Source organism: Callithrix jacchus, chromosome 6 (assembly GCF_049354715.1).
Source record: "Callithrix jacchus isolate 240 chromosome 6, calJac240_pri, whole genome shotgun sequence".
Classification (NCBI taxonomy): Eukaryota; Metazoa; Chordata; class Mammalia; order Primates; family Cebidae; genus Callithrix; species Callithrix jacchus.
In genome coordinates, this window is record NC_133507.1 from 123,141,200 (window position 1) to 123,213,288 (window position 72,089).

At 45.7% G+C, this 72,089-nt stretch overlaps 1 protein-coding gene and 1 long non-coding RNA gene across 2 annotated transcripts; one reads left to right on the forward strand and one right to left on the reverse strand.

The window, feature by feature from the left end:
* Positions 1-9,219: 9,219 nt before the first annotated feature.
* On the reverse strand, positions 9,220-42,508 carry LOC128932413 (uncharacterized). Its single transcript, XR_013519039.1, has 3 exons — positions 42,442-42,508; positions 31,956-36,837; positions 9,220-10,592 (listed from the first exon to the last, which is right to left on the reverse strand). It is a non-coding gene; the product is annotated as an uncharacterized LOC128932413 (long non-coding RNA).
* Positions 42,509-63,800: 21,292 nt separating this feature from the next.
* Positions 63,801-68,327, forward strand: FZD7 (frizzled class receptor 7). Its single transcript, XM_008999224.5, has one exon. The coding sequence runs from the start codon at positions 64,532-64,534 to the stop codon at positions 66,254-66,256; it is 1,725 nt and encodes a 574-aa protein (XP_008997472.2). The 5' UTR covers positions 63,801-64,531; the 3' UTR covers positions 66,257-68,327.
* Positions 68,328-72,089: the final 3,762 nt, after the last annotated feature.

The following is a 72,089-nucleotide window of genomic DNA, read 5'->3' on the forward strand; positions in this document are numbered from 1 at the left end:
ATTGCTTGAACCTGGGAGACAGAGGTTGAGTGAGCCAGGACCAAGCTACTGCACTCCATCCTGGGCGACAGAGCGAGACTCCAACTCAAAAAAAAAAGAAAGGTTAAAGGTCGTACAGAATCGTTACTGTTGCCATCTTCATTGCCATCACCATGATTTGGTAAATGTGGATTCCCCAATCTACCGATGAGTCATTTTGTTCAAGGTCTTTTTTAAGAGACTGGTTTTTCCTACCTCCACTTACGTAGAGTTCCTATGGACTCCTTCTGGCTGTTAGAGGGTGCTGTGGTCTGAGTGTTTGTGTACTCCCACCAAATTCACATGTCAAAACCCAACCCCCAGGTGATGGTATTAGGAGGTGGGGTGTTTAGGAGGTGACTGGGTCATGAGGGTAGAGCCCTTAGGAATGGGAGTACTGACTTCGGAAAAGAGGCCTGAGGGCACTCGCTCACCCCTTCCTCCATGTGAAGACTGCAGAGTAAGGCTCCATCTGTGAAGCAAAGAGCCCTCACCAGACACCAAAGCTACACCAGTAGATCAGCATCATTTGATCTGGATCTTGGATTTCCCACCTTTCAGAACTGTAAGCAATAGATTCCTGTTGTTTATAAATTACCGAGTCTAAGGTATTTTATCCAATAGACTAAGATAGAGGGAGAAAGGGGACAGCCTCAAGTTCAGAAGCATCCCTATCTTCAGAGACCTTTCTCTCAGAAGGACCCCCAGAGGTGTGCTCAGGCCTCCAGCTTCCCCGGTTGTGGGGCTCTCCATACAGACTGCAGGTGTGGGGACCGCCAGTCAGTTTTAACGATCACTGGTTTGCTTGGAGCACACTGCATTCCAGACCCTGGTGCTTTTTAGGTGGTATCTCATTTAATCATCACACCAACCCTCTACAAGAGAGGAACTTGAGACTCAGAGAATAAGTCACTCACCGAGTTCAAGAGGCTGGCAAGGGGAGGAGCCAGGATGCGAATCCAGGGTCTAACCCTCATCTCCTGTCTGCGTTTCTGATTGGGTGTAGAACATTCTAAGACTCTATTTTTCCACCCTTTCTCCTTTCCTCGCTTACAGCTAATCTTCCCCTCCCCCCAGTGCTGCCAGGAGGGTGACTCACACCCATGCCTTTGCCCACCCCCTAGGCCTCCTGGCAGCTATTTCTGGAGGGAAACTATCTGAGAAGGAGAATGGAAACGGCTGTTTTCAATTCTAAACCTTGACACAGCCAAAGCCAGTACCCAGCCCAGGGCCCTGCCCTCTTGCTACTTCCTAAGAGATGATAAAGATGGTGTTGGTGGTGATGACAGTCAGAGGGAAGCAGGAGACTGAGATGCCAGGAACAGGGCAGGACAAACTGAGTAAGACTGCAATTTGCTAAAGCCTACACCAAAATCTTTGCCAGCCACAAAATTGCTATGCTCTTTTGAGTAGGAGTTCCATTCCAGCTCAAATGCTCTGTGCGGCCACCCTGGGACCTTCCCAGGATCCAGGATATGGAGCCTTAGGTGACTCTCTCCTCCTGCACCCACAGAGGCCCTGATGCCTGGAGCATGGGCACCACCTCCTCTGGGAGGCTCCAGGCTCCCTGGAGTCTCCTGGAAGCAGAGAGAAGCTTTCAGCCGTTCCCACCCCTTGGATCAGTTTCCAGCTTGAGACAACGTGCTTGTCAAAGCCTCTTGGAATTGTCAGAGTAGGTACAATCTAAACATTCATGTAGTTACAGGATAATAATTACACCTTCCATGTACATAACACCTTTCTTCCCCAGAGCAGCCGGCTTCTCACATTATCTCATTAATCCTCCTGTCCCTGGGAGGCAGGGAGGACACAGCCTGACTACCGTGAGTGAGGAGGGTGAGGGAAAGAGAGAGAAGGTACTTGCCCAGGGTCATACTCTAAGTCACATGCTTCAGGTGTACGCTGTGCTGAGGCCTTGGCCAGAAATCAGAAAAATCTTAATGGTTGTCTTCAGTTGAGTGCTTTACTCAGTTGATCCCAGGCAGTCATGGGCATGATTTCCCTCAGTCCTGCCAATGGCCTTTGCAGGGCTGGGATTATTCTGGTCTCCACTTTACAGATAGGGGAACTGGGCTCAGCAAGGTGCAGCTCCTTGCCGGAGGTGCGGGAGGCAGGACAGCTGGGCTGCTCCTGTTCTTCCCTTTCCAGCAGACACCAACAGCCTGCTTCCGAATCGGGTCTTCCTCCCAGAGCAATGCTAGGTAACCAAAGGCAGAACACGTTAAACGGGGAGGGCTGACCCCTCCTCTTGCCCCTGGGAGGTCAGAGCAGTAGCTGAGCGACCAGAGGGCAGAAAAAGCGGCTCATTATGTAGCCTTATGGAATCTATAGAAAAGACCTAATTCACTGAGAGCTGCACCCCACCCCCACCCCTCCTCCCGTCCCATTCCTGTTTCCTGGCCCATCCTTCTGACACAGGGACAATTACCGCTATTCATGCCCACCCTGAGGCCACCTGCCACTGACCCATTCTCATGCACATGGAGCTAAAGATCAGGCACAAAGCAGGCCAATCTGAGGTTTTCCACCAGACCTGGGAGGGGACCCTCTGTGCACCCCCACCCCTCACCCGTACCCTTAGCATTCAGGGCAGCCAGGCCTCTGCAAATTCCAGGGGCTGCCTGGCCTGGAAGACCCATCAAGGAACTGGCTGCTGGGGACTGCCAACACCTGCCTCATCAGTGTCGGGAATTTCAGCCCACAAGAAACTGGTCTTCAGAATGAAGGCTAGGGTGCTGATCCTGGACACGCCCATGCTTTGGGAGTCCCAAGTCCTGACTCCCACACACACAGCCCTAGAGGTGGCTTGCTGAAGCAGAGTGTTCCATTTTTGGAAATTTTGTGAGATGGTTGATGTCACACTGGTAGCTTGAAATCAGCTACCAATCTGGGAGTATTAACACCATGTTAATGGCCAAAGCTACAAATCGGCTCCGCCCCCTCCCAGCCAGGGGTTAAACATTTACCAGCACACCACTGCCTGGAGGTCAGATACTACAACCTTTCTAGAGCCTCTGGGGAGTCTGAAAAGCGATGGCCAAGATCTCAGGGCAGCCAGGCCCGGGGTGAGTGGCAAACTTATTTACAGCAAACACCGTCTTCCTGATGGGTTTCTGGGAATATTCTGCCACCTTGCAGAACTGTTGCCTCTAAACTCCTTCTTCAAAAAAGGTGTTATTTGGACCACAGAATGAATTTGTGGCATGGCGAGGTTGTGACTGTCAGACCTTTGCACTGTCACTCACACTAGCCCAAGCACAGAAGCACACCTTCTGCACAATTCTTCAAATTTTTGGTGAATTAAACTAATTGTTTTTTTAAAAAAAGAAGTCTCAGTTTGTTTGAGTTGAATCAACCTATAGTTGTCGGGGCAAAGTTTGATAAAGAAAAGTTTATCTGGCTGGCTATCATTCATTGGCTGCCTTTGAGTTTGGGGTAATGACAAGGCCCCTCCCTGCACAGCCCTGAGAGTCCTACTTGTAGCTAGGGCTTCATTTGGCAATTGAGGGACTTCTCAGGAGGCTTCTCAGAGTGACGTTAAATGACCCAGCTGATTTTATCAAAACAATCATAATTGTTTCCTGCAGACAACAGGAGAGTAAGAGAGAATCTTACCTGGGTTGTTTTGGAGGTAATTTCCTGGTGGAATGCCTTGTGAGTAAGACTGGGGACAGTGACATAGACAGCTGCCTCCCCAGGGACATTGCTTTATGCTTGAGTATAAAGTAATTAAGAAATATGAAAAATGGCAATTAGTGCCCAAACCTCCAAATACCATTAGTTTCAACTGCTATCCCTTAGGGAGACATTTTTTTCTCACCTTGTTTCTTCCCAACTCTGAGCCCGCATCCATGTAGACTCTTCATGTCCCCAATTCCCAAAGGTCCCTGCAGCTCCCAACTCCACCCAGAGGAGGCAGTGCCCATGCTCCCGGCATCAGGACCTCTGTGGGCACAGGGGGAGCAAGAGTCCCTTAAGGCTCCATATCCTAGATCTTGGGAAGGTCCCAGGGTGGCTGTGGCTGGTGGCAGAGGTGGCACTGGCTTTCCACAGCCTTTCCCGAAGAACTCTAGGCCTCTTCCACACCTCTTGCTTGTGGCTGCCTTTTCTCTGGACTGCACATTGGAACAGCCTTATCTCTTCAACTAGGCAGGAGGAGACGTAAATGTCAGTCACTCATGCAACAGATAGTTCCAGACAGGAGCAAACAATGGAGGTTCAGCAAAGAACCAGAGGAAACTCTCCTGCCCTGAGGCAGACAGAGGGGTACATACTCAAAAAATTGGGGGCACATCTGAGAGGGATCCCTTCCCTCAACTTGACACACCAACAAAGAACCTAGGTTCCAAGGGTGAGTAGGAAATATCTAGATCAGGGGTCAGCAAACGTTTTTCTGGAAAGTTCCTGCAGTTCCAGATAGTAAAGATTTCACTGAGGCTTTGTATCTTTATGGTCTCTGTGGTGGTAACTACTCAATTCTGCCTTTGTAGCACAAAAGCTGCCACAGGCACCATGTAAACAGATGAGCTGGCTGTGTTTCAACAGAACTTCATTTATGGACACTGAAACTTGAATTTATATCATGCTCAGGTGTCACAAAATCTTCTTTTGATTTTTTTTGGGGGGAGGGCTATCATTTAAAAATGTAAAAATCATTCTTAGCTCTTGAGCCAGATTTGACCCACAGGCAGTAGTTTGCTGACCCCTGATCCGGAGGTGGGGTGCTGGTGTGAAAGTGGGGGCTGGGAATCAGGGTTTGCAGGCTGAGGGATGGTCTGGAGGGAGTGGGGCAGGAGGTGAGCCTAGATAGAACCCTGGAAGCCCTGGAAAGGAATTTGGACTTTACCCTATGGGTCAGGGATGGGTTTTCAGTGGGGGAGTCACTTGTTAAACAAATATTTATCAAGTGCCTACTGAATGCCTGGCACTCCCTGGGGGGGGCACTTTACATTGGGTAGCCAGGAAAGGTTTTCTGAGGAGGTGGCATTTGAGCTGAGACCTAAATTATAAGACAGGGTTTATGGAGGGACATAGCCTTTAATTCTTACAATTATCTGTGAGGAGTGATGCACTGATCCTCATTTTACAAGGGAGGAAACAGAGTCTCAGTAAAGTTGCCTAAGGTCACAGAGCTAATAAATGGCAGAGAGTGTTTCGGCTGCTCTGGGTTCAAACCCTGCCCCTGGCATTTATTAACTAAGTAACCTTAGCTAGTGACATCACCTACGAGTCTCTACACACTAATCATGAGTTCTTTTCTCCATCAAGAAGCAGATCTAGTGATGTTTGTGATGTATAGAAGACCTACGATGTGCTAGGACTGCTCTAGGTACCTGGGACAGTGAACTAGACAGTGCTTGAGGCAGTGAACAAAACAAAGATTCCTACACACACAGAGGATGGGGAGGGAAGGTTGGAATTTTAGATGGGGTAGTCAAGTTAAACCTTATTGCAGATGTGACATTTGAACAGACTCAAAGGAAATGAGGGAGTTAGCTGTACAGATATTTTAGAAATGAGTTCCAGGCAAAGGGATGAGCCAGTACAAAGGCCCTGAGGCTGGCTGCATGCCTGGTGTGTTCAAGTCCCAGCTAAGTCAGTGTGGCTGGAGTAGAATGAGGGATGTGGTGAGAAGTAGGTGGTGGGGTCTGAGAGGTGATGTGGCTATGGCAGGGAAGGAGTCAAGAAAGCTCATATAGGACCTTGTAGGACCCTGTAGACTTTCGTTTTCCTCTGAGAGTCACTATCCCAAAGCTCGAGCCACTAGATTCTGTGTCTAGGGTCCCTCAGAGCTCTAGGATTCTACGGTTCTATGACTGTACCTACCACAGGTTGACACCAGGTTTACCTCAGAACTAAGTAGTCACCCAAGAAGAGAGATTGGGACTGGAAGAGACTGGGAGACACCATTCAAAGATCTCAGACTGGAGAATATTAACTAATCAGACATTCTCTGCAGCACAGGGGGCCTGGGTTACATGTAGCTTCCTAACTCTGAAAACTCCCTAACTCTTGTGAGTTGCCTTACTAGGCACGTGTTGGGTTCCAGAGTCATACAGGAAAGTATCAAAAGTTTTTTCAAAATCTTGGCAGGACACAGTGGCTCACACCTGTAATCCCAGTACTTTGGGAGGCCAAGGTAGGCGGATCGCCTGAGGCGGGGAGTTTGAGACCAGCCTGACCAACATGGAGAAATCCCATCTCTACTAAAAATACAAAAAAATTAGCCAGGCATGGTGGTGCATGCCTGATCCCAGCTACTTGGGAGGCTGAGGCAGGAGAATCACTTGAACCCAGGAGACAGAGGTTGCAGTGAACAGAGATCATGCCATTGCACTCCAGCCTGGGGAACGAGAGGAAAACTTCATCTCAAAAAAACAAACAAACAAAAGCAAAATCCTGGTATATTTTGCAAGACCCACCTGACTCTAGCCTACCCTAGGGTGATAAGAATATGCTGAGAAGCAGGCCAGGGCCCAGACTCCTCTGGAAAGACCCAGATCTTGGCTGGAGAGGATTGGGGTGGGAGTTAGAGGTGGGGGCAGGAAAGGAAACTTCCAAACCACCTGGGACAGACTTGACACTCATCCCCCACCCTATTATGAATCCAGTTTATTCTGCCTCTGGGCCTTCTGGCGTTTTTGTTTGAGGATCTGTTTGGTTTTGTTTTCTTCTACATCTGTTTCCAAGTCCCTCCTGTTTAGTTCTTTTGCTCTAAATAGATCAGTAATGGCCTCAAACAGTGTAGGGGGCTGTGGCTTAGGCTGCTGGGATTCTTAATTGCCTCCCTGGGGCTCCTCCTGTCTCCCTGAGGAAGTAACAGAAGTTCTAAGAGCACAGGCCAACATAAAGGCGAGGTGTCCCCTCATGGACCTAGCCTTGGGACAAATATAGTGACAGTTCCATGTGAATATCCAACAGAAACAGACTTTTTATATGAGCTTGAAGGAGTTTCTTTTGTCTTTAGGGAATCTGAAACTAGCCAGGTTCTGGTTCTGCCTAGAAATCCACTTTCTAGTCAAGGAATATTCTTGGAGCCAACTGCTCCCCTGTGCCTCCCAACACATACATAACAGGGCACCTATACATAAATCTGTTGTCTTGTCTGAGCTTGGTGTGAATTCCTCACCTGAGATTCAATGCTACCCCCATCAAGCTACCATTGACCTTTACAGAACTGGAAAAAAAACCACCTTAAACTTCATATGGAACCATAAAGAGCCCACATAGCCAAGACAATCCTAAGCAAAAAGAACAAAGCTGGAGGCATCAAGCTACCTGACTTCAAACTATACTACAAGGCTACAGTAATTAAAACAGCATGGTACTGGTACCAAAACAGAGATATAGACCAATGGAACAGCATAGAGGCCTCAGAAGTAACGCCACATATTTACAACCATCTGATCTTTGACAAACCTGACAAAAACAAGCAATGGGAAAAGGATTCCCTGTTTAACAAATGGCGTTGGGAAAATTGGCTAGCCATGTCCAGAAAGCTGAAACTGGACCCCTTCCTTATACCTTAGACAAAAATTAACTCCAGATGGATTAAAGATTTAAACATATGACCTAACACCATAAAAACCCTAGAAGAAAACCTAGGCAATACCATTCAAGACATAGGCATAGGCAAGGATTCATGACTAAAACACCAAAAGCAATGGAAACAAAAGCCAAAATAGACAAATGGGATCTAATTAAAGTTAAGAGCTTCTGCACATCAAAAGAAACAGAGTGAACCAGCAACCAACAGAATGGGAAAACATTTTTGCAAGCTACCTGTCTGACAGAGGGCTAATAACCAGAATCTACAAAGAACTAAAGCAGATTTACAAGAAGAAAAACAACCCTATCCAAAAGTGGGCAAAGGATATGAACAGACACTTTCAAAAGAAGATATTTATGCAGCCAACAAACATACGAAGAAATGCTCATCATCACTGGTCATTAGAGAAATTCAAATCAAAACCACATTGAGATACCATGTCATGCCAGTTAGAATGGCAATCATTAAAAAATCAGGAGACAACAGATGCTGGAGAGGATGTGGAGAAATAGGAACACTTTTACACAGTTGGTGGGAGTGTAAATTAGTTCAACCATTGTGGAAGACAGTGTGGCAATTCCTCAAGGATCTAGAAATAGAAATACCATTTAACTCAGCAATCTCATTACTGAGTATATACCCAAAAAAATTATAAATCATTCTATTATAAAGACATATGCACATGTATGTTTATTGCGGCACTGTTTACAATAGCAAAGACTTGGAACCAACCCAAAGGCCCATCAACAATAGAAAATGTGGCACATATACACCGTGGAATACTATGCAGCCATAAAAAGAGATGAGTTCATGTCCTTTGCAGGGACATGGATGAATCTGGAAACCATCATTCTTAGCAAACTGACACAAGAACAGAAAACCAAATGTTGCATGTTCTCACTCATAGGTGGATATTGAACGATGAAAACATATGGACACAGGGAAAAGAACATCACTCACTGGGGTGTTTTGGGGGGGGGCCAAGGGAGGGAAATCAGGGGGTGGGGAGATTGGGGAGGGATAACATTGGAAGAAATGCCTGATGTAGGTGATGGAGGGATGGAGGCAGCAAACCACCATGGCATATATGTACCTAAGCAACAATCCTGCAAGATCTGCACATGTACTACAGAACTTAAAGTATAATTTAAAAAAAGTCAGGCTTGAGCCTGGAAGGCTTATATACAATTTAAACGAACACCACTAATAGTATAAGAAAATGCCCATTTCACTGCACCTTTGCTGGCACTAGGTATTATAATTTAACCACTTATTTTTTGTTTGATTATTTTTTATAAATAAATGACCTCATATTACTTTTAAAAATACATAAATAAAAGAATGTTGGTTGTTTTCTCCTGCTCCTTACAGGCTGGTACAATTCCATTAAATACATTTCCTTCCTTCCCTCCTTGTTACCCCTGGCTAAGAATTCCTTTACCTTTTTGACATTCTCCTGTTTTGCATCTCTGAGATCTTCACAGGGCATTGTTTTAAGTTATTCTCCCACAGAGAATTGTCAAATAACCAAGTAGTCAGTCCACTTACTGTTCCATTTATCCCTTAACACTCTAGAAATGTGCTCATTTAGCTGAGGTTTTCTGAAAACACATCTAAGGGGATGTGGAGATGCACAAAGAGTCAAAGATAGCTTTTTTTCCTTTAAAAAAAAAACTTTATTTTTAATGACACAAGTCTTTTTTTTAAACATTCAGGATGCAAAGAAATTGATTCCTGGGGAGAAAGATGACGATTTTCAAGCCAGCGGGGGGAAGATGTTGCCTTTAACCTCCTTTGTCTTCTGTCCAGGGTTCACCTGGACCATCTTTCCTTAGTCTTTCAATAGAAATGGCTCTTGTTGCAAACACCAGAGAGCCAGCAGGCTGAGTACTGGATTGTTCAAAACAGCCATGGAAACTCTGGTCTAAATAAAACCCAGCCAAAATCTTTTTTACTTTAACTGAGAAGCCTCACCAGCCTCAACAATCTCAGAACCTGAAAGAAGTATCAGTCCCACTGGGGACAGGAGTCAGAGATGCCTGTCACCATGCCTGGGATGATAGGGCCATCCAATGGCATGGTTAAGGGCACGGGTACAAGGTTTACAAAGCACATGGCTGCATTTATGAAGCCTGTCTCTTACCACCCAAGCTAGCTGGAATAGATTACTTAACATCTCTGTCCCTCAGGCTCCTCTTCTACAAAATGGGGATAACAAAAGGAGATACTGTAGGGTCGCTAGGAGGATTAAATTTTATAATACATAGAGAAATTAAAATAGTGTCTGATACATAGGAAGCATTATGTAAGCATTAGCTACCTCATATTATCATTGTAGTAATGTAATATCTGGTATGTGTATATATATATATATAAACACACACACACATAGCACATGTCTCTCCAACAGGCTATACAAAGCAAGGTTTGAGCAGATTCTGCATTTCTTTGAATTAGGAGTTGTCCTAATTGCAGAGCCCTTATAAATCCATCAGCCGATGCCAACGTGCTTATACCCTAAGCCCTTGCTGCAAGCCCCTTGTCTTGCTTCCTGGCACTGAGCCTAGCAGCCTGTCCCAGCCCCACGTTAAAGTCAGAGAGGACAGAGACAGACGGCCAGCTACTCCAACGCCTTCAGTATGAGTGGGGTGTGGCAGGCAAGGGTTGGGACTTTGGTGGGAGAAGTGAAGTCCCCAGCCAAGGAGTGACCAATTAAGCATAAGACAGTGTCTTGCTGCCTTTCCATCATACACAACCTCCAATATATACCCTCACAACACCCCCACCCTACACATCACAGCAAAGCTCTCCTGTTCTCTACACCCTCCCCCTTGGCCTTTCCCTCTGGGACAGACCTAATACGGTGGCACTCTTAACTCCAGTCTGTGATGCAGGCTGCAGTGGGAGGGGGCAGGACGGTACACAGACATCCGAGTCGGAGGGACTGCATGCATCTGCGCTCCTCTATGTACTAGCCGTGGACCTTCGCAGGACAGTTCATCCCTCTGAGCTTCAGTTTCCTCATCTGTAAAATAATAATAATGCCTATATCCAAGGAATAGTATTGGGATTAACCTAGCTAATAACTAGAAAACATTAAACACAAGTGCCTGGTGTACAGCTTATGTCTTATAAATGGTAGCAATTGTGATTGTCATTGTTCATGGTTCTTCCTGTTGCCTAGAATAGGGCAGGCAAAAAGAAAGAAAGAGAGATGAAGAGACGCAGGGTAAACTACTGCATGATGGAAATCTGCACCCCAGAAAGAAACCAGTACCCTTCATCCCCTTGGCAAGTTTCAGAGCATCCACACGCCACCAGAAACTTATAGCTGTCATGTTCTCTCATTTAGGCCCTTAAAAAGGGAAGAACCGTTAGCAAGCGCATTCATATCAGAGTCATATTATCAACCCAGATCACTTGTTTATTTGAACAGCAGAATTCTTGGTTTCTTGTCCCCACTGCCAGTCAGCAGGAGACAATGTGGCTATGTTCTGACAGCGCCAGCCCCATATCCTGCCTTTTCCCAGCGGAGCCCCCAGGCAGGAGCCTGATCCACCCACTGAGGACCATCCCACGTTGGGCTATTTGTCCACCTTCCCCCTCCCGGCTGTCTGAGGTCATCTTCCTCTCTGACATGACTCATTCCCATTTTGGGGTCCCAGACTCCTTTGAGAATCCAGGGAAAAGGACAAATGCTTCCTTGTAATTTGCATAGATTCTGGCCAGCTTCTAGATCTACTTAAGACCACTGTTCCAGAATTTGTGGGGACACTAGAGCCTGCTTCCTGTCTTGGCTGTACCCCACAGAGTCGATTGGAATTTGGCTTCCCTAAGGATCAGAGAGTTCTTCCACCTGGCTGCCTGCATGGAGCCAGCTTGTTAAAAAGCAGCCCCATATGCACCACACAGCTTTGCTTAGAGCTTCATTATCTGGCAAAGAACCCTAAGAGACTGAACTGTCCCACATTTCCAAAGAAAAGTGAAAAGACAAAGCATGGGTAATTCCCCAGTAGTCTACAACCAGAGGCGGCTATATGGCCCTGACCCAGGGATCAGGGAGATGGGATGCTCTCAACCCATGCCACAGGCAAACCAGAAGCTTGGCGGCAAGAGCTTACATGAGTTGGGCATTGGTGCTGTGCTGTGCTGTGCTCTGCTGTGCTCTGCTGTGCACTATGGTAACTGTGTAACTTGATCTGCTCAGCAACCTTGTGTGGTGAGAATATTACCCCATTTCATAGCAGGCACATTGAGGTCAACAAATTTGCCAGGATCCCAGTATAGAAGAGCTAGGGCTTGAACCCAGGGAGTCTAACTCCAGAGCCAAACAGCTGACCTCTCCACTACTTCTGCTATCGTTTGCCTCATCTTTGTTATTACAGGAGTGGAGGGCAGAAGAAAACAGAAACGTTCCCACAGTGCTCACCTCTGGCATCCTCTCCGGTGATGTCACACTCCCAACAGGCTTGAATCCAGAGAAGCAAAGTAACTGCCAAGCCAGATAGGTTCCCTGATGCCCTCTGGTCTCTTCTGCCCAGAAGCAAAAGGCACCAGAGAGGGACAGGTGGTGAGCTCAGGACCAAAGGGCTCGCTTCTCTACCAAACCAGGACATCCAGCTTTTCAGACTTTGGTGAGGGGACCTCATCACTGGGTTTCTCCACCCAGATCGGCTCCTAAGGAGTATAAGTTGTCACAGCTGCAGGCTAAAGACTTTGCTATATCCATACTAGCTAGGACAATAGTAACTAAATCAAGACTCTAAACACAAATCCTGGTGGCCTCCAAAAAGTAATCAGAACACTTCCATCTGGGTTGTGTAAATTGGGATATAGCTTCCTACCCAAGAATAAAAAGTAAGATGATTTAAGCCTAAGCATTGCTATGTCCTAAGTCACCTGTCCCTCACAAAGAACCTAATCACAAATTCCTGCCCCAAATCCCTGCCAGGAATATACTCCCTAAAGTACAATCTATGTACAGATACCCAATAGTATACTTCATAGCCACATTTTCACTAACAGCATCATGGTGTTGAAAACAGGATGGTATTATTGACCAAAATCACATACTTTTAGACACTTGACAATGCTAGAAGCAGCTTCCACATCCAAATGCCGGAGGGTCCCTATGGAGATATTCCAGACTGATTTCATAACCATCCTGACTGGTGTTGGAGAGCAGCATGGAAACAAATCCCATCTTTCTCACATGCTGGGGATTTAATGTAAAACTCTAAATGCTACTGAGATACACGATTTGACTCTTTCTTATAGTCTTATCAGGCTTTGACACCCTTTCGATGGACTGTTTCTTATAAAGGACCAGGAAGAATACTTTGGAAGATTTGAATGGAACTTAGAAAACAGCTTTCTTTTACAGATTTGGAAAAATGAGATCCAGAGAAGTTAATCACAACACTTAGTTGATCTATTGAGAAAATATCTGTCTTTGGAGACAGAAATTTGGGCTGGAGTGCTAGTTCTGCCTCTTCCAAATCCCTGTCATCTTGATGAAGTTAGTCATAAGCCTCAGTTTTCTCACCCGTAAAAGGGGACCATAAGCCCCAACTCAGAACTGATGCAAGGATTGGCAGTGGATACTGGAGCATGTGGAAATGCTTTATAAAATGTAACAGGTTGTATAGATACAATGTATTATGAAAGACACCTCCCGAGCCACTCATTTTTCCTTTCTCTATTGAAAAGATCACAGAAGCAATGGTGAAGGGTGTCAGGAATGTTTGTGCTGGCTTTATAGATGTTGTGTTCTCTTTTAGTTAAGACCTGTCTTTTCTTCGGATGGTAGAGAGCCTAGCCTGCCTTAACTGCCTCCAGACCTGTGTCTGTTATTGCTGTCAGTGGAAGACAAAACCCAAAAGGAGAGAGGGGAAAAATTAAATCTTTTGGTTTTGCAGCTAAATAGCCCAAAACGCAGCTAGCAAAGTTCCATAAAGGTTAGGCATTCACCAACACATAGCGGAAACAAAGCTGACCCCTCCCCTGCCCATGCCCTCTGACCCCACGGCCAGAAAGACTTCTACTCTCTCGGCCTCGGGAGCTGGCTTCAGAGTTTTCCTCCGGGGCTGTTTGCCTTTGGGGGTTGGGGAGTGAGTATTTTAGTATCAGCCCCCATTCCCAAATGGCAGGGGGAGGTTACTGATTAATATTCATGAGCAATGTTTTGTGCCTGCTGTAATTCCTCATGCAAGGTGGGTTTTGAGGGAGGAATATATTACGGAAATTACCTTCCTAACACTGCCTTTGGAAATACAGAACCCAAGGCCCAAACTGTAAATATTTAACAGGGTGAACCTTTCCTTCTGTCTCCCCACTGCCACCCCTTACCCTCTCCCTGTATACATTAAGCTCATTCTTTCTGTTTAACAAGGGTCGCTGTGTCTCCTCCCAGCTCTGTTCAGTTGGAACCTTGGGCCTGTGTCCACAGAGTCACAGAAAATGTCCATAAATCCCTTCAGCCACTAGAACACAATTGATGGTAATTATTTGCCATTAAAGTCATCACTGGCCACAACCCTGGAGCTGGGAAATGCATTCTATCCGCTCCTATAGACCCAACTCTGTGCAGTCAGTCAAGGATCCCCAGTCCCCAGCCCCCAACCCCCAGCTCCTGGAGATAAACTCAAGAACAAATAGAAAACAGTAAAAATGCTGCGGTAATTTCCATTGAATTGAGGCGGGAGGGGATGTTTCTTCTCTCCCATACTCAGCCCCCATGTGGCTGGAATATCCCACCAGCAGGAATATTCTAATTGGCAGCAGGTAGAGACAGAAAGAGCAGGTAAACTAGGAAATGGAGACCACAGGTTTAGGACATGTCTTTGACTAAGTTTTATCTCATCAGTAAAATGAAAGAAAGATTTGCCATCTCTACCACATGTGAACATCGGGAGGATGGAAGGCAAGAGGGACTTTCAAGGAACTTCATGCAAGAGCTGCACAGCCTTGGTTTCCAAAGTCTTCATTTGATTGTAGTGGTTGTTGCCAACTGCAGACAATAATAAAACAAGGGTAATGCAGATTCTGAGATGGAGGTGGACTGTACTGAACTCCTCCCATGAGCAGAGGGCCTGCTATGAGGCCCTGGATCATTTAGTGCCCACATTAGTCTTGTGGAGTAGGAACTTTTCTTATCCCTCTTCAGAGATGAGGAAGCAGGCTCAGCAAGGCCAAGGAAGTAGCTCAAGGCCACATGACAAGGCAGTGGTGGAGCCAGGCCTTGAACCGGGCTTGCTTTTTTTTTTTTGAGACGAAGTCTCACTCTGTCGACAGGTTGGAGTGCAATGGCATGATCTCACTCACTGCAACCTCCACCTCCCAGGTTCAAGAGATTCTCCTGCCTCAGCCTCCCGAGTAGCTGGGACTACAGACCTGCGCCACCAGGCTCAGCTAATTTTTGTATTTTTAATAGAGACGGGGTTTCACCATGTTGGCCAGGATGGTCTTGATCTCTTGACCTCATGATCTGCATACCTCGGCCTCCCAAAGTGCTGGGATTACGGGCTTGAGCCACCTTGCCCGGCCTGAACCTGGCTTTCTTGTGCGACCTTGGACAAGCAATTTCAGATATCTGAGTCTCAGTTTCCTCATCTGCAAAAAATAAAGGGGCTATGCAAAATGCAAGATCCCTCAGGCTTGAGAATACTGGAGCACCATTCCTGACAATTCTACCTGAGCCTGTAACAACACGCCATGGTCCACATTCCACCAGGGAGACCCTGAGCCAGTGTCTATGGGGTGAGTGAACTGCTGGCTGGGTCAGTCCCGGCGCAGGCATGCTCTGTGTAGGGCCCTCACTGGCTGCCTCTCCCAGGACCAGCATCTCCTGTCGGTCACAGCAGAGACCCTGCTAGTGGGATCCATGTCCAGTAGCAGGAAAGATCCTCAGGCGAGAAGCTATAGACTACAGAGCAAGCCAGACGGACACAGCTTTTCCCAAACAAAGGAAATACTCTCCCTGGCACCCAGCCTCCCTGGCTCTGTGAGCAAACCGAGAAGAAAAGCCACCCTGTAGCCTGCTGACAGACATCGAGGTGGCAGCCCGCCAGCCCTGTGCCCACATTGCTCAATCAGCCCATTCTCCTCGCATCCTCCCTGGGGCGCTGCTCTGGTCCTCTCACGGGACCTCACAGAAAGGAAGTTGGGCAGGAGCAGATTGAGGCAGCCTTGCTCTCAGTCCAACTTCTCCAAAAGACAGTTTAAAAAGCTTGACTCTGTGGGAGTTGCTGGGGATGCTCCAAAACCGGAATGGCTTCAGAGCCTCCAGAAAGATTTCCTGTCTCACCTTCACCCCCACTGCCTGCCCTTCCCAGAATCTGAGCTGCACATATTCTGGAAAGCCCATGCTGACAAGCGCAATTGCCTTCCAGCTGTTGGAGTGCGCCAAGGGGAGAGTCCTGCTGCGGTTAGAGGAAGGGAACATGGCCTCCAGCTGATTCTCTTGGCACAACCTTTGGGGCAGTCCTCAGCAACTCTTAGCCTCAGTTTCCCCAAGGGTGAAAACGAGGCCCAATCTGATTTGTGGGCCTTGATTGTGGGAGTAGCTCCGAGACTTCAACACATATAACCAGGTATAACGTGACACGGGGCCACACAGATCTGGCTTTGTACAAGAAAAAATTTTTCTTTTTTTTTTTTTTTTGAGGCTGAGTCTCATTCTGTCACCCAGGCTTGAGTGCAATGGCGCCATCTCAGCTCACTGCAACCTCCACCTCCCAGGTTCAAGCAATCCTTCTGCCCCAGCCTCCCAGGTAACTTGGACTACAGGTGTGTGCCACCACACCCAGCTAATTTTTGTATTTTTAGTAGAGACAGGGTTTCACCATATTGGTCAGGCTGGTCTTGAACTCCTGACCTCAAGATCTGCCCACCTCAGCCTCCCAAAGTGCTGGGATTATGGGAGTGAACCATCGTGCCCGGCAGGAAAACAGCTTTTCTGTTTATCTACTCTTGTCGGATGCTGATCTCGTGATCTATGAGTGCTTGGTCTGAGTTCCCCAGACTTGGAAGAGGGACAGCCTCAGCCACCATTTTACTTAGCCTGATCCAAATTAGAGAAATTGCCTTTCATTTTTAACCTCCAAAGAACAACCTGTTTCCTGCAACAGCTGGTATATGAACTGCATGTGTAAGATATTGCACCCTGTGGGCCCCCTGGGACCCCAGTGATTAAATTACCAGGGCAATGCTGAGTCTTCACTGACAACCTGAGTGACTGGTTGGTTACTCAGCCACAGTAGAGTCAGAGCTTGTCACTGAATCCCCTGCTTCCTTGTATTGATATAGAATCTTCTCTGAAAACAAGTAAAACAGGGATGCCAGAACCCTTCCTCAGCTTCCTCCCAATCACCTCTGCTTGCTTCTAGGCAACCCGTATTTCCTTTATTAACTAATGGCAGGAAAAGTCTTTTCCCAGCTGGAATCCAAAGACTTAAAGGCACTGTTGACCTGAAAAAGCATTTTTGGGGATATGAGGACAGCTGGATCTGAGAAGTGGCGTTAACATAGATGACCTTAAGTGAGTCATGTAAGCGTCTCTGCTTCATTTTCTCCACCTGTAAAAGGAGTTGCACCACCTTAGCTCTTCCCAGTGATAGAGAAGCTTGTGAAATACCAGCACACACATGTGGGCAATAAAGAGAAAACCCAATAGGGGGGTTTCAGGGATATTTTAAAGCTGTTTTCATTTGAAAACTGAGAATGAGGATATTATGGTCTGTGCCCACTTTAACTGGATTTGGTAGCCGGGCACAGTGGCTCACACCTGTAATCCCAGAACTTTGGGATGCGGAAGCAGGTGAATCCCTTTAGTACAGGAGTTTGAACCAGCCTGAGCAATATGATGAAATCCCATCTCTACTAAAAATACAACAATTAGTCCTGGTGCAAAGGCTTACATCTCTAATCCCAGCACTTTGGGAGGCGAAGGCAGGTGGATCACCTGAGGTCAGGAATTCAAGACCATCCTGGATAACATGGTGAAACCCTATATCTACTAAAAATACAAAAATTAGCTGGGCATGGTGGCACATGCCTGTAGTACTAGCTACTCAGGAGGCTGAGGCACAAGAATTGCTTGAACCTGGGACACAGAGGTTGCAGCGAGCTGAGACTGTGCCACTGCACTCTAGCCTGGGCAACAGAGCAAGACTCTGTTTCAAAAAAAAAATTAGCCAAGTGTGTTGGTGCATGCTTGTAATCCCAGCTACTCAGGAGGCTAAGGTGGGAGATTGCTTTGAGGCCAGGAGGCAGAGGTTGCAGTGAGCCAAGATTGTGCCACTGCACTCCAGCCTGGGCAACAGAGTGAGACCCTGTCTCAAACAATAATAATAAAATTAAAATAAATGGATCTGGTAAAAGTCAGGTAATTTTCCTGTACCAGATGCCATCTCTGAGGCCTGGAATGCTTCACAGACCAAACTCTCCCACCATGAGACCCTCCATCCCCACTCCCTCTCCATGCAATCACACTTCCCCTTCACCGTGACTGTGTGGTCTTCAAACGTAGCAGCTGGCTTTGAGTGGTTTTCCAGATCAGTGATGGTTCTGTGAAAATTAATTCATCTCTCCTTAAGTGGTCTCCTTGGAGGCCACAGTCATGTTTGGTCAGGGGAGGCTGGTTGGCGTAAAAGCCACAGATCCGGGGTTGTGGTGAAAACAAAGCTGACAGGCTCACATGGGGCAGGAACCTGTAACTTTGGGCACAGCTGGGCTATAATCAACAGAGCTGAGCAGCCTTTCCCCAGGGTTAGGACTAATAGGTCCTAAGACATACTTAACCGCAGCTTAGGCTATTAGATAATGCCACTAGTCCACTGGGACCTGAGACTACAGCTCTTTTCAATGTTTTCATGTTTCTGTTTTGCGGTCAAATGCTCTACCACTGAGCTATACCCCTGTGTTTCTGTTTTGTTTACAGATTTAACATCTCTCTTTACTTATTTTATTGTATTTTATCTCACAATAGACTGAGTCTTGCTCTGTCACCCAGGCTGGTCTGCGATGGTGCTATTTCACTCAGCTCCCTATAACCTCCACCTCCTGGGTTCAAGCAGTTCTCCTGCCTCAGCCTCCCGAGTAGCTGAGATTACAGGCATGCAGCACCATGCCCAGCTAAGTTTTGTATTTTTAGAAGAGACAGGGCTTCACCATGTTGGCCAGGATGGTCTCAAACTCCTGACCTCAGGTGATCCGCCCGCCTCAGCCTCCCAAAGTGCTGGGATTACAGGTGTGAACCACCATGCCCAGCCACATCTTTCTTTATAAATGTGTTTTTGGAAAGTTTTTTCTTTTACAACCCAAAATTATTTTCTTGTATATATTATTAACCGAATGCCAATACCCAGCACATTCATAGGTTCAAAATATTTATTTAAAAAAATACTAGCCTGGACAATATAGCAAGACCTCATATCTACAAAAAAAAATTAAAACTTAGCCAGGTGCAGTGGCATATGCCTGTAGTCCCAGCTACCTGGGAGGCTGAGGAAGGAGGATCACTTGTGGCAGAGGTTGCAGTGAGCTGAGATCATGCCACTGTACTCCAACCTGGGCAATAGGGCAAGACCCTGTCTCAATTAACCAATCAATAAAATACTTATTTTTCTTTTTTTTATTATTATACTTTAAGTTCTGAGGTACATGTGCATAACGTGCATGTCTGTTACATAGGTATACACGTGCCATGGTGGTTAGGTTCATCCATCACCCTGTCATCTACATTAGGTATTTCTCCTAATGCTATCCCTCCCCTAGTCCCCCACTCCCTGAAAGGCCCCAGTTTGTGATGTTCCCCTCCCTGTGTCCATGTGTTCTCATTTTTCAACTCCCACTTATGAGTGAGAGCATGCTGTGTTTGGTTTTCTGTTTTTGTGTCAGTTTGCTAAGAATGATGGTTTCCAGCTTCATCCATGTCCCTGCAAAGGACATGAACTGATCCTTTTGTATGGCTGCATAGTATTCCATGGTGTATATGTGCCACATTTTCTTTATCCAGTCTATCACTGATGTGCATTTGGGCTGGTTCCAAGTCTTTCCTGTTGTGAACAGCACCACAACAAACATATATATGTAAGCGTCTTTATTATTTTTCAAATAAATTTGTTCACTCATCAAATACTGTGCATCTATTATGTACCAGACCTTATTCTAAGTTTTGGAAGACATTGTATTGAATTAACACAAACAGCTGTTCCTGACATCAAGGAAGAGTAAACAAACAAATATATGATGTCGGGTAAGACTGCATGCTATGAAGATAAATAAGACGAAGCTAATTAGAGTGGAATGCTGGCCACTGTTTCAGATAGTCCTGAGGGACACTCTGCTAACCCTTGAAGGGAGACCTGAATGATGTAAGGGGGAACTGCAAATGTGTCTGAGAAAGAGCAGTCCTGGTGGAGGGAATGGCAAGGGCAGAGGCCCTGGGTGAGGAAGATGCTAGGTGTTTCTGGGAACAGCATGGAGGCCAGCGTCTAGAGCAAAGAGTGGGAGGAGATGATCCTGGAAAGGCTGCCAGGCCTTGAAAGCCAAGGTAAGGCCATGGGGCTTATACTGCATGCAGTGGGAAGCCATAAGAGGGTATTGGGCAGGGATGTGATATATGGCTACACCATGGAGGATAAACTGGAAGGGGCCAAGAATGGAAGACAGGAACATATGGCAGAGCCCAGGTGAGAGGGAGTGGAGCCTTGAGGCAAGGCAGAAGCAATGGAGAGTGAGAAGTAGATGAATGTAGGATGTCCTTTAAAGGCAAAACCAAGAGGATTTGCCAATAGATAAGAATGAGCGAATCAAAACTACTGTTTAAAGATCTCTCAAATCAATTAGGCTTCTTTGAGCCAAGAGAAATTTCTGTGTGTATGTGTGTGTGCTTTTTTTTTTGAGACAGAGTCTCACTCTATTGCCCAGGCTTGAGGGCAGTAGCACCATCTCAGCTCACTGCAACCTCTGCCTCTTGGGTTCAAACTATATACATATACATACATATATATATATATATATATATATATATATATATATATATATATGTTCAAACTATATACACACACATATATATATATTCTGTATGCTACTTTGACAAGCAATTCTCCTGCCTCAACCTCCCGAGTAGCTCATATTATAGGCCTGTGCCACCACACACAGCTACTTTTTGTATTTTTTAGTAGGGACAGGGTTTCACCATGTTGGCCAGGCTAGTCTCAAACTCCTGACCTCAAGTGATCCAACCGCCTTGGCCTCCCAAAGTGCTGGGATTACAGACATGAGCCACCACACCCAGCCAGGTTTTTCATTTGTGTATTCACTTTTCTTAATTACGTTCATTTTTTCCACCATGGGCTAATAGAGGTATTGCAAATCAAACTGTCCTGGACCATGTTTCTCAAATGCCAAGCCCAGGAGGTTTGGCCCATGTGAATTCATTCATCAGAAATTCTATTACTGAGCCAGAACAGTGGCATGCACCTAAACTCCCAATTACTTGGGAGGCTGAGGCAGGAGGATCACCTGAGGCCAGGAATTTGAGGCTGCAGTATACTATAACTGCACCTGTGAATAGTCACCACACTCCAGCCTGGGCAACACAGTGAGAACCCATGGCTAAGAGAAAAAAATCCTATTACTGATTTGTATATTCTGTTTGCTCCTTTGACACAAGTAGGCCCAGAAATATTTAACTTGTCTGAGAAATATATTGCTAAGCTTGAAAACAACAATGAAAAATATCAATGAGAATTGTAAGGCAAAAGTGTGATTTTTTAAGCAAAAAATATGGGGAAACATTTGTGTTTAAAAAATATTCTTGGGCCAGGCTCGGTGGCTCATGCCTGTAATTCCAGCACTTTGATAGGCCAAGGCAGGCAGATCACTTGAGGTCAAGAGTTCAAAACCAGTCTGGCCAACATGCCAAAACTCCATCTCCACTAAAAATGTAAAAATTAGCCAGGCATGGTGGTGAATGCCTATAATCGTAATTGCAGCTACTCGGGAGGCTGAGGCAGGAGAATTGCTTGAACCTGGGAGGCAGAGGTTGCAGTGAGCCGAGATCACGCCACTGTACTCCAGCCTGGGCGACAGAGAGAGACCCTATCTCAAAAAAAAAAAAAAAAAAAAAATTCTTAAAAGTCTAAACACATGAAAGAAAAAAAATCTATAAAATCTCAGAATCTAGGCAAAACAAGCAAAAACAAAACAAAACAAAAGCTTCACAACTCCATTCCTGATGTCACCGAAAATTATCCTCTTTGTCACCTCCACTCACAGCATAATGACGGATGAAGTCATACTCCAGGCTGAGGCCTTCACTGCCTTTTTCTCTTTTTCTTAAATCAGACACTACTGAGGCAAGATGAATCTACAGGAAACTTAGTGAGGACAGAAATCATATATGGGAAGTAGAAATATTCTATTTGTTGGTTTTAATACAACATGCATCTTCCTGCACCTTATAGGAGATGTGCTTGGATCTGAATATCAGGGATTATAAAGAATCAGATTTTCCCTGCCTGGAATCAAAGAATGACAGAAATGCAAGAATGTTGAGGTTATTTGGTCCAGATTTAAGGTATTTAACAAGTGGCGTGTCAGACCAGAAGGCAGCTGGAGCGTGGGGCAGGGACGTACTGGTGCGATGTGAGCCCTGATCGCACCTCCTCCTCCATTGCCCAGATGAGGAGCTTGACACTCAAGAGAGGTATCATAACTTGACCGTGATCACACGGCTAGCTAGTAGATGAGTTTGTCTGAAACCCTTATTCCTGGTTCACTGCTTTTTTTTCCTACCACAATATTCCGCTCTTTATTCAATATTAAATATAAATATTCTCTCTCTGTTCCCAGCAAAAGCCTCACTGTGTCTCATTGGCTCTGACTGGGTCATATGACCTTGCTAACCAATCATCATGGCCTAGGGAATGAATGGACTGATTGGCTGAGGATTACATCCTATGCTGTCTCCCCACCACCTCCAAAGGAGCGCTGAAAGTAAAGGAGGGGTGGTTTCTCTAAAGGAAACCTGGGAACTATACCCTGGGTAAATAGATGAACGGACACTGGAGAAACCTAAAGCAACAAATGTTGTTACAAATCGCTGTCACAAGTGATGTAACATAAAAGGACGGACTGCAGAGAAAACCTCTAGGACACAGCTTAAGGACAGAATATGGCAGATGAGAGGAGAAAGCAGGACCCCATTAGAGTCTGTTTCCTCTATAATACAGCCCAAGGCATTCACACACCCTAAGTCCAATGGGAAAACTGGCTCCAGTGTATTACAAACAAAGAATACAGAAGTCGGTAAAAAAGAGAGAGAGAGAGAAAGAGAGTGAGAGAGAGCCAGTGGCTCATGCCTATAATCTCAGCACTTTGGGAGACTAAGGCAAGCGGATCGCTTGAGGTCAGGAGTTCAAGACCAGCCTGGCCAATGTGGTGAAACCTCATCTCTACTAAAAATACAAAAATTATCCAGGCGTGGTGGTGAGTGCCAGTAATCCCAGCTACTTGGGAGGCTGAAACACAAGAATCTCTTGAATCCAGGAGGTGGAGGTTGCAGTGAGCCAAGATCATGCCACTGTACTCCAGCCTGGGTAACAGAGCATCTCAAAAACAGAAAACAAAGGAAAAGAGAGAAAGAGAGAAATAGCAATCAGGTTGGGGGTATGGGTAAAATTTACGAAGTTGCTGGGTTTTAAAACAAATTTTGAAAAACAGTAGAAGCAGATGAATGTGTAGAAGAATGTTTGAATGTTTGTCTTCCAAATTCCTGTGTTGAAATCCCTACCCATAAGATGATCGTATTAGGAGGTGGGGCCTTTGGGAGGTGACTAAGTCATGAGAGCCCCACTCTTAGGAAAGGGATTAGTGCCTTAATAAAAGAGGCCTAAGCGAGACCCCTCACCCCATCATGTGAGGACAGGGCAGGAAGGTGCTGTTCCCAAGCTAGAAAGCGGGCCCTCACCAGACACCAAATCGGCCTTGATCTTGGAGTTCCCAGCCTCTAGAACTGTGAGAGCCATATAACATAGTTTATGCCGTTGCTCATAAGCTACACTGTTCATGATATTTTGTTATAGCAGTCTGAATGGACTAAAACAAGGAGAGAAGTATTTCAAGTAGGCGTGAAAACCTGATGCTGGCAACAATCATATATGTAAGAGATGGACAGTCTTCACTCCCTCACTCATTCCTTCCCTCCCTCACTCAGTAATGAATATCAACTGAACTGTCAGTCATGGGTCTATGACAGAAAAGATACAGTGGAAACAATACAGTCCTTCCATCAAAGAGCTTGAGGCTAGTGGTGTCTGCAACAAGGGTGCTGAAGACTTGTTACAACAGGGAGAGTACAGATTGCAGTGCTGAGGGCCACCTGAGAACCGGGGGAGAAGAGAAACTGAACCTCTGCGGAGAGCAGGATGGGCCAGGCTGATCTAGGAAAAGTGGGAGAGGGGGGGTTCTGGATGAGGGGGAAATATGTGCAAAGACTCAAGTAGGGGGAAGAGTGGACCAAGTTGGTTGAAGTCTTGAAGGCAGATGGGAGAATTTAGATTTGATGCAACCACTGCAGGCACTCCTCAGGGCTGGACTTGATGAAAATGGTGTAGAAGCAAAACTGCTTCACCAGGGAAGGGCAGGATAGTCCTTACAGTCGTTAAGACACTTCCTTGCCAACTAGGATGTGGGAATTCCAAACTCAGGATATGAAGCCCAAAAGGAATGAACCTTGAGGTAGAAAAACAGCTCAGAAGTACATGCAAGAGATGTCAGCAGTCAGAAGGAAGTGGAGAGGAGGAAGTGAAAATGAGAGTTGAAGTGAGTACAGGGCCGTGAAAAGCAATGACAGAAGGTTATTTTAGCAGAAGAGGCAATAACAGAAGCCAGAATGATCTGGGGGAGAAAATCAGGAAGCTGGATAATACCAAGTGTTGGCAGAGGTGGGGGACATAGGCACCTTTGTACCTGCTGATGAGAGTGTGGGCTGTTACAGCAGCTCTGGGGAGCAGTTTGACAGATTTGGTGAAATTAAGTAGAGGCAGAATTTCTAACACAGCAACTCCACTCTGTAGAGATCCCAGCTACATTTTCCAACCTACAACAATGAAGATTGCATGGGAAATTGAGAGCAATCTGAACATCCATCTCCAGGTGGGTGAATAAGTAATTGTGGTAAACACACACCATGGAATATGATGCAGTGGTTAGAAGAAGCAAATTAAAGGTACTCATAGCAGCTTGGGAGAATCTTTAAAATTTAGTGTTAAAGCAAAAAAAAAAAAAAAGCAAAACATAAAATGAGATCTCTAGTAATACTATTTATGTGAACTAAAAATACAGCAACCTGCCCAAACTCCTTCACCCTCTCGTGCTCTTGATCTCCTTTTCTGGATTATTTCTTCTCACAGCACTTACCAGCTCCTAATATACTAATAATTTTTTGTCTTGTCTTTTTATGTGTATAGATGATTGCATTGCATCCTCTGTTAGAATACACATGCCAGGGATCCTTGTCAGTTTTGCTCACTAATGTGTTCACAAATGCCTGGCACAAAGCAGGTACTCCACAAATACTTTTTGGATGAATTGATGACCAAGATAGCAATACACATTTTGAAAGACCACACACACAACCAAAAGATCTACTTTTAGGACATGAGAATAGTTGCCTAAGGAATGAGAAACGGGAGTGGGGCATGAGGAATAAAAGAAAATGAATAAGGCCAGGCAAGGTGGCTCACGTCTGTAATCCCAGCACTTTGAGAGGTTGAGGCAGGTGGATCACGAGGTCAGGAGTTCGAAACCAGCCTGACAAAGATGGTGAAATGCTGTCTCTACTAAGAATACAAAAATTAGCCAGGCAAGGTGGTGGGTGCCTGTAATTCCTGCTACTCAGGAGGCTGAGGCAGGAGAATCACTTGAACCCAGGAGGTGGAGGTTGCAATGAGCCAAGATCGAGCCACTGCACTGTAGCCTGGGCAACAGAGCAAGACAGGAAGGAAGGAAGGAAGGAAGGAAGGAAGGAAGGAAGGAAGGAAGGAAGGAAGGAAGGGAGGGAGGGAGGGAGGGAGGGAGGGAGGGAGGGAGGGAGGGAGGGAGGGAGGGAGGGAAGGAGGGAGGGAGGGAAAAAAAGAAAGAAAGGGAGAAAGAAAGAAAGAGAGAAAGAAAGAAAGAGAGAGAGAGAAAGAAAATAAATCATAAGAAACAAAATGAAAGGGGTGTTGGAGGGGAAAAGTCAAAATGCAAATAGGGGAGGTAGCCAAGCAGGGAAACTAGCAGGTGGGCCACCCCTAAGAGCTTAGGTGGGCCAGGAGGAAGGATGAGATGGAGCCTGGAGGGGCACTGCTGTGCAGGACATCCTGGTCTTCAGCATGTCGGTGGCTTCTTAGTCCCATTCTCTCTGGTTTCCCAGCAGCTGACCTGGGTCTGCAATCAATGATGCCTGACTTTTCCAAGGCATAAGGACTTGAAAACATAAGCTTGATGACTCTGTCAGTCCATGTCCTGGGAACCCAGAGGTCGAAGGATTCTAGGTGAACAGCCCTCCCCAGGCCCACCTTAGGAAACATGTTAGCTGCAGGAAGCTGTCCCGGGGACCATGCAAGCCCCAGAGCAGTTTTTTAGATTTGAAATTCCCAACTAGTTCACATGCATTAGCAAGCTTAAGACAAAACATAGACTATATTCATGCTAAAAGGCATCTTACAAGTCATCGGTTTCCCCACCAGTAGCATGAGAAATACCTGGATCTCCATGGAGATCTCAAGCCTGATCTCCATGGAGATTCAGATTCAAAAGATCTTCAGGGGCCCAGGAATTTCTTTTGTTTTCCTTTTTAATTCCCCAGGTAATTACGGCCCAACCTGGACCAGACCCTACCTTCCCCCCAAATCCCCCACAACTGGGCAATTGGAAGATCAGTTCATCCCTAAAAGCCAACCAGGCTCTCCTGAGGGAAGCAGGAAATCCCTGCTGCCTCCATCCTCCACCAGGAATGCTGCAGGGGGCTTGAGGAGGCAACACAGTGGGGGACTCTGGGTGCAGGTGGGCAGACAATGGGCCAACACACCCCCTCAGCTCCTCTCCAGTATCAGCATTCCAGGGCCACCCACCTGGGCCCTTGGTCACCCGGAGACCTCACGCATACACACAGGCTCTAACCTGCCCTGAGCCCAGATCCAGTGTTTCCCAGGCAGCTCTCTCAGCCGGCTGTGAACAAAGGTGATTGTTCTCCCAGGAATGGAGGGAGATGTCTGTCCATCCTTTCTCTCCTTCTCTTACCATCCCCCCCATCTCCGTTCCCACCTTGAATCCCTGGGAGAGAAGGTATTCTAAATATGACTGCTCTTGGCTACTTTTTCCTCTCCAACTTGAAAGTCAATGCTCCTGTCTGTGGTTATCTGGACATGAATCCCTTCTCCCAAGTGGACACCCACTAGCAGTCAGAAGCACATTTTTCCACGTTGGAAGCTGAGGTGCAGGAGAGGAGGGATTTTTTTTTTTTAATACACATTTGGAGTTGCCGAACCTTCCTGTGGGAATCCTCCTATTATTTAAAGGATGGATCGTGTCTGTCCCTGCCCCTACCTGATGAAGCAGTAAATCATAACAAGAGAATCTGGCTAAACGGGTTTCCAATTCAAACGTGATCTTCTGGACAAAGAACTCTTTGAATATGGTTGCTGTGTTTGGCTTCTTGAGATGGAGTGGAAAGTTATGTTTTCACTGTTGCTGGAATTCTCTTCCTTCGGTGTCTGATAGTCATTCACACAGAAGGGAGTGTTGGACTGAAAGGGGGACAGCAGAGGCCATGTGGCAAGAGAGCAATGCCCAAGCCATTTCCTGCTAATTAACACATGGATATTGACCATTTTTCCTCTGGGGAGCTGTGCAGATAAGGCAGTCCATCCTCCTTGGTCACCACATCATCAATAAACAGACAGCTCCTTTCTAGAAGAGCCCATAATCCAAACATGCTTTGGGTAGGTGATTGATAGAAAGCTACCATTTTAAAAGGATTCCAAGTCTAAACAGAATGGGTCTGATTACTGGCAAAATTAAATTACCCTCTGCTGGAGGAACTTCCCCTTATAGTGAAAACAAAGTTATAGTCACAGATAAAATCGAAACTTGGGCATAAATTTTTAGAAGCTTCTAAGAGCAAGCATGTGTGATTGTTAAATTTATGAGCTTAATTTTATTATATGTTTGTCCCACTTTGATATATTTCATAAGTGAGAAAGTACCTCCCCAAATTTGGTAGTATTTAAAGGGTCAAAAGTCCAATAGGCTCTTGTTCAAAGCTCCCAGAGGCCCAGCTTTTACTTAATTCTTTTCTTTGCGCTGTTCTGGGAAATATCTTTTTCTCCCTAGAAACATGATAACCACACTGCCCAGGAAAAACGAGAAGCTAGCAACTCTTCCTGACTTTTCCAACACATCCGGCTATGGGCTGGGACGGCCTCTCTTTCTCTGGGACAGAGAAATTAAATTACATTTAACACCCTGCCTCTGTGGACATGTCTCATCAGACATCCTCCTCACTTTTTCTTGCTTATAGAAACAAGGCCAATGTAGTAAAACAAGGCCAATGAAGCAGACTGTGGTGAGACAGTTTTTTACATCAGCCAACAAGAGAGTCATTCCAAGTTCCAATCATTTTATTTACTCAACAGATCTTCTTTTTTATTTTATTTTATTTTTTTTGAGACAGGGTCTTGCTCTGTCACCCAGGCTGGAGTCCAGTGGTACAATCTCAGCTCACTGCAACCTCAACTTCCTGGGCTCAAGCGATCCTTCCACCTCAGCCTCCCAAGTAACTGGGACCACAGGCATGTTTAATTAACAATTATCCAGGCCAGGCTAATTGTTTTGTATTTTTTGTAGAGATGGGGTTTTGTCATGCTGCCCAGACTGATCTTGAACTTCAGAGCTCAAGCAATCTGTCCACCTTGGCCTCCCAAATTTCTGGAATGACAGGCGTGAGCCACCAGACCAGGTCTCAACAGATATTTGCTGTGTTTGTGCTCCAGGTCAGCACAGTTCTAGGCTCTAAGAAGAATATAGGTATCTTCAAGGACATTCCTGTTTGTACAGTACATTTTCATTTACAGTATGCTTTCACTCGCAATAACGCAGGTGGATGCTTAGCAAGAAAGGAAATGGCTTCTGGATTTAAAACACTCAGAGAAGCTGAGCTGTTGGCTCATGCCTGTAATCCCAATACTTTGGGAGGCTGAAGCGGGTGGATCACTGGAGGCCAGGAGTTCGAGACCAGCCTGACCAACATGATGAAACCCCGTTTCTACTAAAAATATAAAAATTAGCTGGGTGTGGTGGCTCGCGCCTGAAATCCCAACTACTCAGAAGTCTGAGGCACAAAAATTGCTTAAACCTGGGAGGTAGAGATTGCAGTGAGCCGAGATTACACCACTGCACTCCAGCCTGAGCAACAGAGCAAGACTGTGTCTCAAAAAAACATAATAACAATAATAATAATTTTAAAACACTCAGAGGCTGGCAAGGGAGGTCAAATTGTGGAGAAGAAACCTCCAGAGAATGGGAGAAACCCTTGCTTAATCCAAGGCACATTAAAAGAGACACATTAAAAGTGCTGGCTGGGTGCGGTAGCTCATGCCTGTAATCCCAGCACTTTGGGAGGCTGAGGCAGGTGGGTTACCTGAGGTCAGAAGTTCAAGACCAGCCTGCCCAATATAGTGAAACCCTGTATTTACTAAACACACACACACAAAAATAGCTGAGCATGGTGACAGGTGCCTGTAACCGCAGTTACGCAGGAGGTTGAGGCAGGAGAATTGCTAGAACACAGAAGGCAGAGGTTGCAGTGAGCCAAGATCACACCACTGCACCCCAGCCTGGGCGACAAGAGCAAAATTCCATCTCAAAAAAAAAAAAAAAATGTGCTACAACCCAGAGAAGAGAGATCAGTAAAGCCTGGGCCTCAGGTGCTTTCAACGAGAAAGTCTAGAATTTCCAATTCTGTAAGCTTGGTTTGTTAAGTGGTCAGCTGGAATGATGTCTTCCTCTGAGACCCAAACCTCAACAATAACATCCCTCTCTTTCCTTTGAAGTCAGTTTCAAACTCTTCCCTAACAGAGAAACTTTATCTCCTACATCCTCTGCACTCTTGGTTCCATCCATGGACACCGGGCGATGAGTCCAGCTGGACCCTGCCACAGCCCTGATCTGAACCCATGTCATCAACATAGGTTTATGTTTGGAGGAAAATTGCTTTGATTTTGCTTGTGATGAATGTGCTAAGATGTTACATTAGGGAAGGCGCCCTCCCCCACCCCTGTCTGTGGGCCCCAGTAGGCTGGGAGGGTTCTCAGGAACGCAGCTGACTGCATGTGAACACACACGTTCCCAGTATTTGGCAAGCTGCAGGATTGCAAGGCAATGGCTCTTCCATCACACAGTCATCGCGTTGCAGGAAACACCCTGGGCAGCCCAGCTGCAGTGCTGCTGGCAGCAGAGAGCTGACTACAGTAGGGAAAGGCACTAGGCCAACCCCTCCTGTCCTCTACAGCTTCCCTGTTATGTCTGTGATGGGTGGGAGGCTCTTCGAGGCCATGCAGCCACTGACCCATAATTGGGCAGGATCAGATCCTCAGTCGCCATGCTAAGCAGTCTTACGAGGACTTCAGTGCGTCCTGAGTTGTCATTGTCACTATTTACCATTACCACCATTATCAAAGCCACCCACCTGCCCCTTGACATACTCCAGGACAGTCTGCCTGGGCCCTCTTTCAGCCAGTGTGCCATCCTTAAAACCTCCGCTCCAGACATTGTGGCATCCTGACTGTTGATAGGACAGTGGTTTTAAAATTAAATTCGATTCAGAACAAATATAATGAGCCCCTATTATCTTCATTCACTTCACATTTATTGATTTCCTCTCTGCCTGATACTGGGATTACAACTGTGAATTTGCCTGGCTTTCAGCACTTAGTGAAGCAGTGTCCAGGACAGTGCAGTCTTTCTTCTTCAGTCTTCCTGAAAAATTCCCAGATGCCCTCTCCCCACTTCTTTGGCTCTCTCAAGAAATAGCCATATCGCTTGGCTAGAGCATTAGCAAAGAGAGTATGAAAGAGTGTGGGTAAAGTTAGACAGCTGTTCAAATTGCAGCTCTACTACTCACTATTATGAGACAATAAGCTACTGAATATCTCAGCTCAGTTTCCTCATTTGTAAAATGGCAATAATAAAGTCTTCATTAAAGAATCATTGTGAAGATTAACAAACTAACATGTGCGAATAGCCAATTTTGCTGCCTGACACTTAGTAGCAGACCCTCTTAAATGGTAGGTACTGTTGTTGTGATTATATACTATGATTACTATCACCATGACTACATTGTTATTAACATCTGTGTCCTTTGGCTGGGAGGATAGCCATCAAGTGACAAATGCCTTGGAAAAACCCTTGGCGGATATCTCCCCTAGGAGGTAGCTTATCTAAGTCTCAGGTGGGGGCATAGCACATCGTACTCATTCCAGTGTTTCACTGGAGGTGGCAAAATCTTTGACAAAAGCAAACATTTATATCTTTCTGGAGGAAAAATATAGTTGAGGGGTCTCTTTTTTTGTTGTTTTTACTTATATGTGATCTCCAGTTGATTCTTTCACCCCTGGGGATCAGTATTCTTTAAAAGGAAATGAGACCATGGATTGGAATCCTACTCTGACTTACCAGAAGAGGGGAAGTACCACCACTTCTTTTTCCCTGCCTTTTCTTTTAAAGGGTTTGGCATTTCATGATTTTTTAAAAAATCATCATCATCATCTAAAAATGCTTCACATGTTAATAATTATTATTTGCTTTGTTGTTTTGTTGTTGTTTTAGTTTAGGGGAGTTGGAGGATTACAAAGTAAAATTACAACTTGGCATCTCTCTCTCGCTCTCTTTTTTTTGGGAGCGGGTACTGGGTCTCACTCTGTTATCCAGGCTGGAGTGTAATCCCAGCTCACTGCAACCTCTGCCTCTCGAGCTCAAGCAATCCTCCACCTCAGCCTCCTAAGCAGCTGGGACTACAAGTATGAGCAACCACACCTGGCTAATTTTTGCGTTTTTTGTAGCAATGGGTTTCACCATGTTGCCTGTGGCTGGTCTCAAACTCCTGGGCTCAAGCAATCCTTTTGCCTTGGCCTCCCAAAGTGCTGGGATTACAGGCATGAGTCACCGCTCCTGGCCTACATCTCATTTCTTCATCCCTTAGACAAGCAGATGAAAAATAACTTTCTGAATCCACCCAGGAATCAGCTCATTCAGATCATATCAATTGCTAATAGCAAAAATACAGAAACTTACACATCAATTTTCCTTTAATTATACAGAAAGAGTCGGTGGCTCATACCTGTAATCCCAGCACTTTGGAACCACTTGAGGTCAGGAGTTTGAGACCAGTCTGGGCAATATATCAAGAGTCCATCTCTTAAAAAAAAAAAAAAGGCACAGATAGAATTTTAATTTTTAAAGATAATGTATAGTTTTGTACCATACAGCCCAGGAATATAACCTAGACAGATAATTCCTACACATAAAAAATATTTCCTTCAGTCAACGTAATAATCATAAAGTGGTTTCCATGACATCCATTTTCAGATTTTTGTATTAGGCCCAATTCACAATTTGAGTACAGTTTTCCTATTTTTATTGCCAACACATTGAGTACATCTATTTCTCACTGTTTAAATCAGAGGGAGAAATTTCATCTATGATTATTTATTTTCACTCTTTAATTTTAATTCATGTGCCCCTGGAGAATGCATCTTTTGTATGATTCTGTTTCCAAAACCCCAAGGAAAACAGAAGACAAGATGCTATTGGTTTAGGTCCTTTAAAAGGTTATTCAGAGGGGTCTCTCTTGAACTTTTGGTTTTTTTTGTAAGTCATATTTCAAGTCTTTGATCTTGACAACCCTGAAATATTACCTTACAATTACATCATAAGTATGAAATGACTTTTGTTGGCTAGTGACATGATTTTTTAAAAGTTTCTACTAAATACAGAAATATTACAGTGAAAGGATGTCAGAGTATTTGAAATGATTAGTGACGGTATTAAAATTCCCAGTATTGCTATATATTATGCCCCTGGGAAATTTAGTATATTTATGATCAGGCCTTCAGTAGTCTGGACTTTTTTTTTCTCCTTTTAAAAGTAATTGGTAATTTCTTCTTTTAGCCTTTTCCACATGCTTTGCCATTACTTAAAGACATGCAAGCCATTGCCTTTTTTTTTTTTCCAGCAGGGAAAAATAGCTAACATTCACACAAATGTCAGTAGATCAACTGAATGAAATAAAATCTTCTCAAACATTTATTAATTCAATAAATGTTTACTGTAGAGTCATAACATACATGATACAAATTCAACTATGTGCCTTGGCTCTTCTCACCCCCCACCAAAAAGAAAGAGAAAGAAAAAAATAACTCTTTCAATAGTGGCTGTTCCAATCACCCATCCACTCGGTGACTGAGGTCCCAGAGCTGGCAAGAAGAGGGACATGGACCCACTGTCAGCTCAGCTAGTCTTACTCTTTGTGCCTCCCAGAGGTGAGGCTGCATGTGAAGCTAGAATCTTAAAAAGTAAGTGATTAGGGTACATCAGGGGCTGTAAATAAGTGCCGACTGATTCATCTGGTTCCCAACCAAAACAAAACAAAATAGCGATCTGATCCATTGTTGGTGTTGGAGAAAAACCTAGCTGTGTTGAACTTAGTGAAGGATATTACTTTACTTTATAAGCCATTGGAGAGGCAGGGGCTGGGCACAGTGGCTCACGCCTGTAATCCCAACACTTTGGGAGACCAAGGCAGGTGGATCACCTGAGGTCAGGAGTTTGAGATCAGCCTGGCCAATATGGTGAACCTCCATCTCTACTAAAAAAAAATATATATATATACACACACACACACACACAAAATTAGCCAGGTGTGGTGGCAGGTGCCTATAATTCCAGCTACTCAGGAGGTTGAGGCACAAAAATCACTTGAACCTGGGAGGCGAGGGTTATTGCAGTGAGCCGAGATTGTGCCATGGCACTCCAGCCTGGGTGAGAGTGAGTCCGTCTCAAAAAAAAGCCATTGAAGGGATTTTCCAAGGTTAATCTTGACTGAAAATTTTATTTGTGCTACCACTCATGGTAGATGCTCAACACAATGTATCCAATAAAGTACATCTGCTGTATACTGGCTCTATGCTGTATACAGAAGAAAATTCCTGACCGCTTAGTGGGCATTTTGTAGACCTGAAAAAAGATTATCCGTACAAACATACCTATACATATACATATCTAACTTGAGAATGAGCCACATTTTTGTAGAGTGGGCCACTCTTGACATGTCCTTTTCTTTTGTTTTGAGACAGAGTCTTGCTCTGTCACGCAGGCTGGAGTGCAGTGGCCCGATCTCTGCCCACGGCAACCTCTGCCTCCAGGGTTTAAGTAATTCTTCTGCCTGGGCCTCCTTAGTAGTGGGATTACAGGTGTCCACCACCACGCCCAGTTAATTGACATGTCCTTTTCTAGCCTAATAGTTTAACTCATATTTACTTATCAGGAACTGTGAGTATGTCAAATGATATAAATTAAAAGGCGGAGATGAGACAGAAATTTATATTTAATTTCTCTTTTTAGAACTAATTATTGCTACAGTTGGAAATTTTGTTATTTTTGTTGATGGTGGTGGTGGTTTTTTAGAACAAGCTAGTGATTTAAAAACAATGTAGCCAAGTACAGTGTGGCACACATGGATAATCCCAGCACTTTGGGAGGCTGAGGCAGGTGGGTCATAAAGCTCAGGAATTAAAAACCAGCTTGGGCAACATGGTGAAAACCAGTCTCTACAAAAAATGCAAAGATTAGCCGGGTGTGGTGACACACACCTATAGTCTCAGCTACTCAGGAGGCTGAGGTGGGTAGATCACTTGAGCACAGGAGGTCAAGGCTGCAGTGAGTCAAGATCATACCACTGCACTCTAGTCTGGCATGTGAGACCTTGTCTTAAAAAATAAAAAATAGGCTAGGCATGGTGGCTCACACCTATAATTCCAGCACTTTGGGAGGCCAAGGTAGGTGGATCACTTGAGGTCAGGACTTCGAGACCAGCCTGACCAACATGGTGATACCCCATCTCTACTAAAAAAAATACAAAATTAGCTGGTGTAGTGGGGAATGCCTGTATCCCAGCTACTTGGGAGGCCGAAGCAGGAGAATCATTTGAACTCAGGAGGCAGAGGTTGCAGTGAGCCGAGATCGCATCATCACACTCCAACCTGGGCAACAAGAGCAAAACTCCATCTCAAAACAATAAATAAATAAATAACAAATAAAAACAAGTGTAAGCACGGAGAGCTTATTTGCTGATCACTGTGCCACATTAGCCACTGGAAGGCTTTTATCTTCAACATGTATAACATGTATATATTGTTTAGCCATGAGCCATAACATCAAACATTGGCTGATGCATATGTGCTGGATTCTGCGAATTGCTTCCCTGGCCCCAAACAGTCTCAGCTGCACCAAATCTGGAATGCATCCTGCCAAGTATTTCCCCCCTAATGGTTTTAACATGGGATATTTTCAGGAAAAGCTAATCCACCCGTTTCTAATTCCATTGCAGTTTGCCCCCTTCAGATGCTACCTTGCCCAAGCTAGTTCTATCCCCCCACAAAAAAATACTTTTACTTCCTCTTTCAGGGTTTCACTACTTTGCAAACAGGTGGTCCATCCAACAGCTGCCCACGCCCTCCCCCTAAACTCATGTTTGATTCAAGCTCAGAAGAAGCCTTTTTTAAGCACTCAGACTCCCCGAGAGGTTGGAAAGCGTACCACCCCGGGATCAGGAGGAGAGAACTGGGAAGCAAACACTGAACTTTCTCACAACTCAAACCTAATCCTTCCCTCTCTCCTTATAGATCAAATGGAAATTGCAAAGGTTATATGCAATAACTCATTCAAGCTGACCTTTTGAGTTTAAGAGAAACTAGGGTGACAAGATAGAAGTGTGGCTTTTAGACAGAGGGCCATCCTGCCTGGGGACATCAATAGATCTTGCTTGGTAGCTTTATTTTAGAACTAGAAAGAATGGCAGGAGAAGCAATGAGCATCCTCATTAAAGCTGATTTAGTGGAGATTGAAAATCCTCCTTTCCTCTTTGGTATCACCCAAGTCACTCATGCCAATTTGTGAAGCTGCACATCATTATTTTAATTGTCTGCAGCCCTTGGGTATGTTTTAATCATCTCAGCGGCCTGTCGGCTACAAGCAGGGCTCTGGACACTATACTAAAGAGTTTTCACAGGCACATTTGGTGTCCACCAACTCACATGGGACCAAAGGAACTAAAGGAACATAGTCTCATTGATAAACTTTGGAGCAAGTTTTGGGTTTAGTTTTCTTCCTTTTGTCATAGCATAGGAGCTAATTGTCCTCTAATGTAACAAAGATAAATTGGAATCAGGCTCTGGCAAAGGCTTTTGGTTTTTTGTTTGTTTGTTCGTTTGTTTTAGGGAAGGAGTCTTGCTCTGTTGCCCAGGCTGGAGTGCAGTGGTACAATCTCGGCTCACCGCAACCTCCGCCTCCTGGCTTCAAGTGATTTTCCTGCCTCAGCCTCCCAAGTAGCTGGGATTACAGGCACCTGACACCACGCCTGGCTAATGTTTTTGTATTTTTAGTAAAGACGAGGTTTCACCATGTTGGTCAGGCTGGTCTTGAACTACTGACCTCAGGTAATCCACCCACCTCAGCCTCCCAAAGTGCGGAGATTACAAATGTGAGCCACGGCACCCAGCCCAAAGGTTTGTATTCAATCAACAAAACACTATACAAAAAAATAGGTAGTCCGGCATTGCCCTTCTTTCCAAAGCTCTCACTGCTGTGGGTTCATCCCCGCTAAAAAATGCTTCCTTTCTCCAAACCTCCCAACAATTGTCCTAAAGGAAAAAGCCTTAAACAAAAGCTCTCTCCTCACAGAATGTTAATTATTAGGTGACAGGAGTGTCAGCAGGTTCAGCTTCAGAGAAATGCTAAATCAGCGGCACACAAGTCCTTCCTAGTGCTATTCAGTTCTCCTTACGTTCCTGCACGCACCCTTCACCACGGGGTATCCACAGTCCTGTCCCTCAAAAGCCCCGGAATCACTCACCCCAGGCTGGCTGCAGATCCCACCCACAGGTGTGGGTTTGTCCTTCCCGCACTTCTGCTCTTTCCTCAAGGCCACGTGATGGGACGGACACCTGAAACATTTTTTGGGTGCTCCTGTATTTGAATCGTTGTCTAAATGGGTTTGACATAACAAAGTTTAGAAACGTTTTAAAGAGAAGTGGCTGGGCATGGTGGCTCAAGTCTGTAATCCCAACACTTTGGGAGGCCGAGGCGGGCAGATCACTTGAAGTCAGGAGTTTGAGATCAGCCTGGCCAACGTGGCAAAACCCCATCTCTACTAAAATTACAAAAATCAGTTGGGCATGGTGATGCACACCTGTGATCCCAGCTACTTGGGAAGCTGAGGCACCAGAATTGCTTGAACTGGGAAGAGGTTGAGGTGAGTCGAGATCGCACTGCTACACTCCAGCCTGGGTGACAGAGCCAGACTCTGTCTCAAAAATAAAATAAAATAATAAATAAATAAACACAAATAGGGAAAAGTGAGAGAAAAGATGGGTTCTGTCAAAAAAACAGTGATCCTGCATATGTCAGAGGGGACTCATGGTAAGCAAACGCTGGCCACGTGGAGGGCAGGCGTGGTGCCCGCTGCATTTGGGTGGCCCCATCAGAGACCCTGATGGCTGTTCATATTGTTGCCACCCTTCTATCTGGACATTTCTTGTAAGATCTTTCAACACTGCTCTAGATTTGTGTAAGTCATTTAGAATTTTTCATTTAGAATTAAAATTCTCTGTGACTAGACAGAAACAAAATGAGAACCAACCAACATAGGATCAGGGCTCTCTGGAGAGTCTCTTGGATTCTAAGGGAGGTATAGCTCAGGGGTGACCTATCAGAAAGTTTGTCTAAGATCTTTACTGCCCACTGGTGTTGCCAGGGAAACTGGCATGGTGGAAGTCAGCCCACGCTGAGCCTTATTAATAAGTAGCTCAGATTTGCTGTCACACACAAGGCGGGGAGACCACCATGACAAAGCAAGAAAGTGAACCCCAGTTATATGGACACAGCAAGGAGACAGTTAAGAACACTGGGGTAAGTGTAGAGGGCTGGTTCATGTTGAGATACAGAAAGAAAAATATCTTCCTTTAAACAAATCAACACCATATTCTTGCCATAGAGATAAGAAAAGTGGTGATGAACCAGCCCAAAGTAATCTCCAAGGGAGCCAGTCTTTTTGGAGATATGACAATCTACAAAGGCTTTCATTCCTCAACATTCTCCCTTCTGTGCCTTACAGTGCAGAGTGATGTTGATTTATTAAGCCAAAGTGAACTGAGGTTAATTTAATTTTGAGGATTTCTCAACATGCCTTCAGATAACTGGAGACGCTCTGGGATGTTGTGAAACTGAAGCTGGAAGTCCCTGTCGTCCCACAGATCTAGGCTGTGGGGCCAATTGATTGCCTCAGGGGGAGAAACAAAAGAAATACTAAGAAACCTCCTTTTTCAGGTGAAGGTAAGTAACAAGAAAAAGGATAAGCAAGTTTATTTAATAAATGATTTCACGACCTCCAAAATCCACCCTTCCAGCTTGCAGCTGTGGGGCTAATCCTGCCTGCTCCCGCCCAGGAGGGATGAGCCTGCTTGAGCCTGGGGCAGCTGCAGAATCAGACAGCTGAGAAAGGCCTAGGTACAAGCCTTCTGAGGTAAGTCAAGCAAGTTAGCACTTATCCTAAACAAAGAGTGCATACATGCACCAGTACTTGATTGAAGACAAATTTCTTTTTCTTTTCTTTTCTTTTTTTTGAGACAGAATCTCACTCTATTGCCCAGGCTTGAGTGCAGTGGCATGATAGCTCACTGCAACCTCTGTCTCCCCAGTTCAAGTGATTCTCCTGCCTCAGCCTCCCAAGTGGCTGGAATTACAGGTGTGTGCCACCACACCTGGCTGATTTTTTTATTTTTAGTAGACTCAGGCTTTTACCATGTAGGCCAGGCTGGACTAAGACTCCTGACCTCAGGTGATCTGCCTACCTTGGCCTCCCAAAGTGCTGGGATTACAGGCAGAGCCCTTGATTGAAGACAAATTTTTCTTTTCTTTTTTTTGAGATGGAGTTTTGCTCTTGTCACCCAGGCTGGAGTGCCATGGTGTGATCTTAGCTCACTGCAACCTCTGCCTCCTGGGTTCAAGCCATTCTCCTGCCTCAGCCTCCTGAGTAGCTAGGATTACAGGCAGCCACCACCACACCCAGCTAATTTTTTTTTTTTTTTTTTTTTTTTTTTGTATTTTTAGTGGAATTGGGGTTTGGCCACGTTGGCCAGTCTGGTCTTGAACTCCTGACCTCATGATCTGCCTGCCTCAGCCTCCCAAAGTGCTGGGACTACCACACTCAGCCTGAAGACAAAGTTCTATAAACATTTCCTTCTGAGCAAATTTCAAGCCACAGCCTAGCTTTTTCCGATCGAGGAGAGAGATGAACAGAGATAATTGCACTCACTGGTTTTGCTTTGTGAGGTCATAATTTTTCATTATTTGCCAGAAGAAATAAGATACACATTGAGATGGAGAAGCTGTCTAATGTGAACACCACAGAGTTTGCAGCTCCGTCTCCTGTTAGAATGTCTGAAATTCTCTCGCTCTGAAATATGTTCCTTCCATGTCCCCGGACCAGGCTTTGCTGACAGCAGCTGGGGATGTTTTCAGTACTCCTCAGCTCAAGTCATCATCTATGACAGAGACAGGCTCTTTTTCATTGACGGAAGCTATAAAGCTGACCTCCTTACTGAACATCCTGATCTGTGCGTCCGATGCCAGGCAAGGCCCTGGGGGGAATGCAGAGGAACAGGACCCTGTTTCTGCCCGTGAGAAATTCACAGCTTAGTGGAGCAGCCGGGCACTGAGGCTCCTCACATGGTAGCTGCTCCTGAACTGAGGCCACGGTTGCTAGGCAGCTGGTTCAGAACAGTTATTCAAGTCAGGAAGTCAAGTCCTTCTTTTAGCTCTGCCCCTTGACATGTGAGATAAGTCACTTCTCTGAGGATCCTCTGCTTACAGTGTAATACATATAATTAGAGAATTACTTAACATCTCCCTATAATGAGCTGCAGTTACATATGCCTGAATATATTTTAATGATTCCAATTAAAAGGGAATACAATCTTGTTCCCAGGTCTTCCTGAGTAAAATCCAGGCACCCGTTCCCACCAGTCTTATAGGTCATTATTATATTTCTTTGGTGTCCTCCAAAATGGCATGACTAAATTCAGTCAGGATTTGTTGAGAGAATGAGCAAATGACTCAAGAGTCAATATTGGCTCCTCACGCTACCATGCCTAGCACTTAAACAACTGTGCCCTTCACGGTCATGGACATCTGTCCTTTTTGCCTGCTCAGCTTCCATTCCCCCTTTTTCTAGTAATAGCTCCTCCTTTGGCTTTGGGGAACTACCGCCACTTCCTGTTGGATACCATCATGGTGGTTCTTTTAACCAAATCTAAGCCAGGCTGGAAACACAACACCGGAAGTTCAGTCTTGAATGTTCTTGAGAATGGCCGGAGGTCAATGGAGGCTGCAGTATCCTGAAGAGATTATCCATTGGTTCCTTCTGCCTGGACCCCAGGCTCTGCTCTGGTTTCTGTCCTTTCTAAGCCTATATTTTCTGCTTTTCCTTTGTTTCTGTGGCCTACCTGCATATCGCCATGATGATGTATTTTTGCTTAAATTAATTAGAATTGGCTTCTGTTACTTATAATTGAAGTATTCTCCCTGTTACACAGAAAGTTCAGGTTATTAAAATGGGAAACCAAAATAGAAAAATAGGAATTTTGAAGCAAAAGAAGCTTTCAAAATTGGCTGGGCACAGTGGCTCACACCTGTAATCTCAGCACTTTGGGAGGCCAAGGCAGGTGGATCATAGGGTCAGGAGATTGAGACCATCCTGGCTAATACAGTGAAACCTGTCTCTACAAAAAAATACAAAAAATTAGCCAGGTGTGGTGGTGTGCACCCATAGTCCCAGCTCCTTGGGAGGCTGGGGCAGGAGAATTGCTTGAACCCATGAGGCGGAGGTTGCAGTGAGCCGAGATCATGCCACTACACTCCAGCCTGGATGACAGGGAGAGACTGTGTCTCAAAAAACAAAAAAACAAAACAAAACAAAAAAACAGCAAAAAAACTATTTAAACCCTTTCATTCGTTTCCCAGAAAATCTGACCCAGAGAAGTGAAGTGACTTAATGAATATCCTACTATTGGTTGGTAAAAGCCAAGCCTAGAACCCAGGAGCCCTTCCAGTTTCCTAGCCTATTTGCTGTCCTCAGATCTTCTCTTCTAAGGTTATTGCTGATGGCTACTTGCATGCTACTACAGTAGAGTTGAGTAGCTGTGACAGAGGGCATATAGTTTCCCACCTCTACAATATTCACAATCTGGCCTTTATAGAAAAATGTTGCCAACACCTGCCATACACCATACATACACACATAAACGAACGTATGACTGTGTTCCAGTAACACTTTCTTTATAGAACCTGAAATGCTAATTTCATAAAATTTTGAGTTTCTCAAAATATTATTTTGATTTTTAAAGACATTTAAAAATGCAAAACTCATTCTTAGTTCATGGACTGTACAAAAATAGGCAGCAGGCTGGATTTGACTTACAGAATGATGGCATCCTGCACGCATCCCTGGTTTTAGCCAGTTTGAGTTAGGGTTTTTGCTACGTGCAATGAAATATGACTTAACTGATAAAGTCATCCATACATTTATTGCTCATCTATTACATGTAAGGCACACAATAAGGAATAAGACACAATTCCTTCTCCCAAGGACTCAATAATCTAGTTAGGTGTTCAAGGGCTTCCACAATAGTTGTCAACATTTATTCAGCACTTATAACAATGTGCTGATTGCCTTGCCCCTTAGATGAGTTATCTCATTTAGTATTTTTGTTTTTTTTTTTTTGAGATGAAGCCTCGTTCTGTTGCCCAGGCTGGAGTGCAGTGGCGCAATCTCGGCTCACTGCAACCTCCGCCTCCTGGGTTCAAGCGCCTCCTGCCTCAGCCTCCTGAGTAGCTGGGACTACAGGTGCATGCCACCATGCCTGGCTAATTTTTTGTATTTTTATATTATTTATTTATTTTGAGAAGCAGTTTTGCTTTTGTTGCCCAGGCTGGAATGCAATGGTGCGATCTCAGCTCACAACAATCTCCGCCTCCCAGGTTCTAGCAATTCTCCTGTCTCAGCCTCCTGAGTAGCTGGGATTACAGGCATGCACCACCATGCCCAGCTGATTTTGTATTTTTAGTAGAGACAGGGTTTCTCCATGTTGATCAGGCTAGTCTCAAACTCCTGACCTGAAGCGATCCACCCGCCTCGGCCTCCCAAAGTGTTAGGATTACAGGCGTGAGCCACTGCACCTGGCCTTTTTTGGATTTTTAGTAGAGACGGGGTTTCACCGTGTTAGGCAGGATGGTCTCAATCACCTGACCTCATGATCTGCCCACTTCCGCCTCCCAAAGTGCTGGGATTTGTGCTAAATGAACCTGCCTTACACTGTGATCCCATTGTCTGCCATCTGCCTGCTCCTGCCCAGTCCTCCACAGACCAGAGGACTTCTGCTGAAATGCTGCTCTTCCCTCTGTCCCAAGTCTTTCAATATCCCAACCATCAACTTTTGAATCTCCTCTTCTTTCTTCTAGGCACTCATAGCACCTAATGTCTAGTTACTCACCTTGAGCGTATAGTGTTGATCGTCATTTAACTTTTTCTGTGTTTGTTCTCTCTCCCCAAGCTATACTACAGTGTCAAGGGCAAGAACGTTCCTCGGCCTCTTTGGTAACCCTTGGGGACAAATACCCAGGCAACTCAAAGTTGAAACAAACTATAAAAAGAATGAGATGAAAGAAGAGATCAGGCAGCTAAAGAAACAATTAAGGACCAGGAAATCATCACCTTCTATAAATGAGAAAAAAAACCAAAGGCACAAAAAAGACCAGCCCCCAAAATGAAATGAACACATCAGGGAAATACTTGAGGTAATTCAAGTTAAAACAGAGGGGAAAAACAACAATTAAAGCAACTATCAAGAAAGGAATAGAAATAGAAGGTAAATTGATATCCAACCCTGAAACAGAAGCCACCTCTCTACCCTAAAAGATAGAATTGAAAAAATATTTGAGGACATAATACAGAAAAACTTTTCCAAACTCAAAGAACACTTGAATCTTCCGATTTAAAAGGCCCACTAAGCAGGGCACAGTGGCACTCACCTGTAATCCCAGCTACGTGGGAGGCTGATGCGGGAGGGTTGTTTGAGCCCAGTAGTTCAAGATCAGCCTGGGCAATATAGCAAGACCTTGTCTCAAAAAATGAATAAAATAAAATAATAGGGCCCACTCTAGGCCAGACCAGGTCTGGATAGTTAAAAAAGGAGTGAGAGAGAGAGAGACAGGAGGTAGGGAAGGAGGAGGGAGGGAGGGAGGGAGGGAGAAGGAAGGAAGGAAGGAAGGAAGGAAGGAAGGAAGGAAGGAAGGAAGGAAGGAAGGAAGGAAAGAAAGCAGGCAGGCAGGCATTTGAAACTAGGGAAATTTGCTATAGATCCATCAATGAGATTCTTGGCTGGGTGCGGTGTCTCACACCTGTAATCCCAACACTTGGGGAGGCGGAGACAGGTGGATCACTTGAGGTCACGAGTTTGAGACCAGCCTGACCAACATAGTGAAAACCTGTCTTTACTAAAAATTAAAAAAAAAAATTTTAATGGCTGGGCATGGTGGCTCACGCCTGTAATTCTAGCACTTTGGGAGGCTGAGGCAGGTGGATCATGAGGTCCAGAGTTCAAGACCAGCCTGGCCAAGATGATAAAACCCTGTCTCTACTAACAATACAAAAAAAAATTATCCAGGCATGGTGGCAGGTATCTGTAATCCCAGTTACGCAGGAGGCTGAGACAGGAGAATTGCCTCAACCCAGGAGGTGGAAGTTGCGGTCAGCCAAGGATCACGCCACTGTATGCCAGCCTGGGCAACAGAGCGAGATTCTGTCTAAATAAATAAATAAATACATTTTTAAAAAATTAGCTAGGTGTGGTGGCATGCACCTCAGCTACTCGGGAGGCTGAGACAGGAGAATTGCTTGAACCTGGGAGACAGAGGCTGCAGTGAGCCAAGATGATGCCACTGCACTTCGGCCTGGGTGACAGAGCGAGACTCCATCTCAAAAAAGAAAAGAAAAAAGCTTACTCAACAATGAAATACAACCAGTCAAAAAAAAATTGGCCAAATTAGACAACTAGTAATGTGAAAAATCTTGATAAAAGTACTAGCAATAAACACTGAATTCAATTAAATATAAAATGAGGACTAGACCTCTGGAGAAATAAATAGATGCAAATCAGAATGTAGATACTATAAAGTCAAACAAGTTAAAAATTATAGAAGCATCAAAAATTGGGAGAGGGGAAGAAGCAAGAGAGCACTGTCGTCTTATTACCCGGCAGGAAGTCAGTCCAAACCACCCACCCAACCTTTCAGTGAATTTTCATCATCTATTATGTTGTTCTAATCTTGGGATGATCTAGAAACTAATATGTCTTGTCACTCAGGAACTAATCTTTGAAGTTTATTCATTTCACCTGAGTTCCTTTTTTCTGTTAAGTTCTGGTAAAACCAAACCTAAGGTTTTTAATTATTTTTAACAGCATGTATAATATGATCATGTTACAATAAAATTATTTGTGACCTCTCCTGCTTTCTCAATGGTAATTGTAACAATAGCTAATTCTTTTTATGGGCTCACTATGTGTCAACAGTATCTTAAGAACTTGACATGTATCTACAAATTTAATCCTCATAAAACTTTATTTCTTTTTTGAGACAAGATGGAGTGCAGTGGCATGACCACAGCTCACTGCAGCCTCTACCTCCTGGGCTCAAATGGTTCTCCTGCCTCAACTTCCCAGATATTTGAGACTACAGGTGCACACTGCCACACCCAGCTAATTTTTTAAAAATATTTTTTGTAGAGATGAGGTTCTGCCATGTTGTTCAGGCTGGTCTTGAACTCCTGGGCTCAAGTGATCCACCCACCTCGGGCTCCCAAAGTGCTGTGATTACAGACATCTGCCACCGTGCCAGCCCCCCACATAAGATTTTTAAGGAGTAGACAACCTCATCACCTCCGCTTAATAGGTAAGAAAACTAAGGAACAGAGATGTTTGCTATGGGTCACACAGATAGTACATGGCAGAGCTAAGAGCCCGACCCAGGGATTCAGGCTCCAGGGTCTTTGCAGTTTTTGCTCTCAACCATCACCCTGGATGGCAAAAAAGACCAGCCCCCAAAGATCAGCCTCCACAAGTGGGTAGGTAGGACATTGGTTGCTTTCTTTGTACTTGAATATTTAAATGATGATCATATGTCATTTTTAGAAAGTCATTACCAAAAAACAAAAGAGCCTCTACTTGGAAAACAAGATGAATATTCCCCAGGCCAACAAAACAGAGGCTAAACCATCCTGACCCTCTAACTAATCTAGGCAGGGTGCAGTTAAGAGAATTAACTCCTGGCTGGGCGCGATGCCTCATGCCTGTAATCCCAGCACTTTGGGAGGCCCAAGATAGGTGGATCACGAGGTCAGAAGTTCAAGACCAGCTTGGCCTAGGTGATGAAACCCTGTCTCTAATAGAAATACAAAAATTAGCCAGGCATGGTGGCAGGTGCCTGTAACACCAGCTACTCAGGAGGCTGAGACAGAGAATTGCTTGAACCCAGGAGGTGGAGGTTGCAGTGAGCCAAGATGGCGCCACTGCACTCCAGCCTGGGCGACAGAGCAAGACTCTGTCTCAAAAAAAAAAAAAAAGAGAGAGAGAAAGAATTAACTCCTTTACTACTAGAATAGGCTTTAGAACAATAGTAGCCTGCAATTTTAATGATAATCATTGCAAAGGGTGACTCAAGATTCAAAAGAGCATCTGTGTTTTATTGGCTCTAGGCAGATTAGCTGGAGGAAACAAGCTTCCCTAAGGAATCACCTCTGGGAGAGAGGAAAATATGCAATAAAAGAAGAGGTCGAAGAAGTCCCAGGTGTACGCAGTCAGCATCCAGGTTACTCTATCTCTGAGCAATTTGCTGGACTGACACAGCTTCATTTTAAATGACATAACATAACCATCGTGATTCATCCTGCCGTCCAAGGGCTATATAATAAGCGTGGTAATGGGGGAGCATCTCCCAGGAGGGTACAGGAACAGCTGTGTGTGTCACCTGGGAATGGCACCCACCTATAAATCCCATCTCTTTGACAATGATTCTAAAGTCCTCCTGTCACTGTCACTCACCCGCAAAATTAATGACTAAAGGGGAGAAGGAGAGGAAATGCCTCGCCCCTGAAATAGAGAAAGAAAGACTGAGAGAGGGACCGAGCAAGTTAATAAATAAAACAAGAGCCTGAAGGGAAGAGCTGCTTTGTCAGAATATAAATATTTCCCTTCCCCTTTTATCTTTAATGTAGTGTGAGAAGCTTATTAAAGGGAAATGCTTCTCCGTCCCTGGAGCCCTCGCACAAGCCTTGCGGGGAGCTGCCTGCAGAACGGGGTCGCCTAGCCCCACGCTTCTAAACTCTTCCCTGCTGGAAGTGAGCGTAATGTGCAGAGCAATAAAGAAGGTCTGGGGAGGAAAGGGAAGCCATTGTGGCTATTAGGATCCTTATCTTGATGGGCCTGGTGTCAGGTTATGTTAATCGCTGGAGATGCTGGGAGACTGAGGATGAGCAGTGCCTGTCTGCCCAAAGGCTTGGCCTGAGATTCCAAGGGAGGCCAACATTACTAGACTTACCCTCTGCTCCGTTAGAGAGAAGAACATCCAAATTTAGACAAAGGGGAATTTGCCTGACGGGGTGTGGATGGGGAGTCCTGTGGGTGTTCCTCTGAGGAGCCCTTGGTGGCTATACATCTCACAACTCCAAGAAAACAGCCAGCACAGGCAGTCCCAGCACACCACCCACAGAAGACTATTCCAAAAGCACGGAAGACATCTGCCCTCCTCATCTCCTTCCTAAGACCCCTAAAAGGATGGGCCATAAAGGGCCTACATACCAAGTCAGGTCAGCACAGAGCCTGGCATTTGGTAGGTGTGCAGTAAGTCTGAATGACGTGGCACAGAGGCTGTGCTGGGCTCATTTGCCACTGTATCTTCAGATTCACACACAGGGCCTGGCACACCTGGTTTTGGGTGGATGAATGAACACATGCATTTAGACACAATGAAGGCATCTCCTTTGCTGTTATGTTTGCTGCCTCTTCAAAGGATCATTGTATCTGGTCAGGATTTGGGTCCTGCTGAGCTTTGAAGCTACCATGTCATTGCTGGCCTTTTGGAGATATTCAGCCATGTGGTTATACAAGGATAAGCCATCTATCCATCAGGTGCCAGTCTAGCCAAAGGCTGGGGGTCGGGGATGGAGAGAACAGCTAAAACTTTCTGCCAAAATGTGCTACTCCTTCATTCTCCTTGGCTGAGACCTCCCAGGGGAGCAGGCCCTGGTTGCTTTGCTACCGTACACCCCACGCCACACACCCATGCATTTCTATTTCTATAATGTAATCAATGGAGAGAACAGAAATGATTTTAAGACTGCATTTCTAAGTCTCTTTTTTGCTCAGACCAGGGTATGCATTTAGCAAGGGTCTACTGCCATTTCAAATCCATTAGGCACCACATAATCATTCCTGCTGCAGAATCTGCTCTGCATCCCCAGTCAGGCACTCCATCCTACCCATTTTGATGTCTCTTGGGGTCTCAACCTCAATAATTTTGTGTGTATGGTTCCCCTTCCCACTGAAACTCATTCGGTTGGAATAAAGACTCAGAGAGCTCAAGTCATTACCAATCAGAGAGCTCAAGTCATTGCTATTTCCCTGCACTCACCACTTTGAAGACCAACGACATCATATGGCAATGTCCGTGTTACAGGGAAGTGTATAATTCAGGGATGGTGAGCCATTCTTAGCTGGTTCCTAGGGAATTCCTTGTCCAGGGTTCTAAACATTACCTGCAAACAACTGGCAATACCTGATTTAACATTCCACTTCTGACATAAACCCCATCTAGCCTCCCCATGGTCTCAGCCGTATTGGGGGCTTAGAACCTTGAGAGGGCCTATTTCCAGTGTTCCCACCAAGAGGGTGGGGGAGGAGGCGTGGGGGCGGAGTGGCACACATATATCTGAGGGGCGGCTGTGTGGGAGAGGGATTAAATTTGTACTGTGAAGATCAATGAAAGCCTTGGGGAGGCAGATTTCAGTTCAATATAATGAAGGACTTTCTAACAATTAAAGCAGTCCAAAAAATGAAACGGGAACATGCAAAGAAAGCCCCCCCTCCCTGGAGTTCGAGCAGAGCTGAGATCTCATCTCTCTTGCCAGAACTGTGTGTTGGCCAGTGGCATACACACCTGACACTTGTCAGTGTGATCAAGTGGTACCTCCGGTTCTGGAGCCAGATGGCCTGGGTTCAAATCCCAGCCCCAGTAGTTACTAGCTCCATGATCTTGGGCAAGTTATTTAGCCTCTCTAAGTGTCCGTTTCTGCATCTAAAACATGCAGATAAAAAACACATTCGACTTTCTGGGCAATTGTGAGGGTTTTATGTTTATCAAAAGAATCTGTGTGTGTGTTTTTTTTTTTTAAGTAAGATGGTGTCCTAGGCCTTTGGGTGCTTAAGCCCTTACTGGTTTATAGAAGTCAGAAAAAAGAGGCCACCATTTTTACTTAATACAACATAAAACAGCATTTTTATAATTAACTGTTTTTGGGGGGTTTTATGTGTTTTTAAAGATAGTAAGGCAGATTTATTCAAGGGGGGGACATAGTGATAGGTATGGGGACCACTGCAACAGGGGCTTATAGTTGGGGAGGAAGACTGGGCTCAACTTCTATAATTGTTCTTTTCCATGCACACATAAGCATAAACTTCAGTGTTTAAGCTTTCAGAAATTATAATGAGGAAAATTCTTTTAAACCAACAAATTTAACTGCATAAAGTAGAAAACAATGTTTTTATTCAACAAATATTTATTAAGCACCATCTAGTCCAAACCCTCCTTGGAAATAAAAATATGTTTTAGGCCAGGTACAGTGACTCATGCCTATAACCCCGGCACTTTGGGACGCCAAGGTGGGGGGATCCCTGAGGTCAGGAGTTCAAGACCAGCCTGACCAACATGATGAAGCCCTGTCTCTACTCAAAATACAAAAATTAGCCAGGCATGGTGGTGGGTGCCTGTAATCTCAGGTACTCGGGAGGCTAAGGCAGGAAAATCTCTTGAACTTAGAAGGCGGAGGTTGCAGTGAGCCAAGATTGCACCACTGCACTTCAACCTGGGTGACAGAGCAAGACTCTGCCTCAAAAAAAAAATTTTAAATGTAGATGCAGATGCTGTCTGCCAGGATTTTGCCATGCAGCAAATAACTGCTTCTGACCCTTCCACTTGCAAAAACGAGCAGGGTTCCACAGGCTCTGCAAATCTAAAATGAGCTATAGGGCATTTTGAATTGGCTTGTATCCCAAATGAAATGGGTAGGACCATAAAATAAAGTAAAGATGAACATGGTAAAAACTGTGCCACTGGAACTTAAGGCTTTTTCCCTGTTTTCCATCAGGTCAGCCCTCTGAAGATTATGATCATGTTGATAAAAACTGTGCATATTGCCTAAAACTGAAAAAGAAATCTTTTCTTCTTTTATTTATACCTAGCACAGTTTTTGTTTCTGAAAGACCTATGCCTAAAAAGGACATGGGTAGAAACAAACATGGGATGCCCAGAATATCTTTTCTATGGGGTATAAGCATCCAGATTTGGAAAAGAAAGCTTTCTCTTCAACAGCTCCCGTGGTCTGCAGCGACTTACAAACATCCATCTCTTCAAGCGTGTTTGTGCATTGGAAATATTCGAGATGGAAATGTGACTTTCCTCTGGCCCTGCCATTCCCACAGTATTCTCATGCTCAACCAGGCATAGATGATGCTGGCAGCCTTTTAAGAAACCAGACACTTTAGCTCCCATCTGCCCAGATCAAATTGCCTCTTTAAACCATTACCAATAATCATCACTCCTTGCTGAGCATTTGTAACAGGCGGGGTACTAAGTACACTGTATTATCTCATTTGACCTTTGCAATCCTATGAAGCAGGTGCTACTGTTAAATATTATCACCATTTTACAGATGAGGAAACTGAGGCCTAGGGAAGTTAAGAAGTGTGTCCAAAGCCACATAACTAACAGGCTACTAAACAAGTATTCAAATCCACAAAACCCAGGCTCTCCACCAAAACCATCAAACTGCATCTCTAAGGAAAGAAGAGTCCCCACTCTACCAAAACTAAGAGCTTTCAAAATAGTGAATGGGAAAATGACTCTGTCACTCTCAGAAGAGAAATGTAAGATTGTTTCTAGAGGAAACATCCTATATACCTTACACTGATGCAGCATCCCATGAACATCCTGGTCTTGTGATATTTTGTGGGACAGCTGGATGCCTCAGAGGTAGAGAGAAACACATCCTCATGGAGGCTTCCACAGAAAACACCAGCTCGTCCTCTGTCTACTTGCTCTTTAAGAGCCTTCTCCAGGCCAGACATACACAGAGGGCTCCTGCTGTTAGGAGCAGGCTAAATTTCTTCCCTGTTCTTCTTTCCTTCCCACAAGTTTTTTTCCTTTTTTATTTTCTTTTTTATTTTTTTATTTTTTGAGATGGGGTCTCGCACTGTCACCGAGGCTAGAGTGCAATGGCGCGAACTTGGCCCACTGCAACCTCCACCTCCCAGGTTCAAGCAATTCTCCTGTCTCAGCCTCCCAAGTAGCTGGGATTACAGGTGTCCGACACCATACTTGGCTAATTTTTTGTATTTTTAGTAAAGATAGAGTTTCACTATGTTGGCCAGGCTGGTCTCGAACTCCTGTCCTCATGATCCACCCACCTCAGCCTCCCAAAGTGCTGGGATTATAGGCATGAGCTACCACACCTAGCCTTTTTTCTTCAAAGAGAGAGCTGAATCCAAGGTCCCATTCTTAAACTGGGTGTGGCAGCTCAAACCTGTAATCCCAGCATTCTGGGAGGCTGAGGCAGGTAGATCACCGGAGGTCAGGAGTTTGAGACCATCCTGGCCAATGTGGTAAAACTCCGTCTCTACTAAAACAATAAGAAATTAACCCAGCATGGTGGCAGACGCCTGTAATCCCAGCTACTTGTGGAGATGAAGCACAAGAATCGTTTGAACCTGGGAGACAGACGTTGCAGTGAGCCGAGATGGTGCCATTGCACTCCAGTCTGGGTGACAGAGTGAGACTCCATCTCAAAAAAGTCCCATTCTTTTACTTACTACCTGTGTAACCCTAGACCTCTCTATGCCTTAGTTTCCTCATCTGTAAAATGGGTCGAATAAACTGTAGCCACCTCTAAGGGCTCCTGTGAGGATGAAGACTCAGGGAGTGCAAGTTAAGGGCTTAGCACAGTGCCTGACTACAGAAAACACTCAATAAATGTTAGCTGTTAATAAAAATAGTAACAACACAGCTAATACCAGACACCAGAGTCAGATAGCCAGCTTACTCTTAACCGTTCAGCTGGAATTTAAGTCAGGACATCACCAACCCTGGGTGCCAAAACACAGCAAGACCAATATGCTCCTCAGAACTAGGGCTTTAAAATAGTGGGTAATCTCTTGGAGCCGTGGACCGGCTTTATGAATTAAGGCTGGGGAAGAGGAGGAGTAAAGTTTCACAGGTAAACCAAAGCCCTTTTGTTAGAGTGAGAAGTCTGTCGCTTCTTTTGTTTATCTCTTCTCTAAATGTTTCCCCTCCAGCCTCCCGGGCTGTTTTCAAAAGCCCTCCATTTTGGTAGCAGCTCTTCACAAGTCTGCTGGAAGCCAAAGAAACAGGCCAACAGCCCCTTCCCCAGCACAAACAGCCAGCAGGCACAGCCAGGTCCCTCCCCAGCCTCTAGGGTGAGGCTGGATGCCCGCAGTGCTTTCCATAACTCCCTTCCAGTTTTTTCTTGACAAGGTCCAGCTGTCCAGGACTATGGACAGCAAGCAGAGCTGCCCCATCACCAGCTTTCTGTGGGTCTCCAGGTCACAAGCCACCCCGAAAGCCCCCCACTCCCGCCAGACACTTGGATCCTTCACTCTGAAACTCATACAAGCTGTTTCCAAGGTGAGGTGGAGAGGAAGCAGAAAGAATAAAGTTAGGCCCTTACGTGCAAGGTTCTGGGGTAAAACACAAGCCCTGGAACCCAAACATGTGGATTCGAGTTCCAGTTCTTTCTGTTGTGAATTGGCCAGCCCTTGGACAATTCACTCTACCATCTTGGGCTTCAGTTTTCTGAAGTCATTCCCCCTCACCCCCCAAAATAAAGGAAATGAATGACTGGAGTCTGAGATCACTTATAAAAAAGTCAATCCCTGAACAATTTTCCAACTCAGCCCTTCCTATTTGTTTATTTATGAGACAGGGTCTCACTCTGTCACCCAGGCTGAAGTGCATTGGTGCAATCACAGCTCATTATAGCCTCAATCTCCTGGGCTTAGGTGATCCTCCCACCTTAGCCTCCTGAGTAGCTGGGACTATAGGCAAGCTCTACCATGCCTAGCTAATTTTTGTATTTTTGGTAGAGACAGAGTTTTGCCATGTTGCTCAGGCTGTTTTCAAGCTCCTGGGCTCAAGCAATCCACCCACCTCGGCCTTCCAAACTGCTGGGATTACAGGTGTGAGCCACTGTGCCCAGCCTAGCCCTTAATTGTTAAATCACAGGATAGGCTGGCTCCTAGCTCAGGCCAAACTCCCATTATAATTTTGAGACAAACTCGAGGCCATTGCAGAATACCAGATTCATTTGTCAATCCAGGCGATAAGATTGAGGTGGGTTCCAAGTGGCTCACGCCTATAATCCCAGCACTTTGGGAAGCCAAGGCGGGAGATCACTTGAAGCCAGGAGTTAGAGGCCAACCTGGCTAACATGGTAAAACCCCATCTCTTATTAGCCAAGCGTGGTGGCACACACCTGTAATCCCAACTTGTTGACAGACTGAGGCATGAGAATTACTTGAACCCGGGAGGCAGAGGTTGCAGTGAGCCAACATGGCACCACGGCACTCCAGCCTGGGTAACAGAGCAAGACTCTGTCTAAAAAAAAAAAAAAAAAAAAGGAAGACAGACTATGAGATTCATGGTGGCAGGGGCCACACATTCCCTGCATCTCACACAGCACAGGGCCTGACATATAATGACTCTAACTACATTTAAAAAAATAAACGAAGACCATGTGGATGAATTACATCCTTTTAACTTGAGCTGTACCTACCCCATTCATCCAATCATTTACCGAACCCACTCTGCTGCTGGCACTGTGCCCCGCTGCAGTGTGACTGTGTGGATTTAAATAACCTGTGACTATCTACAAACAAAGTAACTGGTGACTGAGGCAGGGAATTAAAAGCCAAGGAGAGATTCCTCAACATATTAATGAGAAAGTTAGCTAAGAAATAAAGGGCTTCTCTGTTCCCATCGCAGAGGCTTCTGATAGCCAGCATTCTCATAAAAGTTGCTTTAGTTTTACACTTTCAAAGCCAAAATTAACAGCATACAACGGAAGGCTCCAAATAAATTCAGAAGGTAAGACCCGAGCCGGGGAGGGACTCGATTCACTCACAAAAAGGAAATCTCAAAGCCCTCTTCAGTCTCAAACTCGCTCCCTCCGCCCTCTCTTAACCACCTACCTCTTCCATCTGCCACCTCCCTTAGGGGACCCTACCAGGTTCCTACCAGGTTCCTCAGGGCCAGCCACGCCTCGGCCCCTCCCTCAGGTGAAGCCATTCTCAAATTAAATCACAAAGAGGAGCCAGTCTGCAATGATCTGTGTTTATTTAGTAAATGGGTTGATTGCCCTAATTTGTGGAGATTAAGGGTTAATTTCCCCATGCAAAGAGAACCGATTTCTCCAAGAGCAGCCTCAGATAATTAAGTGGAAAAAACAAAATTCAAATACCTCTCCCCACCCCCACCCCTACCACCCTGCCCCTTCCCATTCAGTTTTGGCCTTTCGGTGGCCTCTCCGGTAAGGTAGCCACAGCCTCTGGGTTCACTGAGGCTCCGAGGAAGGATTTGGTAAACAAAGGCTTAGGAATTCTTTAGGCCCCTCTAAGCTGACATCTGGCAAATTCGAGATCACATAACAGTTTCTCTCTCTCCCCTCTTCTGGCTTTGAAACGCAAATGTTTTGAGGTTTGTGTTTGCTTCCCATTCACAGAGTTTTTAATCAAGTGGAGTCAACCCACTTTGTCTACACCTTAATTGAAGAGCCCGGCTCTAGAGCTTAAAGTACTATTTAGAATAATGAGGAGGCAGGGAAAGGGAGAAGGGAAAGGGGGCTAAGTGGAAATGTGAAAGGCTAGAAAAGCGATGGCCAAGTGGCCCTTCAGGGAACACTCAGGATATCGCGTGCCCGGCCTTCTCGGCACAAGTGGGCACAGGCTGTGAGCTGCTTGCTGGCCTGGCTGGTGCCCTGGGAGCCCACCACAGGACCTGGGAAGACAAGAAAGTTCCTACTCGGGAAGTCCTAGCTTAGGCAAAGAGCCCCCAGATAGAGCCATAGGCGATCAGAGCGGAGCCAGATCACAAAGCTCGGTTTCTACCATTTATAGACGCAGACATAGCCTCAAGAGGTGCACTGACTTGCGGGAGACCAGGGCGTTAATGGCTGGACCCCAAGAATTCTCATTTCCCTGGCTGTAACTGAAGTCTTTCTCTGTTCCTCTGGAGAGAGAAATGCACCACATCCATCTCAAAATAAATTTTCATACACTTAGGAAGACAGTTAAATGACTTCATATATTTTTCCAAGAGAAACAAACTTTCAACTTGTCTTCTCACTAGCTATTTTGGATCCTGGCTCCACAGTAGACTCACTTGAGGAGCTTTTAAACATACTGTCTAGGAGTGGGGCCCAGAAAGTAGGCTTTTTTAAAAGTACCTCTTTGCGACTACCTTCTACCATCGCTCTGAGAGTCACCTTTTTTACTTCTTTGGGTTACTCTTCATACTGCTTCCTTCACGCAGCTTCATTTACTTTCTGCATGCCAAATTTATGTGTTCAATGTAAAAGCAATAGTAGGGCCAGGCACCATGGGCATCCCAGTAATCCCAGCGCTTCGGATGGCCAAGGTGGGAGAATTGCTTGAGCCCAGGAATTCAAGACCAGCCTGGGCAAAAAAGAGAAACGTTGTCGCTATAAAAAAAATTTTTTTTTAATTAACTAGATATGGTGGAATGTGCCTGTATAGTCCCAGCTACTGGGAGGCTGAGGCGGGAGGATCAACTGAGCCCAGAGAGTTCCAGGCTGCAGTGAGCTATGATGGCACCACTGCACTCCAGCCTGAGTGACAAAGTGGACCCTGTCTCTAAACACAAATAAATTAAAACAATAGCGGTGATTGTTGGTGCCTGATCAGCTTGTGGTCCGTCAGGATTCTGAAGTCTCTTGTCCCAAGCTAGCTTTTCACCATCCTGTATCTCTGCAATTTATAGGCCTTTATTTTCACTGAACTTCATCTGACTGATGAATTGCACAATTTGATTCCACAAATTGAACGTCTACCTTGTGAAAGATGAAGGAGAAAAATCTTAGTATAGTTCCTATTCTCAAAGACCTTTCAAATAAATAGATGGGGTAAAAAAGCACCAAAATAACTGAAGTGAACGTAAAGTAATATCAAAGAAAGGTGGCAAAAGAAACTGACATTTGATGAGTGGCTACCAAGAGCCAGGTACATCATGATAAAATAGGATTAGGCTTGGCTGTGAGGCATAGGAAAATCTAAAACAATGTTGGCTAAAACAAGATGGAAGTTTATTTTGATCTCATATTTGAGAAATCCAGAGAGTCCGTCCCAGGCTAGCATGGTGCACCTCTGTGTTAGAGACTCAGGCCTCGACCCAATGTCACCTCATGGTCCACAACAGCTCGTGGAGTTTCAGCTGTCAGAAGAGGGAAGGAGGGTTCCCACTCTTTTTAAGTTGCACACAAATCTTTGGCTAGCAACCCATGGCCCGAATTCAATGGATGCCGTAAGTGAGGCTGGAAAATGGGATTCTTATTCTATTTGGTCATATGTTCATCTGAAGACTGGGGGCTTTATTACTATGGAAGAAGACGGGAACAAATATTAGGGGACAACTAGTAGCCTCCACACCATGCTAAGAACTTTATATTCTTTAGTGCACTTACTTCTCAAAGCAACCCAAGAGAAAGATGTCTCCCAAAGAGCCGTCTCCGGGGCCTTTACAGATAATTCTTATCTTGTAACATTTTTGCAATCAGTCAATTTGATGTCAGTTGCAGCCCTGGGAAGTATATTCTCAAATTCTGTATCCAGGTCATTGAGCAAGAAGAAGGTGGCTGCAAGACCAAACTTTGTTAATCAGCCCTGAGTGGACGTCTCTCCAAGGCTAGTGCTGATCCTCTGTGGTCAGTCGTCTGCCAATGTGGGCACACGCTCCAGGAGAGTCGGAAGAGACACGTGTTTTCACCCTTTTCTAAGCCCGGCACTGTGGTTAGTAAGGTTCTCTCCATAACAAACAAGGAGTCAGGCGGCTTCATTCATAGAGATGGTAGAATTCTGAGGGAAGGAAGCAAGCCAGGAAACAGCTCTCAGGACTTGGTCTTCTTGTCTTCTTCTGAAAGAGGTATTCCTTCTCTCCTTCCTTTCTACTTTGTTTCTCTCTTTCCTTCCTTCCTTCCTTCCTTCCTTCCTTCCTTCCTTCCTTCTGTATTTTTCAACTATAAAGGCCACTGCTCTCCTGTCTTTCCTTCCTCTGCTCCTATTGCCAGCATCTAATTGCTGTCTCTACTCACTTCACTGCCTCACAGCTCTTGCTTTCTCCAGGCTTCTACTGCTTCCTAGTTTCTGCTTGTTCCCTTCTAACTGAATGCTTCCCAGCTTCTCCCAGCATATTTTACACTCAGACCCCCAATGAAAGGATCTGATTAGGTGGTCTCTCTGTATCCAGCAGGCACAACTGTTAGACAGAAGTCTCATGCCAGACAACCTCATTGCTGGGTCACATCGTCTACTCCAGGCTCAATCCCCTGAGGTCAGGATTCATGTCGCACAAGGTACATGGATAGCAAGGTCAGTCTAAGGAAATGCTATGAAGCAAACTCTGGAAATAGCAGTTGTTGCATTTCAGAATAGCCACTGTGATCTTGTCAAGACTCATAAATAAGGCCCCAGACCCAATATCACATCATGCAACATTTATCCAACCATCTCTCTCTCTCTCTCTCTCTCTCTCTCTCTCTCTCACACACACACACACACACACTCACACCCCTCACACATGTAACACTCCCTTATAGTTCTTATTATTTCCATCCTTCAGTTCAAAAAGTAATCAACTAGAGTGAGAACTTTGTGCAAAACTGAAGGCATCAAGCCAGGCACAGTGGCTCATGCCTGTAATCCCAGCACTCTGGGAGGCCGAAGTGGGTGGCTCACCTGAGGTCAGGAGTTAGAGACCAGCCTGGCCAACACGGTAAAACCCCATCTCTACTAAAAATACAAAAATTAGCTGGGTGTGGTGGCAGGTGCTGTAATCTCAGCTACTCAGGAGACCAAGGCAGGAGAATCGCTTGAACCCAAGGAGGCAGAGGTTGCAATGAGCCAAGATCGGGCCATTGCGCTCCAGCCTGGATGATAAGAGTGAAACTAAAGGCATCCTATAAGGTATCAGTGACACAATGTACCACTGTGGAATATAAGCCTGGTTCAATGGTTCCCAAACTTGACTGATTCCAAAGAATCACCCAGTGAGTATTTAAAAATTGAATCCCCAAGTCCTCCACCAGAGATTCTGACTCAACCTATCTGAAGTAGAGCTCAGGCTTCTGAAAATATTTTTCTTGTTTATTTCATTTACTCCTCAGGTGATTCTGATGACCAACCAATCTTGTACTCTACTGCTCTAGTTCCATGTTTTACCCTTCCAGAGGGTTCCTGGAAGTTTTCATCACTACCTTGAGTCTGGTTCCTGCAGCTTCTCCTCCTAGCTCTCTGCTGACTGTCATGGCTTGATAAAATTCTCTTACTGAAAGAGCCTAATATACACAGCAAGTTTCCCACTTGCCCTAGGGGGCAGGAGTAGGGCTTCCAAATCTCCCAATCTAAATGCCCACTAGTGCTGTTTCAGCAATGGAATTAAGTTATTCCTTAGGCAATGAGAGAAAATTAACAGATTCTTCCAACTTGGTTGGAAACCTGAATTAGATGTAATGTTCAAGGGTTCATCACTAACCTTGGCTTGATACATCTCAGCCTGGAAATTCTGGGGCTTCTGTAAATTTTGGAATAGCTTTTTACCAGACATATGAAAAATAAAAATCATTCATGTTCATCATAAAAGAGATCAGGTAGCAGTGCAGTATGAAGTGAAAAATGTTATAGACCTAAGTTTTAGTTCAGGCTGGCTACTATGGAAAGGAAGTTATACCCTGAACTGCACAGGATTCTTATGAATTTAGAGATACTGTACCTAAAGCACTTGGAACTTTACAAATGATAATCATTGTATTTTTTAAAACTAACTATTTTTGATGCCCAAACTAATCTGAAGATAATAAGTTCTAGCACCCCAGTGGCAGGCCAGGACAAGCTCTTTGGGGCTTGTGGAGCTGATTATGTGCATCTTTTCCAAACACTAAGTTCACTGACATCATGTTGGCTTGAAATCGGCCATGGTAGCATTATTTACACCATGGAAATTGGCAAATATACAGAGCAGGGCTTTTTTTCCTGGAGAGTCAGTTGTTAAACATCTACCAGCATATCACCATAAAAAAATTACAACCTCAGCAAAGAGCCAGAGCCCCAAAATATGCAGCTATCTTCACCTTTTATTTGATCGCTAAGATTTGTATCCATACAACTAAACCAGGATTCTGCCCTGATGATTTTTTGCCTATGGATCACACAGCATTTCATAAATATTATCTCATGAATTCTCACGATATCCTAGAGGAGCAAGGGAGTTTAAGTGACTGGCCTTGAGGCAGGACAAGAAGTCAACGGCGAAAGGCAGAACTAAACCAGTCTGTACCAACAACCTCCACATCCTACCCACATGTCAGTACCATGCAGACCTACACTGGAGCCATGGGTAGCAATTACAAAAGGTCCTTTTTTCCTCATAACCTAGATAGCTGAAGTCACCTTCTACAGACTATGGTCCAAATGCTCTGAACTTTGAGTACATATTTGACTTCCCAGAATGGCCAGCACTCTACATTTGGATGTTTTTTCCAGAACTGCTCATAGTCTTTTGTTGTTGCTGTTGTTTTGTTGTTTTTGTTTTTGTTTTTTGAGATAGAGTCTCACTCTGTTGCCCAGGCTGGAGTGAAGTGGCATGATCTCGACTCACTGCAACCTCCACCTACCAGGTTCAAGCGATTCTCCTACCTCAGCCTCCCCAGTAGCTGAGACTACAGGCACACACCACCACGCCCAGATAATTTTTGTATTTTTAGTAGAGATGAGGGTTTCACCATGTTGGCCAGGATGGTCTCGATCCCTTGACCTCATGATCTGCCTGCCTCGGCCTCCCAAAGTGCTGGGATTACAGACATGCGCCACTGTGCCTGGCCTCATGATCTTTTATTAAACAACTTCCTTTATGTTTTGTCTCCCTCAAGTCCAGGAAAACTGGTTGGCCAGAGTTAGGGTTCAGTCCTGCCTCTAACATCTGCAAATGGCATCATAACCAATCAACAATGTATTTTTATCTGGGACCCCTTCTCTGGACTCCCCAAGGACAGAGGTCCAAGAGTCATTTCTCTCTGTTGCCTCATCTTCATAATACTCTGGGAATGAATAAATGAATAGCCCTTGTAGCAAGCAGCCTTTCTAATGGCTCCCTACGCTCCTCCAATGGCTTTGCACACTCTGTTTAATTCCTGCTACGCCTTGAGTGTGGGAAGATCTAGTGACTTGCTTCTAGTGAATATAATATTGCAAAAGTGATAAGATGTCACTTCCCAGGTTAGGTTCAGAAAGACTGTGACTTCTATCTTGATTGTCATTTTTTCCTGCTCTTTCTCCCTCCCTCCCTCCTTCTCTCACTCTCAGAGGGACTCTCTGAGCCTTTGCTGTGAGGGAAGCAGGGTGCCATATTATGTGTGGCCTTATGAGAGGTCCACATTGAAAGGAACTGGTGTCTCTGGCCAACAGCTAGTGAGAGCCTGAGGCCTGCCAATAGCCATGAGTGAGTTTGGAAGTGGGTCTTCCAGTGGCGCCTGAGGCCACCGCAGCCCTGAGCAACACCCTGATTACACAACAGACAACTTATAAAAAACTCTCAACTAACCTAGTGTGGTGGTGTACACCTGTAGTCCCAGCTATTCTGGAGGCTGAAGTACAAGGATCACTTGAGACCAGGAGTTCAAGGCTGCAATTAGCTATGATCACTCTAGTGCACTCCAGCCTGAGTGGCAAGGGTTTCAAAAAACAAAAACACAAAAACTCCTCTCAACCAACAAGGGAAGTGTTGGTCAAACAGAATCAGTGACTGAATTTACCATACAAATCATGTCTACAAGACAGGACCTACACACCTAACATGATTATTGCATGGCCCTCCTCTTCTTCAACTTAGATATCTCTAACTTTCATAACCCTTGAAAAGATTTTAGGGATAAGAATATTCCCATTTTTAGAATGCTCCAACATCCCAACAAAAATGAACACAGCTCAATGGCAACCTGGCAACTGGAAATTTGAAGTTCTCCATGTTATCACGTCAAAATTGTCTAGTAAAAGGGAGGCCAGAATGGAAAACATGTGCTAAAAGCTGCCCTTTCTGGTCTTGCACGAGTAATTCTTAGAGTGGGAGCTTCATTGCAACCACAGGACTGGGGCACACGAAGGCAGCCATTTTCAAATCTGGCCTGACATCAGAATGTAATTCAACTAGATAAACCTGGGACTTGGCCAAAATAAGTAGCATTTGCAAAACTGGAGCCAATGAATAGCATTGCTTTTCTGTGGGACCATATGACTACATGTGAAGAAATAAAGGCCTTTGTTATTTTAAAGGGCAGGAACAATTGAAAATTTTGCTGCAGATAGTTACAAAATTTTCCACCCTTGGCTCTCCCAAGAAGATCCCAGTTAGTGGCTTTGGAAGTTGGGTGTGGAAGGGGTTGCTTGGGAAAGAAAATTAAATTGATCTTGGACAGAATATAAACAAACGTCACTACATTCATTTGTCATAGAACCTAAAACAGATGATTAGCCCCTTACATTGTGAACTTACTTTTTCTGATCTACTCCCTTTTATTACTTAACTCCTTAAAATCACAGCATTCTACACCAGGCAAGGCATGGAAAGTCAGAGCTCCCATCTCACAGACAGCAAATTCTTATTTTGGGGAATAATTTTGGATGGATTTTTAAAAAATCTTTTAATACAAAACAATCTCTTTCAAAAATTGGCTTTGCGTCTCTGCTTTTTGCACTTGTTTGCCTGGGACAGAGAAAGAGGGCTCATATCTGACACTCTCCATCTGGGATGGTTTTTCTGCATCTTAGGCATAGATTGCTTTAAAAACATTTCATTTGTCCCTTCAATTTCATTTAAGGGCTTTCTTTATTTTTCTTTCTTTCTAAATTATTATCCTTATTGCCTAACATCAGAGCTGTCTCGGGTTATAATATGGAGAGTAGAAGCTCATCAACTAAACTGGTTTTAGTTGCAGTTGAGACAGTATTTTATCCTGTCGGTTTTCATTTTATTTGATGACAGTGCTTGGTATTTCTTCCTCAATAAGCAAAGATGACTTAGATCTGTGGCCTGATGAATAAGCATGAAAATTTGATTTAGAAAAGGAGGATATCCTGAAGCTCACAGAGAGAAAAAAGGAATCTAACCCCCCACCACACATACTTTAAATGACAAAGCAAAGCAGCAGCATTGTCTTTAAACAACATATTTCAGCGGAAGATCAACACTCCCCGATGTTAGGTAATAGGAATAATAATTTAGAAAGAAAAGAGGGGCCCTTTAAAAAAACACAAAGAAGGAATGAAACATTTTAAAAGCAAGTATCATATTACCTTCAGGCACACGTCCTAAAGAAAAGGGTGGGGGAAAAAAACGGGTCCGGGAGGGAGGGTGAAACTGATGCTTAGAAGGAGAATGAAGGCGACTCCCGCTGAGGGCCGGATGGAGGATGTGATCAGTCTAACACCCTGCTTTGGCCCAAAGGCTTCCTTCCGCCCTTTAGACCTGTTAACAAGAGCAGAGGACCACAAAGAACCGTGAATTGGAAGAAACGATTCCAAGCAAACTTCAGTGATCGAAAATAAATAAAGAAAAACAGAGGAAGCCAAAGTCTTCCATGGAAGGGAACCCAATTTTAACTATCTTCGATTTCAGAATGAGGTTTTTCTTTTTGTTTTTTGTTTTCGTTTTTGTTTGGTCTTTTTGTTTGTTTGTTTGTTTGTTTGTTTTTCTTGATGGAGAAGCGCACGGGAAGCAGCAACTTCTGCCAAGGTTCAACCTTATCAGAAATCGTTCGGAGCTCCAGCACCTGGGGCTGAGGCAGAAGCGCTCGACCAGGAATAACGTTTTTTTAAGCATAGGATTTCTGTGTGTGTGTGTGTGTGTGTGTGTGTGTGTGTGTGTGAGAGAGAGAGAGAGAGAGAGAGGAGGAGGAGGAGGAGGAGGAGGAGTAACTGATGGTTTGATTGATTTTTTTCCTTTCCTTCTCAACGTGTCATTTTCCTGCATGGGAATTCCTGATATTCCTGGTAGCCCAGAGAGGGGAGAGGCCCCCTGGTGACTTCTGACCTCTCCAGGAGTAACCAGAGAGCGCGCGTGAGCGCCCAGCCCCTGGCGCAAGACGAAGATTTAACCGAGAACAAAAGAACGTTTGCCAATCAGAAAACCCTACCCGAGAACAAGGATGACCCCGCTTTGTGTTTTGAAAACTCTTTAATTAGCCAATTCCCTGGTTTCTAAGATGCATTTAAACATTTCTGCGCAGATTCTAAATGGAGGATCAAATGGTTCCTTCTGCAATGAAGATGGGATCCCTAAAGGCCACATGCCGCAGAACCAAGGCACACGGGGCCACCGAAGACGCGCGTCGCGTCGTACAGTGTTCCTGGGCACTCAGTCTCAGGTTACTTCTAGAACCAGTCCCCCCACCGCCGTCTTCGTTTCCTTAAAACCTCGCTACGGCCACCCCAGCTCCCCAGACTCCAGGCCGTGCGCGCAGGCTGGGTGGCCTGAGCCCGCGCCTCGCGCCCCCCCCCCCCGCGCGCGCTCTGGGCCCTTCCTCCGAGGGGTCGGCCCTTCCTCTCGTCATTCGGCCCCCTCCGCCCGACTCGGGTTTCTCCTTGGAGGTGGCCCCTCCTCCTTTTAACAACTCGGGGGAGGGGATCGGGGACTGTGGCTTCGCGTGGACTGTTTGGGTCCGGGGGTAGAGAAGCGATCGGCAAGGCGCACCCCCTTCTCGCCCCGTCCCAAACCCCACAGAAGGACCCAACGACCCGAAAGCCGAGCCAGAGCCAGCTTTGCAGCCCTAACGCTACTCGGGGTCACGTCTCTCCCCGCAGGGGCGCTGCGTGGTCCTCGCTCCCGCAAACGCCGCTGGCGAAGGCTCCTTTGCTCAGGAATGCGCATCTGAGTGCACCAGGAAGAGGAACGAATCTTTGAAGCAAATTCCCTTTCTGTGCGTTTTCCCCCCTGAGAGAATTCAGGGTAAAAGTTTTTCCTAACTTTTCCCTCCCAGTCCCCCGCCCCTCCCCTCAGGAATCCGCCCTGAGCGCCGCGGCACCGCCTTCGCCGCTCCCTGCCCGCCCCTTCCGACTTCCGCCCAATCCGAAGGCGGCTGCCGAAAAAACAAAGGCCGCCATTGGGCCGCCGGGGCCTGGGGCCGCCCCCGGAGTGGTTTGTGAATGGGGGGAGGGGAGGGGAGGGGGCGGGCCGGCCCGGAACCCTGCGAGCCCGACGCTTCTTCTGGCGACCAGCGCGACTCCGAGGCGTTAGTCGGCGCTCCCTCCTGGCGGGCGGCGGCGGCGGACGCCTGGACTCGCGGCTGGGGCTGCGCGGGGCTGGAGGGGCCGGGGCCAGGTCGCGGGCACTGGCGCCGCGCGGCTTTGGACGCAGTGTGACTGGATTTCCAAAAAGAACTCGCCGCGCTCCCGGCTTCGGAGCCGAGATCGGACTCAGCGAGAGCCGGCCGTTTGGCTGAAACTTGGGGCCGAGCTTTTGGGGCTGAAGAAGGAGCGGGGTGTGGAGGAGGAGGCGAAGGAGGCGGCGGCGAGCGGAGCCTCGAGGCCAGGAGGCGGAGCAGCACCGGAGAGGCGGCGGCCGGGGCGAGCAGGCGGCGACGCCGGGGATTCTCCAGGCGGGGGCCGGGCCGGGCGCGGGGGGCGTGCGCGCTGCTGTGCGCTGGGGGTCCAGAGACTTGGGCAAACTTTGAAGGGTCCCGGGAGCCGCTTGTTGCTCCTCGGCGCCCCCAACCCAGGCTGACGAGTTTTGGGCCCCTGGCGGCCCTGCGACTGCCGGGCGGAGGCGGTGGAGGCGCCCCCGCGGCGCGGGCATCTCGGCGGCAGCGCCCTCTGCTCCCCGCCGCCCACGGCCGGGCCCAGGCGCCTGGAGGGTTCTCATGATCCGGGCGCGGCGACGCCTCCCCGCACCCGCATCCAAGCCTCTCCCAACCGCCTCGTCGCACTCCTCGGGCTGAGAGCACCGCTGCACCCGCGGCCGGCGATGCGGGGCCCCGGCGCAGCCGCCTCGCGCTCTCCCCTGGGCCTTTGCGCCCTGGTGCTGACGCTGCTGGGCGCGCTGTCCGCGGGCGCCGGGGCGCAGCCGTACCACGGAGAGAAGGGCATCTCCGTGCCGGACCACGGCTTCTGCCAGCCCATCTCCATCCCGCTGTGCACGGACATCGCCTACAACCAGACCATCCTGCCCAACTTGCTGGGCCACACGAACCAAGAGGACGCGGGCCTCGAGGTGCACCAGTTCTACCCGCTAGTGAAAGTGCAGTGCTCTCCCGAACTGCGCTTCTTCCTGTGCTCCATGTACGCGCCCGTGTGCACCGTGCTCGATCAGGCTATCCCGCCGTGCCGTTCCCTGTGCGAGCGCGCCCGCCAGGGCTGCGAGGCGCTCATGAACAAGTTCGGCTTCCAGTGGCCCGAGCGGCTGCGCTGCGAGAACTTCCCAGTGCACGGCGCGGGCGAGATCTGCGTGGGCCAGAACACGTCGGATGGCTCCGGGGGCCCAGGCGGCGGCCCCACTGCCTACCCTACTGCACCATACCTGCCGGACCTGCCCTATACCGCGCTGCCCCCGGGGGCCGCAGATGGCAGGGGGCGTCCCGCCTTCCCCTTCTCATGCCCCCGCCAGCTCAAAGTGCCCCCCTACCTGGGCTACCGCTTCCTGGGTGAGCGCGACTGCGGCGCCCCGTGCGAACCCGGCCGTGCCAACGGCCTGATGTACTTTAAGGAGGAGGAAAGGCGCTTCGCCCGCCTCTGGGTGGGCGTGTGGTCGGTGCTGTGCTGCGCCTCGACGCTCTTTACTGTTCTCACCTACCTGGTGGACATGCGGCGCTTCAGCTACCCAGAGCGGCCCATCATCTTCCTGTCGGGCTGCTACTTCATGGTAGCCGTGGCGCACGTGGCCGGCTTCCTTCTGGAGGACCGCGCCGTGTGCGTGGAGCGCTTCTCGGATGATGGCTACCGCACGGTGGCGCAGGGCACCAAGAAGGAGGGCTGCACCATCCTCTTCATGGTGCTCTACTTCTTTGGCATGGCCAGCTCCATCTGGTGGGTCATTCTGTCGCTCACTTGGTTCCTGGCGGCCGGCATGAAATGGGGCCACGAGGCTATCGAGGCCAACTCGCAGTACTTCCACCTGGCCGCGTGGGCCGTGCCCGCCGTCAAGACCATCACTATCCTGGCCATGGGCCAGGTGGATGGGGACCTGCTCAGCGGGGTGTGCTACGTTGGCCTGTCCAGTGTGGACGCGCTGCGAGGCTTTGTGCTGGCGCCTCTGTTCGTCTACCTCTTCATCGGCACGTCCTTCCTGCTGGCGGGCTTCGTGTCTCTCTTCCGTATCCGCACCATTATGAAACACGACGGCACCAAGACGGAGAAGCTGGAGAAGCTCATGGTGCGCATCGGAGTCTTCAGCGTGCTCTACACTGTGCCCGCCACCATCGTGCTGGCCTGCTACTTCTACGAGCAGGCCTTCCGCGAGCACTGGGAGCGCACCTGGCTCCTGCAGACATGCAAGAGCTACGCTGTGCCCTGCCCGCCCGGCCATTTCCCACCCATGAGCCCCGACTTCACCGTCTTTATGATCAAGTACCTGATGACCATGATCGTGGGCATCACCACTGGCTTCTGGATCTGGTCGGGCAAGACTCTGCAGTCGTGGCGCCGCTTCTACCACAGACTCAGCCACAGCAGCAAGGGGGAGACTGCGGTATGAGCCCCGGCTCCTCCCCACCTTTCCCATCCCCTACCCTCTTGCTAGAGGAGAGGCACAGTAGGGAAAGACCTGTTGGGTGGGGGCCTGTTTCTGTAACCTTCTCCCCCTCTACTGAGAAGTGACCTGGAAGTGAGAAGTTGTTTGCAGATTTGGGGTGAGGGGTGACTTGGAAAAGGAGACCTGGATGGAAATCGGTTTGGATGAAAGGACTTCAGGCAAAGACTTACAGGAAGATGATGATGATAACAACGATGTGAATCGTGAAAGGTACGGGCCAGCTTGGGCCTAAGAGAAGGCTGAGACCAGCAGAGACTGCTGTGAGTTTCTCCTGGCTCCGGGGCTGACCGGGGGCTGTGAGTGATCCCCCTGCTGCAGGACAAGTGGCTTGTCCAGACCCCTGTGAGGCCCCGGGAAAGGTACCGCTCTGTCTGCCGTGGCTGCTTTGTTGGAAAGAGGGAGGGCCTCCTGCGGTGTCCTTGTCAAGCAGTGGTCAAACCATAATCTCTTTTCACTGGGGCCAAACTGGAGCCCAGATGGGTTAATTTCCAGGGTCAGACATTACGGTCTCTCCTCCCCTGCCCCCTCCGCCTGTTTTTCCTCCCTTACTCTTTTCAAGTCTTGTAAAATAAGCATTTGGAAGTCTTGTGAGGCCTGCCTGCTAGAATCCTAATGTGAGGACGCAAAAGAAAGGAGGATAACATTTTGAGATGAGGCCAAGGAGATGTGTAGTAGGTATTTCTGCTACTTTTTCATTTTCTGGGGAAGGCAGGAGGCAGAAAGATGAGTGTTTTTATTTGGTCTAATACCCTGAAAAGAAGTGATGACTTGTTGCTTTTCAAAACAGGAATGCATTTTCCCCCTTGTCTTTGTTGTAAGAGACAAAAGAGGAAACAAAAGTGTCTCCCTGTGGAAAGGCATAACTGTGAAGACAGCAACTTTTATAGGCAAAGCAGCGCAAATCTGAGGTTTCCCTTTGGTGGTTAATTTGGTTGAGATAAACATTCCTTTTTAAGGAAAAGTGAAGAGCAGTGTGCTATCACACTGCAATATGAGGTTCTGACTTCGCTAAAGGAAATGTAACGGGGTTTGTTGTTTGTTTTAAATATATTTAATTCGGAACACATGATCCAACAGACTCTTAAAATATTCAGGGAAATCTCTCCCTTCATTTCTTTTTCTTGCTATAAGCCTATATTTAGGTTTCCTTTCTATTTTTTTCTCCCATTTGGATCCTTTGAGATAAAAAGCATAATGCCTTCAGCCTCATAATAAAGGAAAGTTAATTTTTAAAAAAGCATAGAGCCATTTTGTCCTGTTTTCTTGGTTCCATCAATCTGTTTATAAAACATCATGCGTAAGCTGGCCTTGTCTCTGTGTGGTTGCATGGGGAGGTGGTCAGCAGATACCATAGTGAATGAAGAGGAAAGTTCCTGCTATGGGCCCCATCTTTAAAGAAAGTCATTAAAAGAAAGTAAACTTCAAAGTGATTCTGGAGTTCTTTGAAATGTGCTGGAAGACTTAAATTTATTAATCTTAAATCATGTACTTTTTTTCTGTAATAGAACTGGGATTCTTTTGCATGATGGGGTAAAGCAGAGCAGAGAATCACGGGAGCTAACCTTTACCCCACCTTTGACACTACCCTCCAATCTTGAAACACTATCCTGTTTCTTAGAACAGTTTTTAAATGCCAATCATAGAGGGTACTGTAAAGTGTACAAGTTACTTTATACATGTAATGTTCACTTGAGTGGAACTGCTTTTTTATATTAAAATTAATATCGATCTTGTGTTTCTTCAACCTTCAAAACTATCTCATCTGTCAGATTTTTAAAACTCACTACACAGGTTTGGGCATCTTCTGTGCTGTATGTTTTAAGTGCATGTGAAATTTGTAAAATAGAAATAAGTACAGTATGTATATTTTGTAAATCTCCCATTTTTGTAAGAAAATATATATTGTATTTATACATTTTTACTTTGGATTTGTTTTGTTTTGCCTTTAAAGGTCTACAACAAAGCTCCACTTTATCACATGTACAGATCACAAATAAAATTTTTTAATATAAAATGAATCAGTTTACTATTCCTGTAATATTAAACCAAAGAAGAGAAAGAAGGAAAGTATGAGAAAAAAGTGTGAAGGGACACCATTGGGTGTGTCCCCATAAAAGAGAATGATATATATTATTGAGGTCTTTTTTCTTCCTGCCTTTAAGATACAGAGTATAATGAATGCCTTGACTGTCATTTAATTTTTTTTTCCTGTTTTTGCTGCTTCCTGCCTTCCTTCACCACACACACCCCTAAGCCCTTTTACAGCCTGCTCTGGATGACTATTGAAGGTATTGAATAAGCATCTTTTTAGAGAAGTGCTGTCTGATCCATGTTTTTACTGCCCTTAGGAGATGAAATCCATATTCAAAAAGGACTAAAAGATATTTTTGATATTTGCTGCTTTTTTGGTAGTGTTTCCCTTGTGAAGAATTCAGTCAGTTTTTGGGTGTTTGGGTTTCTGGGTTTTTTTTTGTTGTTGTTGTTGTTGTTGTTTTAACTGATTGGTGTTTTGGTATCAAAACACTTGTGAAGAATCCAGTGAGTTTTTGGGTGTTTGGTTTTGTTTTTTTTTTTTCAAACTGATTAGTGTTTTTGTATTCTAATGCAATTTATATAGATTGGTAATCCTTAAATGCTTTGGGTTCAGGTGCTAGTGCAAGTCAGTGGATAGTTCCAGATAAGAGTAGAGGCCTTGCTGGTGGAGTGTTCTCAGCTGAAGGCTTCCCTCTACCTTCTAGGTAAACCGAAGCAGAGGTCAAGCTGCTCCCAAGGTGGCAATGACTCAGCAGCTCCAGCAGGAATAGACTCCACGCCTGACCCTGGAATGGCCTCTGAAGCCACTGAAGCTATTCTTTCCTCTTGTAGAAGAGGCTAACTTTGGAATCAGATTAGTCAGGGAAGCCTTCACTCTCTAGAAACTTTGATATGAAACAGTCCCTCAGGGGAATGAAAAGGCATTTTAATACATCTAATTCTGAGCCTTACTAGAATTTTTTTTCCACTCACCTCTCTTCTTTAATTCCGGTGCCTATTTCCTGGCTTTTTCTAATACAGTGGCTTCACTCCCTGGCATCTGTGGGACCCAGGAGCAGACTGGATGCTGCTGTTTCTCTTGCCCTACTTGGCCCCAAAGTTTCTGTAGTTCTAAAGCACAACAGAAACAGTTCTGTTTTTGTTTTAATTAACAGGCTCACACACATGGCTGGTGTGTTTTACAAACGCGTGAAATGAAAACCAGTGACAGTTCCCGCAGGAGCAGGAAGCTGCATGTATACACTTCGGGCAAAGCAGCTTTTCTTTAAGATCCTCCTGGGTTTTGAGCATCACAATGGGTGTAAGTTCTTAACCTGTGAAGATTTTGGCATCAAGGAAGGGAAAACACAGTGATTGCAAGTCTCTGAAGGTTTATCCAGTTTTTGCTCATAAAATGACACCTTTTAGGTTAAAGCATGCCTCTCTTAACACCACACTAATACCGCCTGTTAAGAATGTTTGCTTTTAGAGTAGGTGGAAGGCTCCCAATGGGGTTTTTTCCTTGCAAATTAACTGCTGAAGGCACTTAGACCCTTCTACAGGGAGAGTGCAGTAGCTGCTCCTCTGAATGTGTTCCCTTCCTATCATGGGCTCTGCCTTGTCTTCCAGGGCTCTCAAAGATTGAGGAGTGTCGGTCTTTAGTAAGGGAACAAAGGCGGCAGATGAATACCTTGCTACTTGCTTTTTTTTTTTTTTTGTAAGCAAAGATAAAAGTGTTCAGTTTAATTCCTTTCACATTGTACTGTGTTCTTATGCACCTAGGAATTTTAGAAGCTCAGGGATTTTTCGTAAGGAGACACATCTCTGCAGAAAAATATGTGATGGAGAGTGTTTGTAAAAGGGTATGTGTAGCATTTAAGAAAAACATTGGCAGTAGTTTGGTGTTAATCCCCAGATAAGGAGTAGAAACACTTGTGAAAATTTTCTGCAGTTTATAAAACAAAACTACTCTGTACAGCAACCCCAAGCAACACCTAATCTTTTTAAGTAGGTATGTGACAAATCTTGGCAAGAAAAAAAAATGTCTGTGGACAATATCTTACCATTAAAATAGAATTTTTAAATGTGCTTAAAATAGTGATATTAGAAATTCTCTGAGTAGAACTGTAGTAGTATAACAGCTGTGGGTTTGAGCCCTGTAATTATACTGGGAAAATCTCTTCTAACTCTCCCATCTTTAATTTCACTGAAAAGGCAGGTGGCTATTTATAGATGGTATATTTTTATATATGCATATGTGAAGGGTGAATAACAGCCTACGGGGCTCCAGGAAATCCTAGAAGGGTCCAAACCCACTCCAATGTGGACTGAAATAAGCAATTCATGAATCTGTTCTATTTTTCTCTGATGTACCCCCTCAGTAGCGTTAAATCGATTCATAAAACTTGGTTCTTCACCTCTTCTCACTGTGTGACATTTCTTACATCTGAATCTGTATTCTTTACATTTTATACAAAAGTAAACTAGTTTAAAAGGGTACCATTAAACTGCCAGCTCTTTAGTAAACATATATTGTGCCTCTTATTCTCTTTGGTTCTTTTTTTTTTTGAGACAGAGTCTGGCTCTGTCACCCAGGCTGGAGTGCAGTGGTGCGACCTCGGCTCACTGCAACTTCCGCCTCCTGGGTTCAAGCGACTTTGCCTCAGCCTCCATAGTAGCTGGAACTACAGGCACTTGCCACCATACCTGGCTAATTTTTTTGTATTTTTAGTAGAGACGGGGTTTCACTGTGTTAGCCAGGATGGTCTTGATCTCCTGACCTCATGACCTGTGATCCACCCACTTCAGCCTCCCAAAGCGCTGAGATTATAGGTGTGAGCCACTGCGCCTGGCCCTCTCTCTTTTTTTTGTTTAAGAACCAAAAGATCAGTCACTTGGAATTTTCTCAATTCATGGATTTGTGGTAGAAGAAAGAAAGAAAGTTTGACCAAGACAGTTGTTTTATTATAAGGGATCCAATTCAACAAGTACCAATCAAACATCCACTACACTGAAGGTACTAGGACAGGGACTGGAGGGACACAGATAAAAGTAAGACGAAGTCCATCGGAAGTAACTGTCAACCTAGTGGGAGTAAGGAGGGCATCTCCCAAGGAAGAATAAGCAAAGAAGTCTCATGCTAGACAGAACCTGGCACGTGTCAGTGTAGAAGCACAAATGCTGCTTGGAATAATATTACCTGTCATTTGGTGGCATTTACTGTTTTTACAAGCTCTTTTCACATTCGTTATTTAACTTGATTCTCACAATTATTACAACCCTGAAATGGCAGTAATTCCTCTTTTGAAGATGAAGAAGGCCAGGCACGGTGGCTCATGCCTGTAATTCCAGCACTTCGGGAGGTCAAGGTGGGCAGATCACTTGAGGTTGGGAGAGTGAGACCAGCCTGGCCAACATGGTGAAACCCCATCTCTACTAAAAATACAAAAATGAGCCAGGCATGGTGGCGTGCACCTGTAATCCCAGCTACTGAGATTGAGGCTGAGACATGAGAATTGCTTAAACCAAGGAGGCAGAGGTAGCAGTGAGACGAGATCACACCACTGCACTCCAGCCTGGGTGAGAGAGCAACACACTGTCTCAAAAGAAAAAAACTGAAGCTATTGTGAGGAGTTCAGATGTGCCTTAGCCGAGGGTTTACTTTACTTTGTGAGGACCATTCAGGGAGCGCAAGCCCAGCTCTTTTGCTCATTAGCTTCCGTTAGTGCTTCCCACCTGTGAAGCTCTTTATGCTGGCGGACCC

What these genes read in the sequence shown, in the direction of transcription:
- FZD7 (XM_008999224.5), top strand. Translation starts at nt 64,532, where the DNA reads ATGCGGGGCCCCGGCGCAGCCGCCTCGCGCTCTCCCCTGGGCCTTTGC.